We start from the raw sequence: 60,948 nt of genomic DNA on the forward strand, positions 1-60,948 counted from the left end.
ATAGCATGCCTCTGGTTAGCAATATCCACTCTAAGTTGAAATCACTAAAATCAACGTATTTATCAATGTATTTTCTCTTATCCTGCTCAGGATACAACACCTTTTCCAAACAATGGGAAACAATGGGCACTGAATGTGATATTGGGGGGGGGGGAGGGGGGCAGAGCTGGGGGGAACAACACCGAAGCAAACCAAATAATAACAACAACAAAAATGGAGTCAGAAACAGATGTAAAGTGTCAGTTCAGGTGAGATGAGGAGTATGTAAGTACCAAACCCCAGCTAGAATTTAGGTACGCAAACGCCCTTAACTAGATACATAATCTAGCTAACAAATGCTGGTAGAAATAGGCTCTTCATAGAAGGCAGCCTTTGCTTTTAGTTCCCATTTAGAGTTCAGAAAGGGAGGGAAGTGGAGCTTTCTCTTGACACCTTCTTCTTTGAAGTATCTGCCCTGGTCATGCCTCACCTGGAGTACTGTGTCCAGTTCTGGGCTCCCTGGTACAAAAAAGACAGGGATCTCCTGGAATGAGTCCAGCGGAGGACCACAAAGATGTTACGGGGCCTGGAGCATCTTCCCTAGGAGGAAAGGCTGAGAGACCTGGGTCTGTTCAGCCTTGGGAAAAGACTGAGAGGGGATCTTACTAATGTTTTAAATTTTTATCTTAAGTGTGAGAGACAGAGGGATCTGGCCAACCTCTTTTCAGTGGTTTGTGGGGACAGGACAAGGGGAAATGGCCAAAAAATGGAGCACAGGAAGTTCCATGCCAACATGCAAAATAACTCCTTCACAGTGAGGGTGACAGAGCACAGGAACAGGCTGCCCAGGGTGGTTGTGGAGTCTCCTTCTCTGGAGATATTCAAGGCCTGTCTGGACGCCTACCTGGGCAGCCTGCTCTAAGGAACCTGCTTTGGCAGGGGGGTTGGACCCTAGGATCTCTTGAGATCCCTTCCAACCCCTACAATTCGGCGATTCTGTGATTCTGTGATATGCCCAGGCAAGGGCAGACCCAGGATCAGGTTCATCTCCTGTTCTGCTTCCAGCATTGTGTACTAAACTTTAGGCTGTATTTATGCTGGTTAGAGCAGTCATTAAAGAGTGGCACATTTAAATACAGAATTATCCCAGTAGCAAAAATGCTATGACTGTGCCTAATTTTTTTGTATTGATATCCTAGTTACTAAGTACATACTTGGGGTAAAAAGGGAGGTGAGTCCAAGAATATAAGAAATTACTAGAAATTCAGAAGGCTTCTACAATATGCTCTGAAGGGCTGTTTATTATTATATATAGTAACAAAAGCATTCATAAAGAAATAGCAATGCAAATTACTTTTATTACTTTTGTGTTGTCAGTGCTATGCTTGAGTTATTGTACGATTTCCAACAAAATATTTGTTCATGGTTTTATTTTTATTTTTCCTGTTATTATGGAGAATCAGTTCCACTCTAATGAAACGAAGCACTTTGTCCTGCACGTAGTCTTAATTGAAAGTCAATGGTGCTACTCATGTATGTAAAGTTAATTTAATAAAAACAGGACTGGAATATGTAGCAATTTGCAGGACCAGGCTCTAGGAATGTTTCCTCTTCCTTCTTAATAATTAAAGAAGATTTTTCTTTAGATTCACAAGGGTGTTTCCTGCCCCACTTTTTAGCCAGTGCAGTTTTCTAATCCTTATTAAAAATTCAAGGAAAAGAGATCACCTGCTAGAAACTCTTATTTGACTTAGCAAGTATGATCTCTGACATCCAAAGACTCTCTTCATCTCTCAAATGCTATAAAAAATTATAAAAGGGTAACACAATTGTGAGAACTCCTCAGTGTTGTAGTGTAACTCTTGGAGCCCATTTCCCTTCTTGCTTTAGGTACTGACTTTGCATTGGGCTCAGAGAGGGTGAGAAGAGGTGTTGAAGATGATCTCACATTTGTCCATTTTTGCTTTTACTTTCATGAGTCCCTATCTCTTGTCACCAGCATGTAGGTCCCTGCTTTTATCAGTCCAGGGCGGTAACAACCCAGTGTTTCATGGTGCTTTGTACATAGTTTGAATAGTGAGTATCTTAAAATGAGTCACGATGGAAGCAGATGGGACAAGATTTTAGCTTATTGCTAATAAAGCAGAGTCAGGTTTCCTCTGCCTCTTGCAGCTCAGTGTTTGAGATGATGTTTATAAGGGACACGAGCCAACAGAGGGAGGATTTGCAACTACTAAACAATATGCGGAATACGTACACACTCAGGAAAGACCAAGGCCAAGTCCCTCAGCTGCAAGAGCACAGCCTAGTGAAACTTTCCTAGCATATGACATGTACAGTTGCTGCTTTGCTCCCATGTGAAAGGTCAAATTTGTGCCATTTGTGGCATTGGTTCCAATTGGGAGCAATGGCCAGATTTGTGTCACCGTTCCCAGTTTTTCCTTGCCCTATGCTTACCCATGTCCTGTTATTTTTTTCTGTAAGATCCATGGTCTGAAATAAGATGTTGCTTATTTCACCTAATTATATTTTTATTTTGTGTCTAGATAACTTTACCTACATGCTCTATTTTTTTCTCTTAATCTCTATATTAATTACTAATCAGGAGCTAATATTTATCTCAGTTGTATGCTTGCAATATTGGACTTTACACGCAATCTTGCTGAGCCTCAGCTTGCGGTATAGTATTGCAGTTTGTTTCCTTGGGTTTGTTTGTGACTCTCACAGCCGCCCATTGATGCTAAAGCAGAGATGGTTAACAAATACAAGCTGGGAAAATCAGTTGATCTTCCGTTTACTGAAGGCCTGATGGAGAGCTGTACTGCAGTAGCTAATGCAAAGTTCTGGTTAAATATTGTCCTACCGTTTGCACTATACCGTCTGTTGTTTTTACACTAAAGGCTTAGCAGAGGTTGGAGGCAGTATTGACTTTGTAATTAAACTATTTTAACTTCAGGATTTTGTAATCACCGTACTTAAACCATCTGTTATGGTACATGGGTGATTTCCCCACCCCCTCTCCGGGAACAAAACGCCATAACGTTTTTAATTGCAAAGCAGTAAGCTTCTCAGCCCCTCTCATGATGCGGGTAGCAGGGAAAATGAGGGTCATTTCCTTTTCCTAAGACAACGCGCCAAAGCTCACGGAGCGTTCGGTCACCGCGAGGGGAGGCACACGTAGGACTTCCACTCCTGGCTCCTCCTGGGCCATGGTCCCAGGAGCAAAGGAGCCAGCTTCTTGGTGGGACACCTCGCTTGGAGGGCTGAGCTCTGCCTGCTCCTTGCTCAGGGCAGCGGGGTGGCTCACATGGGGACCACCGAGCTCCCTGTGCTCAGGGAAAGGGAGGGAAGGCAGAAGACAGAGCAGCAGCAGGCTCTGTGAAGTTACCTGTGCCAGATGACCGACCTGGGTATCTCCCCATCTGACCAGGACATCCAGCACCTTGTTTCTGATGCTGTTCAAACAGTAACATTGCTGCCTGTGTTAACTTGGGCAAATCACTGAGGATTTGCCTTAATCTGCAGATTGCACTAAATCTGTATGGGGAAAGGCATAGAAAACCTTCCTGGGGGGTGTAACAATTTGGCGTTGCCACAGAAGTAAACTGGACTGGTCTAGCACCTGGCATCACCAAAATCTGGACTTACTCATCTGTAATGAAGTCAGTGCAGAAAAGATCTTAGTTGAAACAGTTCTGATAGAAATACTGCTAGGTATTAAAGCCCGGGCTGTCTTTCTCTGCCTCTGTAAAATGAATTAATGGTATGTCTTCCTTTCTCCCACTTGCGTGGGATTCGTTTTGTTTTGCTTCACCGCATTTGTTTGCTCTGCAGTTTCAGCAGAACTAAATGCATATCGAATGTGTACTGACATAAAGTAGGGACTTTCCAGTTTTACAAATGCAAAGTTGTTCAGAAGTCTGGATTCTTGATTCTTGGTTCGCTGCTCTGAATTTAAGTGATTATTAGATCAGAAATCTTTTTGCACCCATTAGGTAAAAATGTCTTTTCATTTTGCTTTGCCTTGCCTTAGTTTTGTGCGTTCACCTACATTTTCCTATTGGCAGTCAGTTGTGTAGACCTCGTTTGAGCAGTGTATGAGAGAAATGTACTCTCACAACTTGTCATATGAATCTGAAGTATGTTTTTAAAAAACAGAGAGACTGAGAGTTAGAGGTACAAGTGGTAGGGAATCTTCCCAGTTGTACTGAATAGAAATCACTTTTTTTCTTCTTTTAGTTTGCCAAACAAAGAAGAATTTTCTGCCAGAACAGATGAAAGTGCTAAATCAGACAGCAAACACCCTACATACCTGAATATCAGATCCAATTGTTCTCCCACGTATCATGGCAGCCACACATGTTATATCGTCCTATGCTTTGATCTCAGCCCAAGTTTGTTTGGCTTTATAGCTTCTGAAGCTCTTCTGGAGGACAGCAGATAAAACAGTGCTCAAGAGAGGCTGATTTTTGCTGTTAAGCAGTACAGACGTACTAGGAATTCATTTGCAGGTGCAGATAGAGGGCAGGCCACCCTTTGGTGTGTCTTACATGGCCAGACACACCAACTCGCTTTGTAAAACTTCCTCAGGGAAATTTCTTCAGAGTTCCTGCAGCTGAAAGAAAACCGACCAATGCAGCAGGATTGTAGGTATGTGAGAAATTCTGTCTAATTTAATCCCATGAGACATCAGTAACCACTGCGAGTTCTCCACTGGCTATGTCTCCTTACAAGCCATTTTAACATCCTTTATGTGTGCTCTAACAAGACTGGAATTGATGATACTGGGTTTCACCAATTTCTTTTCCCCTTGTAAAGAAAGGGCATGTTTCTATTTATATCCTTTTCTAAACAAGGACCCTTGTACCATGCTGTAATTGTGAAAAAAGGCAGTGTTTTAACCAATGCTGCTGTAGGCTAGTGACATGAAGCAAAGACAGCTCGAGCCACCCACCCCTGTTCTGCGAATTTTGTTTGTATCTCTGTGGCTCCTCAACATGTCCTTGTCTGGTAAATTCATTTCATTAATGCCAGTAAGCAGGAACTGCTGAGTGTGCAACACCTTAGGAAAACTGTTTGCTTAATTGAGAAACTAAATGCAGATGTAGAAGCCTTAAGTTACTGTTTTAATTGTCACTAAGCTGAAAGAAGCTAGCATTTTTAGGCTTTGGACCTACAGTCGCATGTTGTTTTTTTTTTTAACATTTTTTAATATGTTGCTATGCTCAGCCTTGAAAGGGCAAAGATCTGTTTCTTTAAAGATGGATAGATAAGGCTAACTGTAGAAATGTTTTCTTTAAATTAGACACAGATATTTTTAGTAGGTATCTTCTATTACTTATAGGATTAAGGATTAAATCCTCACATGTAGCAAAAGCTCTTCACAGCCCTCAGTGTTAATAAAGTCAGACTCCAAAGTCTATATTCAAAAATGTTTGGGCACTTTTTTCCTTATCTTTCTTGTCACCTTCCAGTTTAGCCTCCAGGACATGCAACATGTAGCCAGATGTGGATAAAACACACCTTCTCCAGCGCATACTGTCTGGACATGATCCAGTTTCAGCTCAGATGCTGTGTGATGCTCAGTTCAGTCTGCCTGGCCAAATGGCTCTGTATGTCTTTGAGGTTGGCGTTACACTTATTGGTTGGGTTGTTGTAGGGCTGCAGCCAGCCTGGGGCTGGGGCTCACAGTATGGCCCACGCAGGTAGCCAAACATCTCACATACATCTCTCCGACTGCACTGAGACTTCCCAGGGCCCACAGCCATGAAGGGAATAAAAATTTTCATGTACCCTACTGCATTACTACCACATGTCCTGTTGCCAGCCAGACTTCTCAACATCAACTGAAGGGTCTAAAGTCCCCATATGATGCATGGACAGGCTTGGGTTTCACATGGAAATCCTATGAGTCAAAACTGTAAGAATCTGTGTGAACAACAAGTGCTAAGCAGAAGGATTTGCTGAGCAAAAGCACTATTCAGGGACAAATACCCGCCTGGGAAGCAGAAGAAAGAGAACCACAGCTCCAGGCCTACATAGTTCAGCTTTGCTCATGTCCAAGTGGTCCAGGATTGCTGGCAGAAATAGTGTGCACCTCATTCCCGACTCCTCGAAGAGAGCAGGAGACCTGTGAGGATATCCTTGGAAAACTAAAAGGCTGGAGAGCAAATTCTGGTTAACATCATTAATATAGATCAGATGTAGCCCCTGGAGTGGATGAACTTTTGTTTTATACCACTTTCCTGCTGAGGGAACTGCTTGGCTTTGGGGTGAAGCCTGGATGTGCTCCAGCAGTTATACAGGATGGGCTATAAAATGAAGAGAAAAAGGCCACTCTGCAAAGCAGAGAGGCAAACCTATCTGACAGTACAGATGTATCTTTAGTTTCTTCTGCTGACACTGTTCCACTTCGTGTAAACTTTACATTGAGAAGACCAGAGATCTGATTTTCTTCCAAGTGAGCAAACTCCGTGATCTTAGTATAGGTAACTTCCTATATTCTAAAATTCTTTTAAAATTACCCATGCTATCAATTCTAATAATGAGTATGTTGGTAGCTTCAGAAATGGAATTGAAAGAGAACTGTTACATCTGGGGCACCAAACGTAGTTCCTCAGCTCTTTTTTCAAGAGCCAGAAGATGGATAGCTGCTATCTTAAGCATGCCAGTAGGTTGGCCATGTAATCTCTACAATTAATGTAGTTACCAAGTAGTGAAGGATGGGGGCTGTCAGAAACTCACTGGCTGTAGAGAAGGACAGATTCAGTTTATCAGGCAGTGGCTGGCACACCTACTTGTGAAAAAAAAGTGTAGAGTCTAAGTAAAGATGCTGTTAGAGGATGCTGGACACTGGAGCTAGATCTGAAGGCTGATCAAACTGAAGAAGAAAAGACCCTATTAGAGACAAAGCAAGGGCTGTTTATTGTTCACCCTTGTGTTATATACTTGGTATTTTTACTGTAGTGTGGATATTCTAAAACACATTATTTTAATTAATTAAATTTTGAGTGATTTCCATGTATCTTGATGAGAAACAGCTGACATTAAAATGTCATCTTCTGAAAAAAACTGAATGATACAAGAATTAAATATGACAAGAATAAAAAAGATGAATAATATCAAACTCTAAATGTAGAATTTCACTGTATGTCTTTTTCTACTGTAGCAACCAGGGCACAAGGGCAGTATGAACATGTGGCCCTTTATTTGATCAAGGATAATAATCAACTAAGCCAAAAGGAAGGGAAGTAGATTTTCCTAGTTCAACTGCTAATATAATCTTCTACGTGTTTCCAATTGTGTAACCATTGCTACATGCAGCATTGTTAAATGGGAAGAAAACTGTGCAAATAATGAAGAACCCAAAATATGGAGAAATGGTATCTGGTGTTACTAATTATGAAATGGGCACAATGTCCTGCCTCCCTCCATTTCGGATCCCAGCCCTGCTTTTCCCCTGCTTTCCCTGCTCATGTCTCTGTTGACAGGTTCAGTGAGAATTGATTCTGCTGAACCTTGTAATTGCTACAAATGTGTGGTGACCATGGAAGAAGCATACTTTGTGGCAGGATCTCCTGCTTTCCTGGTCTTTCACCATCACAGTAACGGTGATTATCTGCGGTCTAATCATTAGCAATGCTGCAGCATCTCTCTAGAGGCTAGAGATACCTATAGTCCTACCTATACCTATCATTTTCATCTTGAGGTGTGGAAAATGTGCCTCTTTTCAAGCAGAGCATCTTCAGCTACTGTCCACATAGACATGCCAAGACAGCCAGTGACCAGTTGTCCTCCTTCCTGAAGCCCCCATTGAGAAACAGGGTAAAACTCTTAAGTCCTACTTTGCAGGCACCAATTCTTTTCCATTCTCCAGCTGCATCTTTCAACCAAGTGCCAAAGCACACTGTTTTTCTTTAGAAATGTGCTGAGCTGCTCTGAAAACGCTGAAGGACATTGAATGTATCTGGGATGCCAGAAGTACTAAATATCATAGGAAGGAAGCATTCAACATAACTCACATGACCAAAAATGTTTGTAGGAGCAGTGAAGAGGCTGAGTGGCTCTCTGACTTCCTTAGCATGAGGGTGATTTCTGGTCTCCATGAATGGCTGGCATTGAGACTCTGGGCAGAGCTCTTCGTTCTCTCTTGGAGATAGACAGATAGAGCATGCCTCTAAGTATAGTGTAGGAAGGGAAGATGTTGAGCTCAGGAGCAACTTGGAAAATTATTTTTCTCCCTCTGGTTTTTCAGATTCATATAATTTATTGCAAGATAATTCCTCATGGTTATGCTCATCTTCTGAGAAACACCCAAAATAATTTTGTTGTTCTCCAGACTTCTGCTTTAACTCCCCAGGAACGCTGCTTATCACACCTTACGGTATCAACTTCTCTTCTTGTTCTGACTTTATCCTCTGCATCCATCTACAGTTTCTGATGTTATACTTACACATCCACACATTTTTCTCTGTTTGCAACATTAACCTATTAATACCCTTACCACAATCAAAACTCTGTGGCTGCCTGTGCAATTAGATTTCCAATTTGTACTCATGACAGATCTTGCACACAAGTGTGGATAATGTAACCAGGTGGACCCATGCAGCAATATCCCCAAATCTCAGTAAAGCTCTAATAGACTCTAATAGACTCTAATAACTTATATCTAGTTTCAGCTTTTTCCCTTAAAATACCTATGTGGTTCCTTGAAACGTTTCCCTCTCCTATGAAGAAAGGCTGGGAGAGCTGGGGATGTCCAGCCTGGAGAAGAGAAGGCTCCGGGGAGACCTCACTGAGGTCTTTCAATACTTAAAGGAGGCTTATAAAAAGGACGGAGAAGGACTCTTTACTCAGGTAGATAATGATAGAACAAGGGAGGATGGTCTTAAACTACATGAGGGTAGATTTAGGTTAGAAATTAGGAAGAAATTCTTCACTGGAAGGTATAGTGAGGCACTGGCACAGGTTGCCCAGAGAAGCTGTGGATGCCCCATCCCTGGAGGTGTTCAAGGCCAGGCTGGATGGGGCCTTGGCCAACCTGATCTAATGGGTGGTGTCCCTGATGTGGCAGGGCGTTGGAACTAGGTGCTCTTTAAGGTCCCTTCCAACTCAAGCCATTCTGTGATTCTATGATTCTATGAATGTTTAAGTAAAATAGACTTGAAACTAATTTAAAAGCTCTTTCCAGCTCCAGGAACAGACTGAGTTCCTTAGTCAATATTGTCTGTCCTGTATCCAGACTTCAGAAAGATTAGACCCTAAACCAAAACCTAACCATATACCTAAGCTTATACCCTGTCAGTTATGTACAGCTAAATGACCACGTTGACAATGGCCCTTACCCTGGCTTGATGACTTCTTTCAGGCTTGCACGTAATTTGGGTTTACCAGGTTAAGGTAACCTAAACCCCAGCTCTAAACTAAAGCCTGTCTAAGTGTAAAGCTAGTCACAAGTCCAGTCCTAACATTAGGAATTACTCCAAGACTCACATTTCGGAAGCTTCTCTCTCTTTTCTGGAATGCCTCCTAGACTTAACATTGATCTTAGCTCACACTGTTACAGATCCAGGCCTAGCCTTTTATTCCAACTCTTAGATGAAGCTAATGACTGTGTCTATGGCTTTTACTAATTTTAAGGCTCTATCTAATCTTAAATCCGTAATTAGTTCAGATTCATTGGTTTATGTTGGCCTGAACCCCAGCCATGACTTTAAATTCCCCTGTGCCAGCCTCAGACATCTGGTTGACAATATGGTCTCCGTCAGCTAGAACATCAAATTATTCACACTTAGAAAGTTACTTCTAGACCTGACTTTAACCTAAAGGGCCCATCTTCTTTAATCTCCATATGTAAACTTCAATTCAACTTGAAGTTTACTTTTAAGACTAGATCTTGAAAAAATCATATGTAGATCAGCTGGTCTGGCAACAGGTTTCATATGAGTTCAACAGCCCCTGATAAATGCACAAGTAACACACTTTCACCAGTTCCTGACCAAGTAAATCTTAATTCTGACTACAATATTAATAGACTAATATATTAATCTGTGTTAATAGATTAATCTATATTAATAGATTAGGTCTGTATTTTGTTTCATTTAGAACTAAGCACATTTTGTGAATCTCTGTAAGCAGCAGCATTAAGCTGAGCTTGATGCTTCTAAATCTAATATTCACTCATGGTCTCAACTTCATGTTGACCCAACCCCTGCAGTTAACCCTAATGCCAAAACTAACTCAGACTTAAGCTCCACCCTGACCAAATCCCTAAGAATAAAGCAGCAAACTTTCCCGAATTAGGGAAAGGCCCCACTCTCCAGAGCTATAAACCAAGCTCAGGCATTATGCATGCTCATGCAACATGGTAGAGTGAATCCCAGCCCCTAAGCCCAGATATAACCATTCCTAAATTTAACAAACTGAGTTCATCATTAAAGCTAGACCTGTGGTGTATTTCAGGCTGCCAATTTCATACAGCCTACCCTTGCCCAGGCTCCAACCCTAAGGCTAATACCAAATATAATCCTATCCCTAACACTTGATTAGTGATTGCAATTAAACCTTAGCCCAAAACTATTCATACAAACAGCTGCTACATACAGCTCCAAATTAAACGTTATCTCTTCCCAGGTACCAAAGTCAGGTAAGGCCTCCTGTATTACCTAGATCTAATCTCCAGCAGGCAGCCTCAATGATTTTAGATGTAGCGTGATGGCCCCTTTATGCACAGCAGTATTTGGTGCTGCGGGGCCCCCTGCATGTAGCAGTGCCTCTTTGTCCACAGGTGCATCATTAACAACCCGTATTGTTACTCTCTTGCTCCTACTGAGTCCAGTGTTTTTCTGCCTGATCATTGATTCTTCTCCTACCACTTAGTTTCTTCTTTCCACCTCAACCCACTGCAGAGCAGGCCCCCTTCCTCTCCACAGGCACTCACTATGGGATGGAGGGAGCTGGCAGAGTGCTGACCTACCCAGTAAGACACATTTGGCATGTGGGATGACAATGTGACACTCAGGTTCGTTGTGGAGCCCAAATCAGGAACCAACTGTGCCAAACCAGTGTTCAGTGCCACTTCTTTGCAGTTCTGTCCTTTTTACAAGTAATTTCACCGTGCTTTCTCTACACATTTGAAGGTAAAGGCAAAATGTCTTTTGCTAATTGTGAGTCTAGAGTAAAATTCTCATGGTCCTAATTGTCTTCCGAGAATTGCATTTTTCTTCCAGCATGAATTATGTAAATTTTCCTGCTGCACTGCTAGGCACGGAATCATGCCACACAAGACAATTGATTCTTCTCCAATATTGCTTCTTCATGCTTGATCTAATTTGTATTAAAAATCTGTTTTACTTTAGAACTGACAGCAGGTTTAACTTGTTCATCCATTTTGCCTTTTCTAGCACCTGTTCAAATTCAGTGATATTGGCAAATAGATCAGAAGGATTTCACTTGTATCTTTCCTTCTCATGGAGAAGCAAAAAAACAAACACCAAAAAAAGATCCACTTTTCAGTAATATTCATTTGACACTGATTGTGCTCAATATCTACATTTTTTTTTTAAATCTCAGATTTCCTTGCATGCATATATTAGAAACAACATAGTAATGCGTATACAAAAGTGTAACTGAACTGAGCATTGCAGACCACCAAGTAGCCACTCCATTAATTCCCTATGTTATTTACTGTAATGCTGCCACACATCCAAAAGTAAGAATCTTCCCATGGGGTATCGCCAAAAAATGTGAGCAATTGTGTTTTCCACTGATAAAACTTACTCCATTCATCAAACCACACATTCAACTGAACTGGTCATGAGAAGGACATTTCTCATTTGGTTTTGTTGGATACAATTATCATGTTTTTGCCTTGTTATGCAACTCTGAGAGAGATTCCGCTTAACTGGCTATTTGAATATTAGATTTTTTTTTTTCCTGCTCTTTACTGTTTATAATGAACTGAAATTTACAACAGTGTGATACTTCATGGTACTCTGAGTTTTGCAGCCATCATGAGAATCGGCACATTTAATGATAGGCTGTTGTTTCTTATCTCAGATAAAGGGCAGATAAGGTAGTTTATGCCCCACCCAAAAAAGAAAAATCCCCAATGCAAAATGGCTCACATGAAAAAAAGAGAAAATGATGCATATAAATTACATATGAGTCACTTTGTGCCACCAACTGTGCTTTTTATGTAGGACCTGATGGACTAAAACCCTGTCTGCTAGTGGTTGCCTACTTCCTCTAAATTATACATATTTACTCTCATAAATTCAATGATCTAGGAGTTTCCAGTTTAAAGTAATTATATAGGCCATGCCATTTGTCAGCAGAGGGAGCCAAGTAGTTCCGAACAGGGATATCTCTTCCCTTTCTACTTCCCTTCCCCATCTTATCCCACTTGGAATGGGAGGGATCTCCGCACTCACAACAGATGAAATCTGTGTTGACCAGTTTAGATGGAGATCCTGAATTTATAAGACTAACGTTAGGAGAAAATGTATCCTGTTTTGAATAATTATGCAGAATTAACTATTTTGCAGTAGTTACTACACTTGCTGTAAAGTCGTGCCCAATAAATATTTGCTTGTATTACCACAAAATACCATTGAGAATTTTTGTTGAAACCAAAACTTTCCTGCATCAGTATAGCATTTTTGGTTGCAACATAAGACTTCACCCTGAATTAAGAAGTGATTGAGCTGGAGTCTTCATCTTTATTACTGAACTATGATGTTTCAATTCTGCATCAAATATGTCACATCAGGAATTATTCATGAGCTAACCCTGTCAATGTTCTTTATTACTTTTTTTTTTTTTTTTTTCCCTGTGGTCAGACTTTTCATTACAGAAAACATGGAAGGAACTTGGACATTAAATAGGCTCAATTCAGAAGACTGCATTTAAATTCAAATTTAAATCTAATGTTGGGTCCATCTGATTATAAAACGACATCTGTTGTTTCATGAATGTGTAGCAAGAAGCTTATAAAATAAGTGTATTCTTTTCTCTGTCCTCTTTAATATCATTAAGTAAATATTCTTCACCTGGCTTCTTCAAAAAATACATGAATTAATATTTATATATAGAATATCATGGCACTTGTAAAATATTTTTAATTAAAACAGCTGATCTGGAGGATTGCAAAATTTTTTGATCATCTTTACTACTTTGGGGCTGAATACACACAATTAGCTTATACCCATGAAAGCCGATGGACATCTTTTTGTGGATTTCCACCAGTATAAATTTGGGGATCATACCACAAGTAATATCAAAATCTCATGACATTTTGTGGCATTATTTCATTTGTTTCAGTTAACCAGCTACAGTAGCAGGCTACTGAAATTAGTTAGCTAATGATACCTGCATGTTTTGTTGGTTGTATTTTAAGAGAAAGTGGTCCATTTTAAAAGAAAAAAAAATATCCCACAATATGTTTTATTTATTTCCTGAGGACTTTCACTTACACAAATAGGCACTAGACATTTGAAATTGACTTTCCAAAGCACAACACAGTTAAAAAAAAAAAAGAATTTGGCTTAGTTTCATTTAAAACAGTAAAAATTGACCTTGTAAACATTTCCATAGGAGGTAGGATACATACATTTGACAATTTGTCAAATAAGAGAAAGTAAACAGTTACTCTGTGGTCCTAATAAATAATGAGCAACACAGGCATTAAATAAACATTTTTATATAAAAAGATATAAGTGAAAGACTAAAATAGCATTTTTAATAAATTAGGAAGAGATGTAATCATTTCTTTACAACTTAGTCTTGCTTTCAAGAATCACTGGTTCTTTATGCTCACCCTGAATTTCTGACTTAAAAGCTGTAATGAAACCAATCCTGAGTTATTCACAAGCAGGACACAATCTGAATATAGCTTCTTTTCCATGTGGAGGGGTGCTAATATCTCTAAAATGGCTCTACACCTATATATAATACTTTTCTAATTCATCAGCATAAAAAGATTGCCATCATAGCCTTAATGTCTGAATTTGGAAAGTACGCTTAAGGCACTGACATGTCTGTCCCAGTTCAGGTTCCCCCAGCAGCTGCTCCCATGAAGACTGTGTTGATTGGTGGTAAAGATGATACCATCTCCCTGCTTGGTGGGCCATGAGACTCCAGATTTTCCTGAGGAGGGAACTGACCAGATGTTCCATACATACACTGGGAAGAAGATGCGGTTTGCATGTTTGAAGCTGTGGGGAAAAAAGGTTATCATCATTGCAAGTTTTCTATCTATTGTATTTAACAAAAAACACGGTACAATTTAATCTGATGGAAGCACTTATCTACCAGGTGCATCATCTGAAGGACTGAAATTTCAACAGTCTTATACTTCACTCAATTTACTTATACTTCTATAATTTTTCTTCAGTGGCTCCTCACAGCATCAGGGTATAGGTCAAAACCTCATGTCAGTGAACTCAGCTAAAAATCCTGCTCCAGGCCTGACAATTACAGCCTGAGTATAAGCCATCTTCTATGAAAACTGTGCAAAGCTATTTACATTTGCTATATACATTTTTCCATATCTTGCACCATTCAGGTCCATGTTCACTGATGGTACCACTGCCACCACCTGGAACATATCAACACAGAATACAAGAGACGCTTGGTGGGCACAATCCTTTCATCGTGGTGCTGGCTTTTTCCCCTTCCTTAACATCCTTAAAAGAACTGACTATTGAATTCTTGCAGAGCCTTAAAAATTCAAGTAATGACTGATCTTCTGTGCATGCTTAACAGGTAAGTAGTAGGAAGAGGTAACCTTGTGGAGAAACGAACAGGCTGTGCCCTAGTTTACATCTTCCAAGCAATACTTGTGAGCTTTTTGGGAATATAAAAGCAAACTCAGCTACCATTTTTTTGATGCACATGCCAAATTAGGTAATTTCACCTAAAATTCACTGTCAGTAGGAGGTTTGCCTAATTCACATAGTTGAAGCATAGGACAGGAAGGGAGTATACTACAGGAAATATGTATGTAGACTTCCATGTTCATTTGATCTGCTTCACAGCGAGGATCGTAAAGAGCCCTTAGAGGAGCCCAGTTCATTATTAGCTCACTTAACAGTTAGAAAATATTTCCTAATATAGATTTTCCTGCAATTCAGGCCAGCCATTCCAATCCTCATGGACAATATATCACAGCCCTCTTAACAGGAACAAAGAGTTATTAAAGCCACTGCCTTGCAATTTTAAGGAAACAATATCTTATGATACATCCCAGGTGGATGTATTAGCTATTTCATCTCTATATTGCATCTTATATGTAGTATATGTGAGCTACAGTTTAACTCTCAGCACTTGTTAAGATGCCAAACAGTTCATAGCTCTTCCTCAGTACTGGATATACTTACGCATAGGAGTCCGACAGACAATAGAAGGTGGGGACTCTGTGTAGTATGAGCCTGTTTGTTTTCTTCCGCTGTCATCCAAGATATTCAGTGGATCATGTATATCATTGTATGATGGCAATGATCGAATGCTACTTACACTGCTGATTACAGAAACATGTTGATCAACCATTGATCCAAGTCTGTGAGATTCTGGATAATTTATATTGTTTCCATAATATCCTATTGACAGGAGATTGAAAAAAAAAAAAAAAAAGAGCGGAGCGAAATTACTATTGAAAAGAAAGGAATAGGTAATTATTGGCTGAATCCCTCAAGAATAAGGTTATTTATGTACGTATATAGCCTAATAACATCAGTAACTCATGCAATGATTGACCCAAAAGAGGGGTAGGTAACAAGGGTGTAAAAAATCCTAGGAATTCAGTCATGCCTTCAGTACAGAATTGCAGCTCCATTCTAAGTTCAGAATTAAAGAGTAGCCTGTGATCAGAGGACAGAAGAGATGCCATATGGACTCATATCAGTCATGTGGACTCATGGAAGGGAGTTCAGTGGTCCCTTCTGAAGCTGACAGTCAAGGAAAATATACATGGAAAGAAATTCTGCATGGTGATACAGCATACACAACTTCATATATAAGCAATATTTCCATTGTGTCTTTCCTCCAGAAGAGGGTGGCCTTTTGCTGACTATATCTCTGAAGCAGATTGTGGCAACAACTTTACACTTGAAGCATGGGAAATATTAGGGCCAAAGTCTCAAGTTAATGCTAATGCAAATTTTTATTCATTTCTCTTTCACCATCTTGAACCTAGGACTAGAATGGCCCAGTATGCTGATCCCAAAGGTAAGTTATCTTATGCCTGCTCTGCTTCAGAGTAGGTGTTCTGGGGACTGTTCAAGAGATTGCTAATCACAAAGGAATCCTGGTTTTGCTTCCATTGTGAAAGACACAGCAGTGGTGCTAGAAGAAGATTGGCATAGGTGCAACAGAAGCATCTGAGGTCAACTGAGGATTCCCCAGAGGAAAATAAATCCTGAAGTAGCTTGTTAAGCTGCTTTGCAATCTATGTGTGCCATCAGAGAAGTGGAAAACGGGAAGGTATAAATAAGAGCAGAAAACAAGCTTCCATAGGAAAAAGCAGAGAAAGACTCTTTCACTCCAGCACAGAAAGAGAAACAGAAGAGAAAAATAAAATATATTTGTATATATTAATACCGTTGGAAGCATTAGGGGCATATGTTGCTCCTGGACAAGTAGACACTGAGTTGCTCAAGAAATTGAAGCTCCCAGTATTCAGAAACTGCATACTGTGAGTGTCCTGAGGCATGGATGAGGGACCATAACTGGAAGGAGATCTGGCACTGTACGGAGATACAGCACAACTGTTGTTGAAGTAGTCTCTGGAGAACTGCTGTTCACTTAATGCATTGAAACGGCTGTGCTCTGCTCTGTGGTGGTAAACTCCCGGCGTGGAATGGGCCTGAGTTCTGAACATAGCCTGGTAATTGGAATTGTTTCCATAGTAATTCTGATTACTTTGCGACAAAGTCTGATAAAGGGGTTCTGAGTAGGAAGAGCACTGTGAATGTGTGGATAACACCGGGCCTACACTTGGAGGCCTCACAGCCATCGGCCCCTGGTTGATAACGCTTCCTCGGCTGACCAGGGTGGGTGAAATGGGTGGAGTCATCAGGTGACCAGTGCTTTCAGACAGCTCCATCTGACCTGGAATAATAAACATTAGCCATCAATAGTGTTACTACTGCAGTACTGCTGAATACACGGAATGTGTTAAGACACACTGGTGAAGTGCATGTTACCATCTGAAACCTTTACAGACAATATGCATTGGCTCCCACCTGTACAATGCTGGTTCTTTAATTCATGGTTTAGGGCTAGGAAACATCCCAATTTCATTTTCCAGATTGGAGGCTTCCACATTCAGTGTGAAATTCCAGCAGATACAAGCCTTGTGCACTCAAGATGTTATTGTTTGTTCATGCCTCACAAGAACTTCATCAAGCCATGACATGTAGGGTATTTTTACCATTGTACCAAGAGGATCTCTTACTGGCAGGGCTCTACAGTTGTCCCCTTCCATGAATCAGCGCAGAAGATGAGCTTACGAAATGTTATTTACCAGAGGTCCTCATAAATACATATGGTCATTTTTACTCTTACAGTAATGTGATGCCGTGGATTGAAAGAGTAACAAGCAAATAGGAGAGACTAGGAGAACAGATACATACCTGTCAGCTGCATATTTTCACTGTCTCCTGTGGCAAAGGGATTCAGACCAGAAGGTACACTGCTGGGCTGGCTAGCTGACAAGGACACATAGGTTTGCTCTGCTAGGCACTCATTTTTGACTGAAGTGTCACTGGTCAGAGGAGCAGCTTTGTTACGATTTGCTAGGAAGCAAGAGCTGGGTGATGCAGTAAAGGTGGCTTTGCTTGCATCTGGAAGAGTAAGTGAAAACTGTTGGTGGCTGTTATGAGTGCTCATTGCACATAAATTCAACACTAGTATATAGGCAGCACATGAGCTGCCTGATCTGTTCATGACTTTGGTTGCTTATTTTAAAACCCAGCGAAGCCTCCATCTTTTGCATGCAGTTGAAAACAAATATGCTCTACTCTTGATCTTCCCAGACGAACTGTCTGAATTGTATTCTGTGACCACAGATCTACAAAATAGATGCTGATGGTGTTATCAGTTCCTTACTGAAGTCATCATAGTAAAGACATGGATTAGATTTATTTCCTTGTAATAAATGTCAGCAATGAAGTCAAGCAAATTACATTAAGGCTCATGATACTTCAGCCTGAAGAATCAACAATGGGAGTTTTAGAATGACAGAAAGTCTGTCTGTTTTCATACAGACATATAGAAAAAAGCATTTGTTATACTCGGTTGTTCTTCAGTTTTCTGCAGACTACTGATAAAGTCAGTGGAACTTTTGGTATTTTCCAGTGGAAACCGTAACTTCACCTATGGTTTCAAGGACTTCACCTAAGTGTTCAAGGAGAAGGCAATTGCTACATGGGACAAGGCATTTCCTGAAGGATGATTTAAAAGAAAAAGTGCATCCATCTACTCTCAGATAAATTCTATGCAAGTTTCTTGCAGCAAAGTGCAGATTTAGAGTAATAACAACCAAAGACTTAAGAACTGATTACAGATGTTAATGTCAATCAAAAATAATTCAACAGAGCCCAGTGGAGTTCCATTGCATTTTGGGGATTAACTTGAACCAGAATTTGATCCACTTCTTATAAAAGACCTGGAGCATGTGTCTTCAAACTGTATAATTCTGAAGAAGCCTGGTAGCTGGAAAATATACAGGATACTATTTTAAGCTCTTTTTATTTCTTTTCCATATAGTAATACTTCAGTCAGATGTTAAGTAGGGTTCCAACTTGTGTTCCAATCTTGCAGGCACATTCACATTTTGTTAACATTTAATACATTCCTAGTTCAAGGTGTAATTACATATTTCAGCTTTGGCAGAAAAACTGGATTGGGAATTCCTGCTCTCTCTGCAATTTTACTTCTTTTCACACTGCAGATTGTGGTCCTTCAGTTGCATCCACAAAACTGTTTGAAGCATCCAAGATCACTTCAGTGATCCTGTGTATTCACATTCCCACAAAACATTATTAAGTGAACCATGGTTGACAGTGGGAATAAATTGCTGAGTGAATGTTCACAGCCTTTTCAGGTGGATTTGACAATGTCACATAGAACTACACCTTCAGAAGACTGTAAGTCTGCTTTTGCTTAAAGTTCAACAAATATGCAAAATTCTAAAAATGCAGGAACACATTCAAAAGAAACAAGGTCTAGTTACCTAAATTCTTCATGTATTTGTCCAGTAGATTCTGGAGTTCTTGTTCCTTGTCATTGTTGAACTGTGTCTCCATGGCAAGCAGGATGTACTCATCTAGTAGCATGCGGACCAAATGAAAAGAACCTTTTGGAGGAGAAAGAGAGAGAGAGTAGCTGAGTTATCTTTGTGACCATCTCTCACCACTCTACAAGAAGCTGGTGAAACAAACAAATAATTGTGGACTTTAAATGACCTGGCAAGACCAACAAGGAATAGTGCCTAACTTCTAGCTCTAATCTCTCTTTGCACTGGCCCACCTAGCTCAATTGTTTACTGTCCTGTAGGCTATTTGACCACTAATTACATCAAAGAAAAATACTGATGAAAGTGAGACATGCTTTATTCTTGAAGAGGGCACACAGTGGAGCTAGATAAGGCTGAAGTCTGCTAGAATGCCTCCGCTCTATTTCTGTTTGCCTTGTGCTAAATAACCAGACAATAACTGGTGAAGTCTTTGACCTCATTTCAAGGATATATGACATTAAAAATGTGTCTGTCCTTACAGCTATTTCAAATAGCCTCTGAATTTTAGAAAATGATGTACCTACTACTACAAAGACAAGTTGAGAAATGATGTACTGGATTTAAAATGGATTTAATTTGCTCTAACATTTTCTATTTTATAAAATATTCTGAGAATTCCCCAGACCAAACATTTCTAAAGATGGACCTGTGAACCTTAATTTTTAAAACCACAGATACTGTTGAATTGAATGTCTGCTGAACCCAGAATTAAATAACACTAGCGACCTACCAAATTCATTGTGCTGTTATGAAAACAAACCCTTCCCAAACTGGTCCACATGTAGAACTAATAATTTAAATCTTCAGTCTCCTACTGAGATACATAGTTACAGCTCCAGTGGTATATCAAAAGAAACAGCTTCTAGCTCTTAAATGGCAAAGCAGTATCAAACAGCAATTCAAGAGAAAAATACCTTCAGAAAATGAACATGTGACACAGATCACCAATAAGTTACTGGTACCATTTACTGTAAAATGTTAGTTTGAAAAGCACATTATACAGTATTTGTGGCTTTGATCAAAGAATCTTTAGACTATGACAGGCTTCTCTGCTGAGGAAGTAGTGGAAGGTAGATAAATGCCAGCACTTATGTACAAAATATAAGTGTTTTTCAAAGTCCAGGTACCAAAACTTGATGCGTTGTTTAGAGTTAGGTTATGCATCACTCGAGCACCGAAAAAACTCCATTTTAGAAGAAAGTCTTGAGCCCTCTTCTTTAATGACCTCCCATTTTGCTTGCTTGCCTGAAAGACAGAAGTAGTAAAATATTGTAGGTATGCTAACTTGCTTTCTACACACAGGAGAGGATAAAGGAGAACTGAATATTCTTGAGAGTTCAAGGAGTCCTTGACTCAGGCTAATGTGGTAGAGTGGATCAAGCTGCCTGAATCAAACTGTTTTCAGAACGCATGTCCTAAAGTGATAAACAGCAGCATTCACTCTTTACAATGCAAACAGAGTAGAGCTCTGACCATGTTAGATGAAGCAAACTGTTTACCACTTGGGTTCTGGCTGTGCTCTGAAGACATATAAATTAGCTTGTATTCTAATACTGAAGACGGCAAATTGTTCTGTAAATATACAGGTATACAGAGCAAAAAGAAAGCAATGACAACAAAAAATCACCCTCTAGTGCCATGTTATTCCACATAAACAGGGAACACAAATTAGTCTCTGTAATTTATTATAAACTGTATAATACCTGCCAGACTTTCTCTCAGAAACTGGTGTGTTTACTATTGTAACACTGAAGCTTTTAAAGTTGCTCACTTCATACTGTCACTTTGTTCTGGCTGTGGTTTGTTCATGTGGTAATAGTATGCCCTGTTGCTTTCTCAAGCAGCAAGCAGAAAGAAGCTATTGTGTTTTTATAGTAACAACACTTTACACAGATAGCAACGGAAGGATTATATGTTCTGTAAATGATTAGCTCTTGCTTAATAGATCTAGACTCAGGACTTGCTGGTATTTCTTACCCCTAAATACAGGAAAACAATGCTAGGAAACATATGTGTTAACTTTAATAATTACAGTACTAAATAGAGGATGCTGAATGGGAGAGTACTTCAATGTTTCTGCCTGGTCTGTTTATTCAGAATTGTGTTTTAAAATTGTGGAATCAATTCTAGACTGTAATCATTCAGTTCTAAAGCAAGCTGCGATTGCTCAGCTTCACTGGGAGTTTTGTGTCTAGGCAAGTGCATGTAAAGACTTGGTTGGGTTTAGTTGCCCTGACGCACCCAAAGCACCTCATTGTCCTGCTAACATATGACAGTAAATAGTAGTAAAATCAGACTGTTTTAGAAAGAAAGAAGATATGACTGTCCCACTGAAATTTGGGAAAACAGGTGAAGAAAGGGAAAATGACATGCCCACTTCTGTAAGTGGCAGAAGAACTCTTCTGCAAGCCAGTCAAAGCTAACTGCATTGCCTCTGCCTCTTGCACCCATTCATACCAAGATGGTCCCTAAAACGATAGACAAGATAACATTTCATTTCCAGACAGAACAGGACCTTATGGGAAGACCAGTCTTTAGAGCTAGTAGTAAGCAATATCATGTGTAACATTTCTTTCTGCTAATTTACATTAATTAGTGTCTCAAATTGGGTTAATATCTCTTCCTTGAGATATAATTGAGAACTCACTTTGTTCTGAACCATAGTGTGATCATTCATAACTACATCTATATAAAATACTTGTGATTAGAAAGCATCTTGTAAATCAGGGAAAAAATCCCACCAAAAGCCTCAATTACCAAGTTAAGCACCTTATAAAGCTATAAAACTCTATCTTTCATCTTAGTCTGTACAAATCCTGCTGCAGGTTAGCTACTTTTGAATCCATCTGCTGCACTAACCTATACCACATGCAGTACCATCTGAATAATACGAAGGAAAAGTCTGCTTCTCTAAAGGACAACTTTGGCTCACCTTATTCACTGGGCAATACCCCTCTGATTCTGCATGCATGCACAGATAAGTTATTTTTTTTTCCGTGTAGAGCTTATGACAGTGCTGACTTTCATGTTTTAGTTAAGATAGGTAGTTTTTTCACAAACATAGTTTTTTCACTGACTTAGTTTTTTCAACAGCACTCAACATGATTAATCAATAATCTTCACTTTCACACCAAGTGAAGAACACCCTGGTCACAATGAGGATATAGAAGCAGAAATGACAGTCTCACATAGGAAGTTAGTGGGACTGCATAGTTAAAGGACTGTATCAAGAATAAGGGGAGTAGGATTTGGTCTCGAGTCAAGCAGAATATTTGACAGATACCTTGATAACCCTTTGCTCAACCACAGTATCCAACCATTCAATAAATGATTCCACAGTGGCATTCTTCTTTAGAAGGTCCTTCAGTTCTTGGAACACTGTAATAGAGTCATCTACCACGTAAAAAGGAGAACATATCATTGCATGCTATTCTGAACATGAGAAAAAGCCACTCACCAGCCATATGACAATATTGTAGCATGGAAAGGAAAGGCAAAGAATTAGAGCAGTGAAGAAATGAGCAATTATTCAGCAAAGTAAGGAGACACACATCTATGACACATACATATTTTAATTATTTTAACACTACAGTCATACAGTATAATTTTACAAGAAGATAAAAGAAAAAAAAAACACTGCTATTTCCCATGCATTTTTAGGTTCAGCCTTGAAAACTTATCTGTTACTAAGTTTAGCAGAACAGATTTATCTGTGATGTGGCTGACGTGTACACTGTCTTATGGTTTCCCTTATGTTTTACAAATTTCTCACAATATAAGGTAAAGTTAACTTCCCTACTTCCCATTTGGAAGAAAGTGCCTGTATGACTGGTTATTTTGCCTTTTCTTTTCTTAGCTGATGTGGCAGAAGAGAAAAATAGAAAACAATTACAGAAGAAATAGGAAGTGGACTACTCAAATTAAAATATGAATAGGATTGTGAACCATTATTTAAGAGAACAAACTTTTATGATCAATGTAACAGTCCTTAGAAGATGACACATTATTATTGCTCTTCTTTCAGCTCCCCAAACTCTGATCATCATGCTTCCTATGACAAAGTTATATTTTCAAAAAAGAAGACAGCTAATTCTTTTTTTTTTTTTCCCCAAAATAGCTACGTATAGCAACATGTAAAAAAAATAACACCCTCAGAATTCTTACTTTACTCCATTCTATTTTGTCTATGAAAATGGCTGTTACAGTTTATAGATAATTGTATGTTTTTTTAAAGGTCAACTTTCAGCCAAAAACAAAACCAAAAAAGTAAACTAGCTCAAGTATCCATTTAATTAAGCTATAATTACTGTCAACTTTTGAGACTTTTTTTCGAGAATCTCTGCTAATATCCCCACATGATCAAGACAAAACTTCAAAAGGGATTTTGTTACAATTAGCAACTGACATGAAAATTATTTTTTCAACAGCTGTTTAAAATCTTCTACCCCGGATGACTTCCCAGTGCAAGCTTCCATTTTTGTAGGACATACTAGGGCAAAAAATTGGTTTTCTTAAACTAATGTTAACACTGAGCTAGATCAGGAAATGCAGTGTCACTGTGCCTTTTCTCAGTCCATCTCCAAGTAGACTAGCATGGCAAGGAATGAAAGAGTAGATTTCTTTTAATGTTACAAATATATCACCATGGACTTACATTCACTGTAGACTTCCCCATCAGAATCTGTGCTCCCTGAGACTGCAAGGAGTGCCTGAGAGCCAATACTATTCAAATCAACTTTTTCAATATCCGACACCATGGAATTCACCACGTGCTGATCAAACAGGGCTGGCCGAGCAATCTGTAAGAGAAAACAAGGTAAAATGCTGAGAAGCCTGAAAGAATTCTCAGAGAAGAATCACGAGCTGTCTTTTCATGGTTGTTTTTTATAGGTCAAATGTGATAATGTTTCTCTTCAATTAGAATTCTAATGCTCTTCTAATGTGCCTTCCTTTCAGCTCATTTTCACAATGTCACCCACAAGTCTGTCTTACTATTTATACAACAGAAAACTAACTCAAGGTGAATAAATAGTGTATCTACAGCTATTCATGAGGGCTGCACTCTCAAAAGCCCAAGCTGCTAGCATTTAAGCTCCCAGAAAGGTACTGTTTCCTTTTCTACAATCTAACAAACCATCCTATGGAGGTGTCTCCCAATTGCAGACACTCGTATCCTGCCAACTTAGCATTGGAGCACTCAGCTACCTATCACTTACATTCCTTTCAGTCAGACTCCAAAAGAGGTAAGTTCACATCATGGGCAAGACAGTGAAACTTTGCTAGGCATGAAGGATTATGTGATATTTTCCCATTTAGAACTAGAACAAATACCAAAAATTCCACTTTATCATATGATTGCCTAAAGTTCCCATGATGGTAATTCACTATAACCATGGTCTTTCCCCTCTTTTTCCTCTCTTTTCTACTACTTCTTTTGAAGTTCAGAACGTCTTGATAAGATCTATTTCTGTCCTCTTCTTTCTTACGTGCTGAAAACTACAAGATGCAAGTCTTTCATGGAAATATTGATTAAAACTTGAGGCATTACATCTCCTAGCCAGCAAGACGAACTGAATGTAATTGTCAATTTTCTGATGTATAAGTCTTATTCTCTTTACCTGTGCTAGGTGTAAGAATGATGTCTGCCGTTTCAGGGAGGAAACAAATCTTCGTGCAATAGGCAATTTCTTATCTGTCAGGATTTCTGGTAGATTTTCCAAAGAAGAAACAACCCACTGTTCCCAGTTTTTTGCAAAATTTCTTATATCTGCCAGTAAACTACAGCAAAAAATGTGTTTTAGAGAAACATCAATAAAAACTGTCTTGCATTAATTAAAAAAAAAAAAAAAAGGTTTTCAGTCTGTGATTCACAGACTCCTGGACAGATCTGTGAATTATTCCTCAGGTAATCCTGAAAGGAAACAGATGTCTGATCATCATAATGCTAAAACTGACTATATTTTGATATGTACCCCCCTCTGAGAAAAAAAAAAAAGTAAGCCACCTGTCAATTGAAATAGGTTGAAAACCACTAGTATTAAGAATAAACCATAAGAAATCCAATAACTTTTAGAGATATCTGAAGCTTGAAGTCTTAGACATAAAACTCCAAACATGACAACCTCCAAGAAAAAGGAAAAGTGAGAAGATTCAGAGGTAATTTATAACAATCCTCTTATTAATATCTTGCTGAAAATAAAGCTTAGATATCATGATGATGCATAGGACATAAACCTGAAAAGTATCTTAAAAAAACACCTTTATACAATGTAAGCATTTTTTTTTGGGGGGGGGGGGGGGGGGGGGGGGGGAGGGGGATAGGGCCTCTCCTAGGGTTTTAGTGTAGAAGAAACATATTTCAAGATATTCAACGAGACACTGAAACAGGACATTAAAATAGTGTCTATCATTTTAAGGCCATTCTACTTCTATAGCTGTCCTCAAAGCTGATCGTATTTTGTCATACACATTCAACTGTTATAAAAATGAACATAAATATTGTGAGAAAATTTCTCTAGGATATATAATTTCTATTTACTCTATATTTTCCTGGAACATGCCTAGCAATCAGAATATAGAGTTATTATACCTACCTTTCTGGCATTTCTTGCATCGTTGCAGGGATGAGTACATCTGTGAGGACCTTCAAAAAGGTAACAGAAAATGATATCAAGCTTCCATTGGCCATTTATTCATTCATGTCTTATCTACTTAGATTATAAAGTGATAAGGACAGGGAGTTTATACAGAATAAAGCCATTCAACCTACTGTCTAGATTTCTCCCAACACTATTAGATAGGAACATATGTATTATATATATTTATCATATACCTAGATATCTCCCATTCCTAATATATGCCTCTTTGCAGCATGCTAGTAAAACAATAAAGTGTTATCACTCCTGTCTTACAGTAGAGTAACCTTCCAAGTTCTCAAGAGCTGTTTGACTCTTTCTTTTACCATACTGCATGTGGCACTGAAGGTGTTCAGGGTTTAGGATAAATCTCTTATGGCTAAGTGTGGTGAGGAACTGTGTTGGCAAAAAGACTCTGCCAACTGGCCTGCCTCCTGGGGCATTTTATTGCAGGGGACAAAGTTGTTGGACTATATTCCAAAAATCTGTTTCCACCAGTAATGCAAACACTTTGATAAAACCACAGTAGTACTCCTCCTCCTTTCTGGCAGCTGTGCTGCCAAGAATATCTAACATGATTATGAGTGAGAAATGGTGAGATGGACAAGAGAGAGAATGATAGATTTATGATCTTTGAGTAATTCTACCTTATCAGTTTTCTAATTTGGGCTCCTGTAGTATTTCTTCTTCTGTCACTTTACATATTTATTACAAGTAGAGTTAGTATTGATCTACTGGGACATCAGGTTTATAGCAGGAAAAGCCTCATAAACACAAGGTACAATATAACCTCTACAAGTAAATGAGGTTTAATGACTCATCTCCAGGGTAGTAATTATGATCTTCAGTGCTAATCACCTTCTTACTTTATAGCTTGATATGTTTCTAAGACATACCTGTTTTCTTCCTTTGTGTATTTTTCCCCTGTTTTTGTACATTAAAGAATGACAAATGTATGACAATAAGGTAGTAGGTGCTAAACAGCCTCAAGTCTCTTCCTTTGACTGCTTGGTGTTTTTTATTAAGCCATTAATTATTTCCTCCCATTGACAGGTAGTTGTCAAACGTGTTATAGAGGGTATGACAATCTTTCTAACTATATAGCGGGGCATCCTGATATTCTTTGATATTATTTTTGCACAAGCAAAAGCTATACTATGGCTGAGATTATCCATTGAACTAAATACCTAACTTACCTTATACAGAATTGAGTCACAAACGCAGAAGATGTCAACAATGATAGGATTTTCGAGCAGGGGAAGAAGATGGTCAGGCATTCCTTGCCAAAAATGTAATAAGAAATGCTGAATCTAAAAGAACAAGAATCATGGACATAAACAATGCTTTCTTGTCTGCCTGTGCATATATACCAAGAATGTGTATTCAAACAAACTTACCTCTTCAAAGTTCCCATTAATTGCATTGTCAAGGACACACTGACAGTGTGTTTTGTACATCATGATAAGAGTATCTACCTATTTTGGAAGAAAGAAAGATTAAACAGTTTCTTAGCTCTCTCTCCTTTCTTGCTATAGTGATCTGTAGCTTTCTGTAGCTAGAATTTAAACATACAAAATAAACTGAATTACAATGCATAATTACAAGTAGAGTCTGTATATCTTGAAGTGATGACATCATTCAACTCTCTTTTTTACCCACATCTCTAAGTCTCAATGTTACTGTCAGAACTGTAGCATTTGAATCCTGTATACAATGTGAACATGTGGATATCAAAGTAAGACAATAGCTAGATTAGCCAGTCAGATGGCAAGGTAAATTCACTTTCTGAAAGCTAAGATTAATCCTAAAGAGTAGTGCAAGTTAATCATTAGGCTACTATAGGCGTCTATGAGTGTTCTGAAACATCATCTAGTTGGACAAATGAGAAAATAGCTGCCAGTCATTTGGTCAAAGTTTAATCGCTGCCTTACATGAACTGAACTTTAAAAAGCAGAACTCCTTTTCATCTCATCAGGCTAATTTATCTGAGTGGAGTGTTCCCTTATTTTAATAACCCTGCAGAGATATTACAAGAGTTTGTAAAATATTACCATAAATCTTAAGATTTGTAGTAAATTACAAAACAAGAGTTTTGTAAAATATTTGAAGGAAAGAAAGATGGATGCTAGCAAAACCATTCTTACTGTCTAGAATTATGAAAAGTTTTGTTACAGCTTGTGAACTTCCCCAGCAAACCAGTCCCAGGTTTTGAATGAATTTAGTACAGCTTTATTTCAATAGGTCTCACATACAGATTTCTTTGGAATGTACTTTCCTGACTTTCACAACTCCTTTTGTAGCTACATGTCTTTGAAAAAGAGTGGCAAAGGCTGAGATTCAAGAACATTATGAGGCTTTTTTTTTTTTTTTTAAGGGTTTGTTGAAAATTTGAGTTTTGGGTTATTTTCTTCAGAAACATAAAATGCAGAAACTATCAATTTGTTTTAGCGCAGACTGATACATTTACGCAATCTCCAGCAAATTCAGCTGCATACAATTTTTAAGACCTTTAATGAAGGAGTCTAACTTCATGTGTGGTGCTTCAACAGAGTATCTAAAGTTCACTTAGGCATTTCCTTGACTTTAAAGACTTGTAAATGTCATTTAACTTTTGTCCTCTGTCAGAGCTTTAAATATTGTTGTAATCATATTATTTTGGATGAATCTTAATTTAGGGGACTGAGTGATGGGACAGTAAGTGAAGGGATAACAGTGTGAACTGCAGGAGAGAGTTCAATAACTCTTGGCCAGATAAGCTGAGTGAGGGGAAAGACAATAGAGAAAGAAAACGGGAAGTAAGAACAAGGAATGAGGAAAAAGGAGAGAGAAAGAGGAAGACACACACATAAATTCATATCTCTTCCCCCATCATCCTTGTAACTCCAGGAGTCTGTTCCCAGAGGAAGTCACCTACAACGGGCCCTCTTGGGCCCTTGGGTCACCTGGTCCCAACACCAGAGCAAATGCACACTGCCAATTCAAAATGAAGACAAAATGAGTTTTATCTTTTTGTTCATTGTTGGTGTGGTAAAATCCAGTTTTTCTTACAGTGTTGTATTGGATCTGTAAGGAACCTCAAATTCTCCTCAGATTTACATGTTACAAGAACACTGTATATATGAGAGATGTCAATTCACTAATGGAGTCTACTGCAGCAGGTGATGTACACTACTGAGGACACCAGTTCTTGGGCTTTCTTTAGAACCTGTAAGATTTCCACCTAAGATCTGTGTTCTACAGATGGCTCCTTTTGTTTAGTTCTTCACATCAGGAACCCCAGGCTTCACTACTTTTACAGAACAAACTTAAAAGCAATGTATGGCTTATAAAACAAAAATCATTAAAGCAACATATCTCAAGACAACCACCATCAGGACCCATACTGTTGTTTAAGCTAGAGAGTTCACAATTTGTACCAGAAAGATGTCTAGCACAGTTCAGTAATTTAGCAGATCAGAAATATAACACAGACTTAACACACATGCAATCAGTTAGACATAAAACATACTACAGAAATACTTCTAACTAACCCTTAGGATAATCCCCAAAATCCCATATAGTCAGATTTTCACTGATTATTTTCAAACAATTAATGAATGAGTGTAAAGTTCATCCAATTATTTGTTGTGAATTATTTGTTCTGATCTAATCAGAACAAAATTTACCTTAAATCCAAAGGCATTTGGAATGAATACAACTCTGAGTTATTTGTTTGTTTAGCTCTCCCTGTCTTACATACCATCAGTTTGTAAAATACTAGGTCAGTTAATAGGTAAATAATTCAACCACCTTTCCAGTGGAGAGCCAGTTAATCGGTGTTAGTAAAGGTTTGCCCCCTCTATAAATCAGTCACCTCTGTTTGATTGTGGACATTTCTGGCTCTTTCATGTCAATACCTCAAAGGCTAAGATATGAAGAAACATTCTGTGGCAATTTTTGATCTGTAAGTTAGAAGAGAAGTAGCTCATATTTTACCTTGTCTTTAGAAATGCACCCCTGAAGCAAAAGATGTTGAGCACTTGGAAACTCTGGGAGGAGAGTTCCAGTTTTGGAACTCAGAGAATATTTCCGAGTGAAACCACCCTGAAATGTGAGGGAAAAACAGTAGCATTGAAGTACTTAATACAGCTTTAGCTGAGTCAAACAATTTCTGCTGAATTTGTATATTACCTAAAGAGTCTCTCAACATTCCAGAATATTTACATTCAGATCATCCTTCAAAATAATGATACTTATCCAGATCTGGATTTCTGCTCAGAAAAGCAATTAAGGACGTGCCCCTAGATCTAAATTCTACCAATTTGAATTTTCAGAATGATGCAGCCTTCGAGACACATTACTTCATGGAATTCTACAAGCTTTGAAGTTAGCCTGTGTTTAAAAGCTAAAGTAGAATATAATCTGTTACTCTCCTCTACAGTAGAGGCTTGTGACATCCTCAGAGCAACCCTAAGTTTTACTGAATATGTATCTTTCTTGTGCAAGGATATAGGGTACTGGTAGTATTATTGATTTCATCTGCTCTCTTCCCTCTCTGATAGCATTACAATAGTGGGTTCTGCTGTTTTACTACAATAACCACTATTTTCGTTTATCATAAAATTTGATAATATTTTATGGCATTATAGGTGTGATGGCATGTAGGGCCTATGGACACTTCTGAATGATGTATTTATTATATAGGTATCTGTGATTGTGGAAGACTTGATGTGAAGCCCCAGAAAATATCTTCCAGTTCTGTCTCCTACTGTATTGAAATAGATACACATAAACATATGTACCAAGAGCTTTGTAGGAAAAAAAGGCAGGATCCTGAGCTGCATGCCCTCCTGGGGCATGATGCTGATTTTAGCTGGCTTCCTCATAATCTGTTGAAATGACAGAAAGTTTGGCCATTCACCTCAGAGACACTAGACTTGGTTCTGTGAACATTTTTGTCCATAAGGACAGAATAAAACTGTGCTGGGTAGTACAGGCACATACAGTCACAGATCTACACAATAGAAAGAGCCCTGTACAGCAACTCAGTCCTGAAGTTCCAAGTCAGAGGTCATAGACTGAGCCTGGAAAGAGGAAATGCAGTTTCAAAGGGACTTACAGGAAAGGAATATATTATTTTGCTAGGGCTAACTCTTTAACAACAACAGAAATAAAAAAGAAAGGGGGGTTATTAACAATATGATCTCAGTTTTATATCTCAGTAACAATAGTATTCCCAGAGGTTTCATGTTCTCTAGCTACTTTACTGATGCACTGTCAACACTGACCTGGAGACAAGACAAACTTTTCTTGAATTATATTAAATTCTGCTGATCTGAGAGTTCCTTGCAGTTCTTAGAGGTCACCTCTCTAGCCTCTTTGGCTTGTAACTTCTGAAATATCATAAACACATTTTGTACTAGTTACAGACTGAGAAAACATCTTGAATAGTTAGATGTGAGCCTTTGAAGAGATGAGATTTGCAAAGGATGAAACAACAGCCACTTTGTACATGCATTTACTAACCAGAAGCAATATAAGATAAATCAATCTTTGTTTAGGTTTGTAACAATACTCTCACAGAATCTGGTTTGGTCTTTTTCTCCACAAAGTAGAAAAGTCATATTCTGTAGTGATATAATGTTACTATGCTTATATTAATAATGCATACCACATTATGCTTATTAACCTCTAAAACAATATAAGATGAAACCCTCATCCTCAAGAGAAGCAATGAAATCTGTACTATCATGCTGTCTTTACTGAATGAATCGTGCTTATTCTCATAGGATTGCATTCAAATCCAAAGACTATTTGGCTGAAACCCTTTGTTCCACTTCAGTCCACCCAGTCCTCATGTCAAGGCCTTGCATAGGGGCTTGAGCATGCCTACTGCATATTCCTGCAGTAAATCCACTACTTCTATACAGATTCCTTTTGTACTAATGGAAGGAATTTATGTCCATGCCCTAGACATTTGAATAGTACTTGAAGTGGTATTTCGCTACCCTTTTACATACAGTCAGATTTGACTTAACTGGGAATAATAGGTATATAGATAAATATAGCATAAAGAAGTGCAAAAGAGAATATTTTCCCAAAAACTCACCAATTGGAGGCCAGTTTCATGTGAAATTATCTCAAATACTGTATTCAGAAAACTATAGCTGTACCTGGTTTATTCAACATATATATTATCCCCTATTTTTATAGGGTGGAATGTCTACCAAAACAGATAGCCAAGAATGAGTACTTATATTACATAAAAAAACTTTGCCTGTGCTATCTACTATCCAAATACATATACACTCTAAGTCAAAGAAATTAGAGAAATTTAAACATAAGTACTTCTTCACATCAATACTTTTGCAGTTTTGTAATTGCCTATAAGTATCAGGAGTTTCGTTTTGTTTTGTTTAATAATAGGAGTAATTTCAATTACTTTATGATGTAATTACCCATTAAATATATGAAAATGTCTGATTAAAAGAGATTAGTTCTTTTAAAAGAAGGCAGTGATGGTGGTGGGTGGTTTAAAAGAAGATAATTTGCAATGTTTTGTACCTTGCTAATGGACTTATATGACTGTGCCTCAGCTCTAGGCTTAATATTTTAACCCACTGCCACTTGCCTTTCAATTTAATGCCATCTGTTTCTAATGGCCATTTAACATTAAGATAATGACAGTAATATTATCTGCCTAATTAACCATGCAGACTCTAATGGTGCACTAACTGGTTTAGATAAAAGAATTTGCTGATATCTCCCCCTACAGAGAGAATACTAGAAAACGTGATAAAACATACCAGAAGTAAACAGTGTCCCTGGCACTCAATAAGTGTTCATTCAAATGCCATTTACTCAGTATATTTAGACAATCAGTACTTTAACATCTTTTCAATGTCTTTATGTTCTTACTGGGAATTATACCTTATGCAATCATTGTAAATCTTTCTGGAATACCTAATTGCATGTGCTTTCAAGCAAATGAATAAAGATATATCACCTATTCAATTTAATGGAAAGCATCTTGCCAAATTTTTAGTAAACTGACATTACTGAAATTCAGTTTTGACCACAGAAGCCTGTTTTTCTCTTAAGACCTGTCTGAGCAATTTCAGATAACATAAAACCACACAAATGAAACCTCACACTGGTATGTCTTTTGTCATTTATTTCCACTGACTTCCTTGTGATTCTTTTTCTGGGAGGACCAACGCATTGAACTTTGGGGCAGAAGCAAGACAGGTTTATGGGACTGTGAATTCCCAATAGATTGAGAATTCCATATTTGAGATGGAAGGAATGTGTGTATTCATTCATTTATGCCAAGGGAACCAGAAATTTTCATCCTCCAATCCTGAAAGAACGAATGTTTTAGCAGTGCTCATAAATCCTTGAATATGTTGGGGATATCCCCAGCATAGCACTATCTTTTTTTTGGATAAGATAGCTGATTATCTGAATGGGGAAAATAGAGCAGATCTAATCTGGAACCTCACTAAAATAATTGACGTGGTGTCACCATGGGAAATGATTAGTTATGCTGGTGAGAATAGGGATTAGTAGAAGAATGTAAAATGTTTAAGAAACTGACTCTAGCTGTAATGCTAACATGTTGTGTTGACAGTGAAAATTCTGGGCTGAAAAGGAATTGAAGTAAAGATTCTCAAAGATCAGACTTGGGACTGATGGCATTGAATATTTCATAGATTAAATTTGCTGACATGAGCTAATGAAATCATCAGTAAAGAGGAAGACCAAGAGGTCACGTAGAAAGACCTGGATGGCTTTGAGATAATGGCAATAAAGGGGGTGAAAATCAATAAAGTAAAGCTACACTCTCAGGGACCAATAAGAATTTCTGCTATCAGCTAGGAATTGCTTATCTGGAAATGAAAAAGGAGAAAACCAGTTGTGTATCAGTTGATCACAGAGGCTATATTTAATCTGGTAAATTAAATGGAGTCAGGAAATGTTCCCAGACAATATTGGAATGGTATTATTCACTATTATTCCTGGCCTTGTTTTGGCTCTTGCCAACAACTATCAGACACGCTTCAACAGCTACTGCATGCTAGGGGCTTTTCTCCTTGGCATTGTGTCTGAGATGTGACTATGTTGTTTTGTAGGATTAGGAGTTTAATAGTATTGATAAAGGCTATACATTGCAGTTGAACTCAGTGCCAAAGAACAATCCTGTGAGCAATCCCTATCTATTAATATAGGAAGCGCAAGAATCTGTCATTTTCTAGTACAAATATGACTAGAATGACAGTGACTGTCCCAGAGGGTAAAGTAGTGAAACTGTAAGTTATTTGTGAAACAAACACACACAGTTCTACGATTCAACAGAAGGGATATTTCTGATAGAAATTGGAGACAAGCCTTTTACAAAACTTTTATTTTTTTTTTTTCCTAGAACTAAATTAAAATGTGAAGTACAGTGAAAGGCTATAAGGCTGATCAAAAGTGAATAGAGTTGCTGTTTGTTCTGTCTAGCAATCAAAAGCAGCATAAAGATGGATCATAGTAAAATGTTATGAAGAGCCAAAAATATTAAAATATAATGCTGGTGAAAAGGTATAAAGTTCAGTTTATTAAAAGCATTTTCTCACTTCCAATCAGACCAGAGATTCTCAAAAAGTCCTACAAAATTAATTGATGCAAAAAATTAAGAAGCTAGACACTGATCCTTTGTTTGTAGGAGGGTCTGTTACAAACTTCTGCAGTTGTGAGGAGCTAGGTTGGAATATGAACCCTGGAATCTGCCTTCTAATCTGATTTTTCTTAAAGTATTTAGAAGAGCAAATACTCAGGATCATGAAAAAGGGTTATGCAGTCTAATCTTTAATGTGAAATACTGCTGAAATTTTCAAAGAAATGAATGTGAACAAAACCACAGGTCACAAATACTATTTTGATTATGACAGAAGTGAAAGGAAACTGACTACAGCACTTACCTCATTCTTCAACTTGCTTCCAGAGAACCTTTGAAAATAAATGTATTTAATTACTTTTTCATAAGCACAACATTTGTATTTATATATATATACACACATATATATACACACACATACATGCAAGCATATACACATACATACATACCTATATATACATATAAAATAGTTATATAATATAGATCAACTGGAAAAATGACTATGATTCTCCAAATGTAATAAGAATAAAATTGATGTTTTTTTCCTTAACTTCTGCCATTGGCATGTAAGTGCCTGAGGGTATCAGGGAAACCTGCTGAAAGATATATTTTAAACATGAAGATTCAGATCATTGACCAAACAATGTACGAAACTCAGTTTCAGTTATTTTTCTCTGAATCTTTGCAACTTTGCAAATATCAGAAGGGGACCATAAGTGCAGGTCCTTGAGTCCAGGAAATTCATAATGTTCTTGATACAGATGAGAAAACTCAGAATAGAAAAAAAAATCTGGAATTTACACTTCTTGGAAAAATGAAGAAAATGTAATGCTCTTTCACTCTCTTTCACCACAGTATTATTCTGATGTAGGCAAAATCAATTTCTGAGATGAAAGATTCATTAGCTGTCAAAAATACGTTGCAGTATTGTGACTGTGCTATTAATAGTCCAATTCAGAGATTCCAAATGACGTTATTGGAGTATGAGGCAACTCTTCAATGCAAAAATTAGAAAACACACATTTTAAATTGTAGCTTCTTCACTAGAGGATGTGTAAGGATAGAGATTCTAAAGGATCATCCTAAAAATAGATGTGCAAGATAACTACGGCTTGCTTGATCATTATTTCCTGTTCTGCTAGCTGGTAAGATACTGTGGGCGATATGAAGTCTTATAATTATTAGCAGCAATATTGTGATTTCCTACTGTTCTGATGCTCTGCTGACAGAAAAGACAATCAGAGGCTGAGGGACTATGGAATTCCACCTGCCCAGGACATCATGCGATGATTCATCATATGTTAGTTACCTTCAGAATTTCCTGGTTTGTTGATAGATGAGCATGAAAAAAAGTGTAACTCAGTTTGACTGCGAGTTGCTAATTAGCTTCACAGCTAAATGTTTTTGTTATGGACTGTGGATTTCCACATGTACAGCATAAAGTATGCAGAATGTACAATAAGAACACTAAACAGCATCTGCTAGCATTACTCTTCCAGAGCCTTAATCACTATCTCTAGCTTCTCAAAATGATGTGTATACCAACAATTTTGGTGTTAGGTATGGACCTTTCACACTGCAAGGCTTGATATTTAAAGGAACTAGGAGGTCAATTTACAGCAGAATTTAAAGATTCAGGCATTGACAACCATGCTTTTAAGGACTACTGTGCTCAGCTCAATTACCTAAATATCAATATTTGAATGACAATTAAATCTGAAATGGTAGTAGAGGCCTATATTTAGGCAACTAAACCAAGGCCCCTTCTAATCTTTTGACAAGCTGCTATCTAATATGCAAGTCTTGTGGTAAAGACCTCCATATGCCTTTATTTGTGCTGGTAGGCATGGTGTGATCTGATACCATCATCAAATCATATATTTTCCCTGCCTATTTCTGCTCCCAGTTTGACTCAGAAACCATTTTTATAGCTTACCTACTAGAACAGATATCAGGCAAAGGGCAGAGGTTAAGATGGATCATTATATCCAGCATCCAGCAACTGGCACATTCACTCGCTATTTTGAATCCTTACACTACCTGACTTTTCTTCTCCAGAAGCCTGTTATTAAACCCAGGCTACCGCATCATTGTCTTCATATAGCCATATCCAAACACAGTGATGGCCCAGAGTGTTCAAAGTCAGCATGTGAGCTTCTGTTCTAAATTAGCTAGTGTCTGCTGGACCCTGGAAATTCAACACCTCCAACATGAGAGCACAAGTCCTAACACAACTAAAAGGTTCCTTACTAGTGAATCATAAGCAGTTCATAAGATGAGAATCTAGTCCCTCTCCTCATATTTCTTTCTGCCTTGCTTAGTGTAACAGAAATGCTAGCAGTACACCAGAAAGCTATTTTATAAAGGCTGTATCAGAAATCAGGGCAGCACAGTATTCAGAACAAGCTTCCCAAGTAGGTCTTACAGTTTATATGTCTGGGATGGATTGATTCAAATTGGCTTCAGTTCTTCAACATCAGATTGCTGTTACGCAGTGTGAGACTGCTACTGATGCACCTTAGATGCTCTTCTGACTTATCTACTTTCTGATCTCTCCAGATGTCATTTTTAAAGCACTTCTCATTCATTGTAGGGACAACTAGAGAAATCTGTACATTCCTTGGGGAAAAAAATTACCTAAATTTTAGGAATTTCCAGACGTGATTCCTTTGGAGGATTTGGCATAAGTTGCCTAAAGATACAGATATGTAGAGTGTGGGATTTTCAAAGGTGCATAAGAATCTTTCATTTGAAATAGGGGTTGTCAGAACAGTAAGTACTCATGAAAATCTTGGGGAGTACCTATGTACATATTTAAGTGAGGATATACCATTGAAAATCCATCCCTGAGGAATTTTGTACAATCTCCAATTTCTTTGCCTTCATCATGGCTAGATTGTGAAAGGACAGATCTTTGCAAGAAAAGGGCACTGGCTGACCTAAAGCTGAGGACTAAGTGTGGCTATATTCCTTTAAGTGAAAATAACTGGTTTTAGTCAATTAAATGAACAATTTGTTCAAGATAATGTTGCATTATGGAAAGAACTGCATCTAGCTGTGTACCAGCAACACCTCTGCAGCTCTGGATAAATAATGGATAGAGAAATAGCATATTCTAGTCTTATACCTGAAGTCCTGCAGTAGAAAGATCCCACCTTTTCAGCATTACTGGCAACATTACCCTCAGTTTTTACACTTGCCCCGTTGTTTGGGAAAAGTCTCTTTGGGTATAACCTGAATCTGCCAGCAACTGAATTTTCTGTGTGTGTTTATAAAGTCCCTTATTCCTTTCCTTTCTCAGAGTCCCCACTTATAAAGGCACACTGCTGTAGACAATGAAAGCCATCATTCAAGCCATATGTGAACAGAGACATTTGTTTTACGAACTATTAATCTTTGGCAAACCAACAGGCAGCTATCGTAACGTATTGATCCTGCTAGCTGTCCCTTAAATAAATATAATTAGAGCTTCCTGGGTTAGGTTTAAACTGATATTAGCCAGTCAAAGGATCTGTAAATATTAATCTACACTGACCCCTCCCTCCTGCCCACAGGTGCCAGCTTCACACCGTTCTCCGGACGTTTCATAATGGGAAGCTGTCCTGGGGAAAGAAATTGGAGGGTGACACACAAGCAAACAAAATGAGACAAGTGTTCTGGAAACCGTGTTTTGCTGCTTTACACTAACAAATCCTCTTATGATGTAAGCTGATGCAGCTCTACTCTGACTTCAAAGAGGCCATACTGGAAGATACAAACAAGAGATCTAGATCAAGCTGTTAAATTAAAATCAGTGTCTTTAGGGAGCAAACTGCTGCCTAAACCTGTGAATGCCAGACACTGACATATACAGCAATATTAGTTCTGGTATCAACAACAATTAATGTCCTATAAATACCTTTGTTAGGGAAGTTTAAAGTTACATTTTCACTGACCATCTTTCTAAAGTAGGGATAGAAGCTATGTCTCAGATGCTATGTTATTGTACCTGGTTAAGCCTTTTCCAGAGTACACAGAGTGGTAGTATGCACTGCTTTCTTTAATGCCAATTCCATAATAGTGATACCTGCGGAAAAAAGAGGGGTGTTTTTATTTCTGTGTGACATAAAACAAACTGTCAAATTGGTTTTCGATGCTACATGAAAGCTTTTCTTTACAGTTTCCACTTATTCCTTTCACTGGCATAGAAAAAATCTGGTCTCAGAAAACAGTATTGTCACGATTTGATACAAAATTCAAGGCTGGCATCTTCTTTAAATTTAAAACATTTTCTCTCTTTCAAGAATGTTGCTGGAAGAACAAATCTCCCAGAAACATGTTATATCTCTTTTCCCTGACATGCTTTCTCTTTCATTTTATGTCCAGTTTGTTGCAAGGGTTTGATCCATCAGGTGTAATCTATCAGGCTTACCGCTGTTACGTTTAGAGGTCTACAGAGCACTTTTCAGTTAAAAATAACTCCCCAGTAATTTTCTCCACTATAAATTAGTGTTCAGCCTCCTGTGACTAGCAATGTCAATATCTCATTCATCCACTCATCTCTCAGGTTGTAGGCTGACTGACTGCTGCATTATTTAGTTGCTTAAGCAGTTATCATCAATTGTTTCCCTCACTGCTCTCCTGGAGATTATTGCTCCAAAAACAGAAACAAAAGAAGGAAACATGTTTATTGCTCAGCCTTTGCATTTCTGAGCACAACACCTTAACCAAAGACACTGAAGAGGGTGGGTTGGTGCTAAGAAAACTAGCTATGCTGTAGATACTGCTTTCCACTGATTTTGCTACAAAAGTGACCTCCAGGAGCAGGGCAGGAGAGCAAGCTGGGGGCAGCTCTTTCTTCTTCAGTCATAGCAAAGTTTGCTTGAGTTCATCTATCAAGGGTGATAGGCCCTGTCTTATAAATTCAACAAAGTACATTTAAAGTGGAGTTAAACCAAACTTGTCTAAGAATGTTATGGACTGCATATTAAGGATCATTTGGTTTTAACTAAAGTCATCTTGAAAACACCATGGCAGTAGGTTTAACTGAACTGCTTCAAAGTAACACTTGCTGTTGAAGTACCTTACTTGCAAACCAAGCATAACATACAGAGAGTACATTGCAAGATCATTGCACTAATTTCACTGAAACATCTCAAAGACTTGCATAAAAGTTCACTCTTAAGACACAAATCCTCTGGCCGATAGTTTAATAGAACACGTGAGTTTTCAGCTCATCTCTGATGTTCCTGGTGATGCCCATTTAAAACAAAAATAAATAAAAATTTACAATCTTTTTGTTTGCTCTTGTATGGGATGGTTGCAGGTAAGAACAAAAACCTCAAATGCTTTACATTTACAATGCTGACTAAAGGCATTAGATACAAATGATAATTAAGGAGATGTTCATTATGGTGATATGTTTGCTTAGCCTAGGTGTCTTTGAAAATCTCATCTGAAATAGTCATTCTGTTTCTGGACAGTCTATTGGGTGCACTCAGGATTTTATAGCCAAGAAATTGTGGCAGAAAGTGGCTGCATAAACCTATGGCATCACAGGTTTTATTTTTCATCTGAAATTTATGAGTCTACGTAATATCACTGGAACACAGAGGTACCTGGTGACCCTTAGGAAGGCCAAGAGTTTCTTGCCTATTTCGCTACTGTTAGTTTTCTTTCCCCATAAGCATATTTCTCTGATGAATGGTGATGTGGTGAACAGAGCATTTTAAAATATCTGTTCATACTCAGAAGCTCAGACATAGGACCATCTGCTCAGTACAGTTCTCTTTTTACCCAGTAAAGTCAGAACTGACTGATCAAATCAAAGTGACACTTGAAGGTGGTTTAGGATGCCTTTCATTAAATGTGACCTTTCATTAAATGTCATAATGCTGGACAGTTGGCCTCCTTTTCAGATACAGTAGTGCGTCATCTCTGTTGTGAATTAAAGTCCTGAAGGTTTTCAACCAACAGCTTTGGTTTATGGGTATTAAACAGATGGACTTGAGCCATACACCTGAATCTGAAAATTTCTAATATTAGACAGAGTTCTGGCAAAAATGCTAAAGGCATGAGCATTTTTTCCTCTTTCATGGAAATTCAGTTAGTTTAAACATGACACAAGAAGTCTTAAAAATGCGTATGTATGGATCCTTTGAAATAATAGCATTTACTTAATCTTGAATTTGCACAGGATGAAACACTAAATAGAGCTGTGACCAGTTCTTTAAAAATGCTACAGGCAGAGTAATTTATTTGTAATTGGCAATGTTAACAAGCAGTTGCCGGCATCTCATTCCAACACCCCAAATCTCTCAGTTTCAATCACACGTCATTTTGTAAATTCTAAAAATAAAACCTCACGCTTTCACCACAAAATTGGATTTCCCTGCTGTTAAAGCTGAAGTGGGCCAGAGGCCAAAGAAAATCAGTAATTCTTTACAAAGTTAGGATTCGATATCTAGATTATTCACATCTAATTCAGTATAAACATATTTGGGCTAGAAACAGGAACTGTCATATGATTTGGATTCTCAGCTTTCTGATGGCAGACACAGTACTTGTTCGTGTTCTGGAATGCCCCAAGATACCGGAATTTACTCCTTTCATTTTTTTTTATTTTCAACTGCAGAATAGATTTTTTTTTTTTTCGGTATCTATTCAGTGTGTCTTAAAGGCATATAAATTATCTTTCTAATCTCCTTGAATTTTTAGTACTAAAAAAGTACAGCTTTCCAGTCATGACACAGAAGCAATAAAAGAATAAATAAATTATAATCTGTACTTTTAAAGTTCTGTCTGGAGTACTTCACAGAGGAATAAGGTATAAAGATCTTTATTCTCTTACACACCTAAGTCCTTAGCTGAATAGCTTTGACTCCCTGTTGATTTTTGACTTTTTTGATTTTTTACTCCCTGCTGATTGCAGTAGACCCATTCCAGACACACTGACAATATCTTTAACCTACATCTTCAAGTACCTTCTTTCTCTTTATGTGCCTATTTACATGTATATTCCACTCTTATATTTCTATTGTACAATTCATAAAAGGAAATCAGTCATCATAAGGAACTTATTCTCTGTTTTTGTAACAAACCTTTTAAAGAACAAACTAAACTGATTTTCTCTTAATTTCAGTGGCTTATTATAACATATGTTCCTATGTAGCTAGTAGCCCTGATTTTAGCATACACGGACAGAAATGATAGCTGATAAGGAAATGATAGGCTTAAGCTGTTCAGGGACTTGCAATAACTTGTTATCATGGGGCCAGCTGCCGTATCAGTTTTATTAACCCACTAAATCACTCCTAATAAATAAGATAATAGTTTTCAGACATCATGGATAAAAGCTAAGATTCAACATTGATCAAAGTCTACAAAGAAATTAAATTGTAACTTGAGCTCAAACAGCCTTCTGTGTGTATGGTCTGAGCAGTATGCACATTTTCCTGAATAGCTGCTCCAGGTAATTCATGTACCATGAAGAATATAACTAAATTCTGGTAGTGGCCGTAGCATGTTCAACACTGCCCATGCAAAAAGGTGGATTTGGAACCTGCTCCAGGTCTGGGTCTTCTCCCATTCAGCAGGGATACAGAAGTCTTCCCCTTCTATTCAGCAATCTGGAGTGAGCAGCATGGGTAGTGTTGTTAACAAAATTGTGTTTAGTTTGTTGTACTTTCTTGGTCAACTCTTTAAATGAGTGTTTTAGTATTTACACCTCTGTACAAATAGGTTGTTGGATGTAAACACAGAGGGAGAGAGACTCTGAGGTTAGTTCTTAATAATCAAAAGTTCAAATAGTCGAAAGGATTTATTAGACCCATTTTTAAGGCCCTCCTTTATCCAGAACCTCAGATGACAAATGCTGCTCAGAACTAACATTGATGTAAGTTCTTGCACCTTAGAGCAGCACCCGTGTCTCAGCTTAGATCAGCAATGCTTTCTGGAATTCAGTTCAAGTGAATGTTAGAAAGAGTTTGGACTTGTTTCGGTGTGGAAGAAAAACAACGGCTGCCACCTTGGAATGGATGGAAGAGGGAACCGACTTACTTTGTTTTCTTCTGTCCACAGCCAGGCTCTATCAGTGTGTTACTGTGTATGCATACACTATGCAGCAAGGTGCTTTATTCCTAGGGAGGCAGCTTTTCTTTGCACTATAAGAATAATGATTCCATTAGAAAGGAATTGTCTTTTTCCTTTCATGCTTTTGCAACATCTAAGCACTGGATGATGATTGCCTCCCAGGCAATACCACCGCACTAAACATCACTGTCAGGAATAGTTAGTACTGTTACTCCTCCTACTAATATTATATCAAAATAATGACACTAACAACAGAACTAAAACAATGTCACTCCACTACCATGCTTAAAAAATTAGAATTTAACCGCTAGTAAGAAGTGTCTCCTACCAGTCCCAGTAGTAGTCCCAACACTGCTTACAACATCTAGCGTTCAAGCTGACAAAAGCAGTGAGTAACCAGTCATTTAATGTAACTGGTGAACAGCCCCTTACCTTACATATTAATTTAATGAAAATACTTCCATAAATGATACTTGCATGACTAACTGCTACCTGGCCAAAGCAGAAATGACTTTGTTCCTTATTAGTGAGACTATGGTTCTGATATGATCCACAACATCAGAGATACTGGTTGTTACTTATACTACCACTCCTCAGTGACTACTTGCTGCCGTATTCGGTCTCTGAACTGGAGATATTGTCACTTGTGCCTTTTACGAGGCTCTTTTCTGCACAGCCAGAACAACGTAAATCTACTGTAGTGGAAACGAGAATTGCAGACAAAAAGTCTCTGAGGAAAAATCCAGTGGAAAAAAAAAGGAGAAACAAATGCCAGATGTTCAAACAAAACCTGCTGATGCCTCATCCCTTTGAGGAAATTGCTCAAGAACAGTTAATCCATATGAAAATATGGCATATAATACCACCAAGGTCAGTAGGACTATTGGATCTGCTGAAGAAAAGCTGCCCATGAAGTACTTCTGTGATAGTCTCGGAGAAAAGGGAATTACACTGACACAATTAATTTTGTGGCGAGATTCCCATGTCAAAAACTTGTTTTGAAACATACCTCTTTAAATTACGCAGATACATGACATTTTTGGAAGTTTGGATCCTGATTGGATCTTGTTTATCAATGTATTAGGTATGTCAGATCAAAAATAAAATGAGCATTTGGCAGTCTTTTCCCCTTGTATTCTCTCATTCATTATGATTTGAAAGTAGTTCTCCAAATGCACTAGGTTATGAGTGTAAGACTTAACTGAGACATTGATGAACTAGTAGGTTGTCAAATATTCCTGGGGACTATAAATGCCAGATCTCCTAAAAACTTAAACACAACAGCAAATGTCCATCTGCAAAGCTGACTAAATCTACAATAGCTTACGCCTGTAACTATAGCTCAACTTCACCACAGCAGAAAATCCATTAAATCTCTTTCCCTTATAAACTACCCTTCTAAATGTAACTCTCCTCAAAAACTCTATTCAGCAACTACAAGACAGATTGTGTACTCTGTTTTTCCTGAAAAAACTCAATGGATTACAAAACTGTAAGACCGTGACAGAAGCTAAACAAGAATTGCCCTTTATTATAGAAAGGAAAACACTCTATGCAGGCTTTCCTTTGGATTTTGTTCTTATTAATGATTTATTAAAATAAATATTTGAGATATACTAAAGAAATAATGTCTTTTAAAATCTGTAATTGAAATTATTTCCCATTTTGTATATGCAACAAAACCTAAAATTCATTAATGGCATCTCCAGTGCATTCTTCATCGAAAATAGGGTGGGCTTGCCTGGCTATTTCTGATATATCTAAGGTAGGAAAAGAGGCCAGCATAACGACACAAAACAACCCCCCCAGAATTGTAAAAGTAAACAATGCATCTTTCAGACATTCCTAATATATTACAGAGCACTTAGGAAAACCACAATCTTGTGGGTTTTTTTGTTTGTTTGTTTTTGTTTTGCTTTTTTTTTTCTTTCAGTCTCCTTTCATTTTGAGTTTTGCTTATAGATTATTGAAAGACAAGAATACCTTTGTCTTTCAAGGCTAAGCCTTTCAAAAATACTTTTCCCAAACAAACCAAATGTCTGATTTCCTCTTTTTAGTACCAATATTCTAGTTTTCTATCTTACTGACTAGCAAAATTGTTCTTTGATAGTTTTTTTGGTCTCCAGTTGTGTTTTAGTAAACCATCAACTCTTTGTACTTTCTTCTATAAGGCTAATTTAATGAGTCTTACTCAGTATCTACATAAACACATTTGTAATTTTAAGCATGAGAACAATCCTACTCACAATTTTAAAGGCATGTATGTCTCAAAACATAGGCATTAATAATAAATGTTTGACTTCTATGTATACACAGAAAGCTGGACACAATACCTGTCTTAATTTGCTCCTCATAGCATTGTCTTATTTTTAGGACAAACCTATTTTGAAATCAATAGAAATTTACAGATAAGGATCTGATCTAAATTAGATTTGGGATTGAAAGCCATTAAGTTTTTTGAAAGTTACTTTAAAAGAATAAAACTATATAACTAGCCTTATTTTATGTAGAATGGTATGGGCACACTAAGTTTAAACTTTTTTTTTTAAATAAATAGAGATTAATAAACATCGAAACAACAATTTAATGAACAACACTAAGAAAAGCTCAGAACCAGTGTTGGTTTCAGGCAATACAGAGCACTATTGTATTTGTGACTCCCCAAACAAGGGCAGAGGTTTCCTAAAATTACCTAATTCATACCTTGACATCAGCAATACCCTACGGCGTTATTTTGACTTCTCTACATTCCTTACATCAATACACCACACATTTTTTTTATTTCCTTAAGAAGGAGGATTCTCAATTAAAAATAAAAAAAAAATCAGACTGGGGACAGTTCAGCAGTACTTCCTCAGCAGCCTTGGTATGAGGGCACAGGTGGGAGAGTGGATGTAAGGGATGTTGCTCCAACTGTTCTCCACAGTTTTACACTAACTTTGTCATGGCCTAAAGGATAATGCCAGAATCTGATCTAGCAAAATATTTTGCCATAGGTGATGCATAAATATCTATTCCCACAGCCTAAGGGGCGACCTTATCGCTCTCTGTAGGTACCTTAAAGGAGGCTGTAGCAAGGTGGGGATTGGTCTATTCTCCCATGTGGCCAGTGACAGGACGAGGGGGAATGGGCTAAAGTTGTGCCAGGGGAGATTTAGGTTGGATATTAGGAAAAACTTCTTTACTGAAAGGGTTGTTAGGCATTGGAATGGGCTGCCCAGGGAAGTGGTTGAGTCACCATCCCTGGAGGTCTTTAAAAGACGTTTAGATTTAGAGCTTAGTGATATGGTTTAGCGGAGGACTTGTTAGTGCTAGGTCAGAGGTTGGACTAGGTGATCTTGGAGGTCTCTTCCAACCTAGACGATTCTGTGATTCTGTAACATTCCACAGTTGAAATATACAAATCAACTGGATACATTATACATGAATACACTACAGACTGTGTACTAATTAGAGTTTTTAAAAATTATCCATAACAAAGTGCAGATGTATAATTTCTTCTAAATTTAAGATACTTTTTTTCTGGTGTCTTTAAATAAATCACTATTGTTATCAAGAGAACAGATTGAAAATTGTCAGATTTGCAAAAGGCAAATCACAGTTAAATAGCACATTATTTGTAGAAAGATGAATGGCTGTAAAAATACGTTAAATGTTTTTTTATACATATATGTACATATATAACATTTTGACAAGTTATTTGCAACCAGTGAAAGGCTCTTTGAAAATGATGATGTTTTAGAAGCTTAATCAGTTTAGTTTTAGTAACTATGCCTGCAGTAATGTTTTCAAATTCAAACACTGTATCGGTTTCATCAGGTGCATGAAAGTTAACACTAACAGCTTTCCATCTGAATACCTCCTCTACCAATTACTACACATTATGGAGGCATGGAAATGTATTTAATTCCTACAATGTATTCTGTAAGTGGATACACAGATAATTGTGCCTTACTTTGAATGGCCTCTTGTTCCAAGCCGCCTTGTGGTAAGGAGAGGGAATTTCTGGCGAATGGTCTAAAGAGAAAATAACAGTATTAATTTCTCACAATGGTATACTTTTTTTTTTTTTTTTTAAAGCAATCTCTTCATGGAAAAAACTGGAGAATAAATATGCAGTCTACTGTACTTCATGAATTTATGACACGTAAGCCACAACATAAACAATTCAGCACGTTTTACACTGCAGGGGTCCTTCTATCCTTGTCCATCTCACTGTGTACCCCCAGTCTTCCCACCCTTTTTGTCTGTTCTTCCTTTCCATTTTCACTTCTACAATACAAAGTCTAGTTTTCTTCACTGGGATCCTGCACCATTCAGGTCCCTAAAGTACAACTGTGTCTTTCGCTTCAGGGATCTAAACAGAAGCGAGGGAAAGACTTGGCTGCTAGCTATTCCATTTTGAAAGTCAAACAGCTAGAAATAAAGTGATTTCTGATTTGAAAATTGTGATCTGAAGGTTAAGGCAAGCAAATATTTACCTTGTGGGCATTTCTATCTTCTTGACTATCAAAAGGCTGCACAGGCTTAAACATACTTATCTGCACTGAAACCCTATGAAATTTCTGTTATGATCTATGCTCCATATAAAAAAAAAAATCATGTTTTGTGATTTAATCCAAATCAAGCAAAACATTCTGCCACTGGAATCCTGAGATTGAGATTAGTGCCCTAAAAATATTCTACTCTTCCTGCCCTAAAAACATTCTGTTCTTCCTGTAAATGATGCTTAAGGGAGATGGTTTATTAAGTAAAAAACTAATTCGGTAATAGAGGTAGAACTAACGGTTGGATCTAAAAGCTAGATCATGGTCAAAACAATGTTTAAATGGAAAGCTACTGTCTTCCTCATTTATCCTGAAACTATGTAATGAAAACTAGACATATACTTTCTCAGTATATCCAATTCAAGAGGAAAAAATTAGTAAGTTCATTTTATGAACTGGATTTTACATCCATTATTATTATTTAATTAAATTAATGCATTTTGCTATCTATGAACAATGAACAGATCGGTAGTGTTTTAAAAAAAAGATGATCCTTGAAGCATTTTTGGTTTCCTGTTTCACTAACTACTCAGGGTTTAATTTGGAGAGTTCACATCTCCCTTTCATTAAATGATTTCAGGATTAATTGTAGGGAAGGGTAGAAAAGAGGAGGAATCAACAATTTTTCATTCAGGAGCTCTTTGTGTTATTAATTTTTATTCCCCTTCTTGTATTGCTTATTGTGTCACTTCTCACTTTACACTGCCTTTAGTATAATTAAAAGTGTCTTCCATATCAGATCTGTTTTTGTGGAAAGAGCCCTATTAATGTCACCATTAAAAAGAGAGAGGGAAAAAAAAAAAAAAAAAAAAAAAAGCTCTTGGAGAAAATGCCATATTGTTATTTCTTACAAAAAAAAAAAAAAAAAAAAAGAAAAGGAATCAAAGGGAACTTCAGTTTCATTACCCTAAAGCTGTTGTCATGAAATCCTTCCATATGTTATAGTAGTAATTAGTTTGACTCCATGTGCATTAGCAGTAGGAAAAAAAAAATAATTTAACAGGCATTTTGACATAGGTGTACCAAACTGTTAGTTTTAGAAACTATGAGAATTAGTCTAATGAATGATGAAGACTTTTACTTTTTACCTTCCCAAAAGTTGCAGCACAAGCAGGTTCCAGCTTCTCTTTTCTGCAGAAGTCTAAATAATGTGCATAAAGGATGCATCTCGGTAAACAAACTCCTTCACAGACAATGTAGTTTTCTTCCAGCCTGTATAGAGAAAGAAACTGGAAGAGTAAAAAGCAACATATCATGTCTCTCCAATTTATTTTCCTTCTGTGTTTATGGCACTGCCCTCTTTTTTTTTTTTTTTTTTTCATTTTACTGAAGATATCCATGACAGAACACAGATGAGTTTCTAGTGAACAAGACAGGCACAAGAGACTGACTCTACACTTCATGTTTAGGGTAGTTGCAGAATATGGAAAGCATGGGGCCAGGTCCCTTATTCTTAATGAGCCTTTTTCAAAGTCTGCACACTTCTGCTTTAAATAATTTTGATTTAAATGACTACCACCTCAGAGGCAGCCTTGCTCTGAAAATATGAGTACTAACTATACTGTGAAAGATTTGGGTTTAAGGCTGTCCTCTGAACAGAGCAGGGGCTTGAACTTGCACTTTCTCTATTTCTAATACCTGGAGTTATGTCTCTTTTCTTCCTACTTTTGCTTTTTAATTTTCACGCTGGACCTGAAGCTATTTCTTGACCAAACCACACGAAAAATCAAAGATTTGACATTTTCTGGAGGGTATGCACTTTTATGCATCAGTTTACAAAAGGCAAGTGCTTAGGCAAAGGTCATTAAAGTCTAATTTTAAAAACAAGTAAAAATTGTCTGTCTTCCCTTTAACTGAACTCTTGGTAACAGCTAGGTATTCCACTCTTGTCAGTTTCTTTTCTTTATCAGTCTCCATTATCTGCTACTCCCAGAATGATTTGTAATAAATTTGTTTCTTTTCAAATTACAACAATCTATATGAACATACTGTATAGTAAACACTGCATGCTAAATAATTTTGCACTGACTCACGAGACTCAAATCCTTTCAATTTACTGTCTGCTCTAAGAAGTCAGATGTAAACTAAATTAAGAAACCGGGATATCTGGATTATTCCTTTTTTTTTTTTTTTTTTTTTTTCAGGTTGAAGGAAAACTCTAAATTTATAGTCTGGATTTGGTAACCAAGTTCCCATTTAATTCAATATTAGCTCCCTAACTTCAGGAGTATTTTAGTAAAGACCTGTATGAATTAAAGTCTGCAGAATTTGACCTCTTATGTGTTTAATTTTTGCCCAGATAAAATAAGGTAAAGGGAGGGTGTCTGTGGATGGTGGAATATAATGTAAAAATATATATATTGAGACGATGGAAATCGAACAGCCATGGCCATACAGGATAATTAAAGCATCCATTTGCAGATGGTAAGTCTGAGGTAACTTTTCATTTCTACGTTTTCCAAGATTTTCGGGTTTATCATTTCTAGGAAGAAGAAATAACCCGATTTTACGGAAACAAAATAAAGTATAATCGACTGTCCATGTGTTGATTACTACCGTGTTCCCGCACACCCGGGACGAGAAGCTATGTAAGCTCCTTCCAGGTCTATGCTGGATGCTTGCACCGTCGGTTCAGGCACAGTAAGCCGATACTTGGGATTTTTCTCTTGCGTAAATTCGGTCTTTCCCGATTTTTCCCAGCCAGTGCGGGTGTGACAGAGATCTCTGTTAACGGATAAACTTCTGCTAATTAAAGAAAAATCGGAAATTTAGGGGGAGGGAGGGCCTCCTTTGTACCGGGGCTGATGGCAGTGAGACCGGAAAGCCCTCAGCCCCCCGTCAGAGGCAGCCCCGCGCCCGGCCGGCCCTACCACTGCAGGGTGAGCTGCGTCTGCTTCTTCTTGTCCTTCATCATCTGCGCCACGCTCCTCTTCGCCGCCGGGCTGCCTCCCGCGCCCTTCAGCTTGCCGTCGCGGCCGTCCGCATCCTCGTCGTCCTCCGAGAGGCTGTCGCTGCCCGCACGGAGCTCTGCGAGCCGGGGAGGGAAGAGCGGAGACGCCCGGGGGGGCTCCGTTAGGGCCGCTCCTCCCCGCGGCGCCCGTTCAACGGCGCCCGTCCCGCCCCACGGGCCCCTTACCTGACTTGATGGCGGATGGCTCCGGGAGCCCCCTCTCGGCGCCCGTCCCGTCCCGGGCGCAGGGCAGCAAGCCGGCGGCCAGCAGCTCGGCGTAGCGCTCGTCCTGCTCGGCCGGGAGGCGCAGGAAGGCGCCGTCAGCCTCGGCTCCCTCGGCCATGCTCCTCACCGGCACCTGCCGCGCCCCATGGGCTCCTCAGGGGCCGCCGGCAGCCTGAGGGGAGGCGAGGAGGGGCAGGCCTGCCCCCGGCGGGGCCCTGCCTCCTCACGGCAGCCGGGGGAGGTCGGTGCCGAGGGGACGGGGCTCGGCCGAGGTGCGGGGAGGCTCGGGGGGGCGCTTAATGATTAACTGCCGGCGGCGTGAGGGAGCGACGCCCCGCCGCCATCTCCTCCCAGGGCGGCCCCGGGGGGCTCTGCTCGTCCCCAGCCTGAGAGGGCGAGGGGCGGCCGCGGGGCCGAGGAGTTGGCACCCCCCCGGCACCTGCTCCTTAAGTCGTCGTGATTCTTTATTGCCTTGTTTAACTGTTGGTGCTGGAACAGCACGTCTTGGTTGTGTGCAAATAAATCGCATCGATGTGACAGGCGTTGCTGAAGTGCCGGTGTTTTTCAGTATGCCAGCCTGGAGAGGTGGCCAGGGACCATAACAGGAAAGATGGAACGGCTTCTTCTACACAGCAGTTGTTGGTCGGATGCCAAAGTAACATCGTCACTGCAACATCCCCTGCTTTAGTATGTCCTCATCAGAGCAAAATCCCAGGCCCCGTGCTCTTTGCTGTATAAAGTCTGGGAGATTTCAGCATGGCTTGCAGTGATGAGCAGCCCCGAGATGTGCTGCCAGATGACCTCTTTCAGCCCTCAGGTAGTGCTGGGCTGTCACAGGAATGAGGCTTGCAAGGAGCTGTTCTCCCATCTGTGCTCTTCCATTGCACCTCGACTCACGGTCCCACCAGCGGTATGAAGCGATTGAATATTATCATTTCCACTCCTGCACAGATACATCATCAGACCAGTTATGACCTGTCACATCCATATTTAACAAAACCCCAGGTGCACCCATACCTGCCAAAGGCCTCAAAAGGCATCACAAGGATGAGTGACAGGCTTCTGAAATGACAAAGACCTGTGGGATAGTCCCAGAGTCAAAAATGACATTTAGCCCAAACTTTCTGCTCTTTCCATTTACTCCTCTGCCCATACCTATGTAAAATATACTTCCTTCTTTACTGGTTGCTCTATTCAAACATTTCTTCACAGTTATCACATCTCCTTCTAACTTCATATGTGATGCTATATTGACATTGTCCATATGGCTATGTCCACATATGATTCTGCCCGTGTATCAGTTCTTGGCATAACTCATTGAGACAGTTCGGCTTTTGTTTTCAATGACTTTGTTTTGAGGTTGCAGCAAAATCGCATTTGGCCCTTTGACTTCTCTGCAATTTTTGGCTGACCTGACTACTTCAGAGCCTGGCCCATGAGGGTCGGTATTTCTACAGTATAATAAAGCCTCCCAGCTACTAACTGTTGTGATGAATCTCTTGTGAGCACAATTCTATGTCTTCCTGGTAATACAGAGCTAAATGTACTATTTGTTGTGTAAGGGCAGGATTCTCTTTCACTATTATTTCAGAACATCTTTGGTGACGCTAACTAATTCTAGTCATCACCACACAGGGATTAACTGTGTGAGGGGTCTGGTCCAGGGACCAGCTAGTTTATACCCTGGGGCAGCAACCATTTATAGTCCCTTCCTGCTGCTTCTGGGGGCCAGGGACTGCTTTAATTAGCTTTACCTAAAATTGATGATGATTTAAGAGCCATTTTGGTAAATAGAAGTTCTCCTTGGATTTAGTAACTTTTTCTGGCTCATACAAACACTCCTCTACTTGTTCTTTCAAAGCCAGGAAATGATTGTTGTGTGGTGTTACCTCCTTTGTATGAAATTAAGCATATATTTGCAGCAGTAAAGAAAGAAAAATGGGTAGGCCAGTGCTCCTAGGTAAACATGTAATGTTTAAAGCCTGCATGAGAAAGGTACATCATCTACTGCCAATATGTGAGGAAAAGTATCTGTTCTGTAATTAATAGAAATATGGCAGGTTTTTTATAAGTGACCTACAGTAAATTACACATAAATTATTCTTATCTGACAGTGTCCTTTAATAAACTCAAATTGTTTTTAAAAGTTTCCATACAAAATCTTTGACGATGAAAGTAATTAATAGGAGGGGAAGATTAATCCCAGCAGGCAAAGTGAAATTCTGAATGTTTGAGCTGTTCACTCATGCAGAAATATTACAACCAAATCCCTCTGCTTTAAAGAAAATATTTTTCTCCACATTGTCTACTGTACACGAGGTTGGATGTGGGTGCTGTGTCTGGGTACGAAGTCACAGGGACTGCTGCCCAGTGGAGCCTATGACTCTTGTCACGATGGTCCTGCCCCTCCTATTGGCACTAGTGTGTAGGCTTGCATGGCAGTGAGGATGTACAGTCATGAAGTTTGGGTTAGTTTGTTTTGTGTCTTATCCTCTGCTACATCATTCCTGCCGGTGTTCTTGAAATTCTGGTTGTTGTCTCATACTGCATCATTTTCACAGTAATGGAAAGTAGTGCCAAAAGACATAAAGGGTTGAAAGAAATCATCTTGTCCCTCCTCTCCCTTCCCGTGAAAACAAGGCAGGATTATAGACAGGTATTGTTATATGATTCCCAGAACTATTTGTCTCCCTGGTCCTTAAAGCTCTCCAGAGAGGGCAGGTCACATCATATCCAGAACACCTGCCAGCGAAAAATATTTACTGGTGTCAAACAATCTCCCTTCAGCAGGAAGGACCTTCCAACACCCCATATTCCTCTCTCCCAGCAGGCTAGATCTTATTTGTGATAGTATTTTGAACAGCAGAGTGGAGAAGGAACATATTTTTTCTCTTTGCCTGAACTTATTTTTGCCTTTTTGTTTCACTATGTAAGTTTTCTTTTCCATCCCTCAGAGTATACTTGCTCAGCAGTCATCGTGTCATGCTTTGTAGTCAGGGCGTTCTCAGAGTAGTTTTAAATTTCACATTTCAGACACTGGTGTGGTACATATGTGGTATTTCATTGGCACGGAGGAACTCCTGACATGGACTGCCAAACCCAACCAAATAGGCCAGGGAGCTGTCCACAGGTTTGCAGCCTGCAAGTAATTTTCTTTGTCATTTTGAAATTTTTATTGTAACTTCCTCAGAAATCACGATGCCTTTGCATTATTGGAACTAAAAGAGTTACCCTTGCTCTGGTCTTCATCTTTTATCTTACTTATTTCAGCCCTCTACCTTCTTTCAGACAATTCCTACCCCTACCTTTTTACCACATTACTTCCATTTTCAAATCCACTTACCAGTCTGATGGGCAGATCTCTTACTTCAGCTCTGCCTTCAGCGGCACCTTTGCTATTATTTATGTTTATTTGCCTGGCTTCTCTATTGCCTTTGCCTCCCTAATGCATTTTGAAGCACTTAATCCAGCATTAGCAAACTATCAAAAGTCCATCTTCTGTTTACTGAACCTTAAATGTGAGAAGTTGTCGCACCTGCCTATTGAAGGTGTTGATTTAAGGCAACTGAAAAGGTTTCTAGCAAAATAACTACCACACTCTATAATACTCTTTTTACCTGAAGGAGTTAATTCCTAGTTTTCTGCTGTTTGATGTAATCTCAGAAGCATTCATCCTGATGGAAAGGTCATATTTCATATAAACAAAACACAGTGCTTTCATTATCGCTTAACATTCTTATCCTTGTCCTGTCTTCCAAGGCTAGTATCATGGCTAGAAAAATGCTCTGAGTCCTTTTTAGCAAACATCTATGAACAGCAAAACTGACATTTTCAAAATAGTTTTCATGCGAGGAACAAATCTTCACAATTTAGCTCAAGTTTTGATCTGTTGTCCATCTATCACCCAGAATGGACTCCTGGAGTATCCCGGACTAACCCTCCTGAAGCAGGAACAGCTTTTTTCCCTGCGATGTGCACCCATCTGTGTAGAGCAGCATCTAACAAATAATGCAGCAGATGGGGATAAAACCTCCTTGTTCTTTTCTCCCATTCCTAGGATTCAGAGGCTGACTCACCCAGCACAAAATCACCACCTCATCCTCTTTTGAGATCCACATACCCACTCCTGAGAGGTAGCAATGTGTGCTCCAGCTCTTTGCTGGAGCAAAGGAGAGATACTAATAGCTAAGGCAGCCAGGCAATCCTACTCTCCCATTTGAGCCCTGTATGGCTGGTGTGGACAGTCCACACAAGATTTATGATCTCAGCCTTCGGGAGACAGAAGAAAGGGGGCAGATGCAGAACTGGGCTATCTGGGGACATACAGGATAATACCATGAACATTAGAGTATTGCTAGTGCCTAGGAATTTTAATATCATTTGGTGTTGTGCACACTGAGACTTGTGGTCTCATCAGTGCTGCTCATTGCTGAATGAAAGAAAAATTGTGAAGCAAAACTGTTGAAGTATCCACAGAATCTGTTTCTTTATTATTTTCCTGTTCCAAAATTGCACTTTTTTATTATTATTGAATTGCAATCATGTTAATTGTCCCTGGACAGGAAGCATGGGATACATCTTTTCTAACTTTGTCTTGGAGCTAGTTTTCTGAGTCTAATCTGGTCACCTCAGTCTCCCTTTGCAGCCAGTGGAGAAACAAGGTTGTCTTCCAGGGATAACTGATACGAGTCACATTACCCCTTGGAAGAAATCATCCTCTCACAAATCTGTTTCTCTTCCCTGTCTGTAGTGAGGAAGTCTTACACGGTTTTATGCGAATTTTGTATTGGTGCAATCCCACCAAAATTCAACAACCTGGATAAGATGCTCAGATATATGTGACCTGTAGCACAATGGAAATGTTGTCCATAATTTACATGTGAAGCATCTTTTATATCAGCACCCAGGTATTGCACCATTTCATCTTGCTGCAATGTTCCTTTTTATTGTTTTCCCAACACATCACACAGCAGCAAAATGTTTTCAACTTTATTTACATCTATATGACTTGCCAATAACATCTTGAGGGATTCTGTGTGTTTAACTGAAAAATGTTTTGAAGATAAATGAAGCAATAGAAAAACAATTTGCTATTGATTTGTTCCTGTGTAACTTCATGATATTTACGTAAGTGCTGGAAACTGTTTCACTTCACATCCTCCCCAGGCAAATGAACTACATAGAAGCTCTGATATGGTGTTGATGTTAGGGCTATTTGGTGTACACTAACACCTATTTCTTTTCAAATATGCTTTTGAACTCCATTTCTGATTCCCTGCAACTCATTACTAGGAACAGTTTTAATTTTCAGTAGTTTGAACAAGAACTTCACTGTGGGGCCAGGGACTTCTGCCCTTGGTGGGGAAGCGAGGGAGCATCCTTCACTGGCCAGATGCTGCAGCAGGGCAGTGCAACCTGCACCAGTGCCCCAGCGAGCTCCGTGAGCCCAGCTGCTAGTTCTGATGCTGCAAAATCACACAAATATGGTTGGGCAGTATCTGTGCAGCCAAGAGAGTGAGCAGATAATAGTCAAAAACATGGATTTTTTTTAAGTTGCCATTGTGTCTTATCAACAATTTCAGTCTGTTTTATATCACCAGGATTATTTTGTGTTTGATTTCAAAACACCGAAAAGCTTTTCCATCTTGGTGCTGAAAAGGTCCAGAGACCTTGACCTACTAGCAACTGCATGAGCAGCGTCAGATCTGTGAAAGCAGAGACTTGCCTGACAAGGTAATTCACTGTAGGAGCTTAGGGATCCCTTTGCAAGGAACAGATGCTGGCATCCAGTAGATGGTGATGTTTAATAATGTATTTCCTGCTCTCACTCCAGCTGATACAGCCAGACCTGGCTGCCTCTCTTTTTACTTGTGCATTTTACTTATTTCCTGCTCTTAAAATCTGTACCTTAAAAACCATTCTCTTTTGTACAGAAGTTGATAGTTCTGTGTGTTCACCACCCCTGCTCCAAGCAAACTTCAAAAAAACAGCCCATCGTTATGCATCTGTATTATAGTAGCCCCTTCACAGCTGACGTGTCTCCACCCTCTACAAACCCAGGGAGATTCCACAGTCTGTAGGGGGCCGAGGCAAACCACAGCTGGGGACCTCATAGCCTGACCTTATGGAGCTACATGGAAGTAAAAATTGCCTATGCTTACCTCTCTCAAGGGTTCGTTAGTTATCTCGGGTTACTTATCTTAGTTTTAAAACACCATTTTTCAGAGGAAATGTTTTCTCTTTGCCAGATTGTGAGGAAATGTTTGTATTCATACAAGTACATGCTCCTACAAGCTTGCGGGTTGAACAGCCACTTCACTGTTCATGTATTTGCATTGTGCTTTGGTGGGCAGCATCCATGGGAAGAAAAGTCAGGAGGCCAGCTGAATTTTAATCTGGACAGCTATACAAACATCTCCAGTTTCGCTGGGAATGATCCAAGAATAGAGCTGAGGTTAGAGAATATGTTCACCCTCGAAGAAGTGGTCCTGAGAGTTTCTGTAGGTACTCCAAACAGCTCTATTAGCAACACTTGTTCTTGCATATCTAGCCTATCCGCAAATAACTGCTAAACAGGTGTTAACAGAAGCAAACCACTAAAGTCAAGGGACTATTCTCTTTATGTAAAGCCAGCTCGTAAGGGCTCTACCACCAGCTGGGTACAGTGCCATAAAGCACTGCATTTCACAGACAACTCACCACTGCTGAAAACAGATTGTTTCCCTTCTCTGTGTCTCACTGTTCACCCTTTTCTTGGCCACGCTCTCCTGCTGCTAGCCCTGTGCCAGCTTCAGCACTTGTCAGACACTTCTGTGAGCCCGTTTAGCTCACTGAAATAATGGAAAGCAAGACCAGGAAAACACAACAAACAGCTTTCTGATATTTCAGTGAGGTAAATCAGCCAGTGAGTGTAACGAGTGCCAGAAAATGGGTGGGATGGCACAGCTGGGAAAAGAAAGAAAGACTGGCTAGGATAGAGGAGGGAGAGGTCGTGTGAAAATGGAAGATCTCCTGCATTCTGCAGCAATAAGCTGCCAGATCGGCTAAACTGAGTGTGGAACCACAGACCTGTTCGTGGCTGTAACAGGTGATGTGCATCTGGTGAAAGATGCCTATTAGATTAATGCAGCCTTCTTTGAACAAATTATCTCACACAGATACTGTGCAATACTACACTTCTGTAACACATTTAACTAACCTTTTATTTTTTATTTTTAAATCGGGGCTTGGGTAGTGGGCAGAAAACCAGCTGTGTCCAGGGGAGGGAGCTGTGTGGAGCCTCACATGCTGCAGAGGACAGAGAGATCCTTGAGGATCCTTGAGGATCTCTCTGAGATTATCTTGAGTTGAGTTGAGTTTATCTTGAGTTGATGTGTGTTGCTTGGTAGGGGAATACCAGATACGTTAAGTAATAGTCAGGTTGCTGGTAGGCAGGGCACTTTCCAAACCACTGACGTTAAACAAGCAATCTTACTTATTTCCTACTCTGTTTAACACGCTGAACCGAAGAAGGCTGAATACCTCCTCTGACCCAGCCAGCCTCAGCTAGTTCCCTCCTTTACCTAGAACACCTTCACCAGCACCTGTTCAACCTGCTAAATGTTGTGAAAACATTAGACAGGTCTTTGCTGTGTCTCTTATCAACAGAATGAGTGAACAGGACATTTGTGCAGGATTGAGCACCCCGTCCCACTGTAATTTGAATGACTGCATGCTCTGATTCATGGCGTACCAAAGTGATACCATAGTCTGAAGTATTTCTCTGTTTCCATTCCAGCACCCACATCCTAACTAAGCAAGACACTTGCAGCAGGCTGATTATGCATCAGCTCCTAAGTGACTGAAGTCCTCTGTAAAATGTCTTGATTCACATCTTGAAAGTGAAAAATAGTACAGTGGCTTTGCATCCTCTGAGCGGAGATTCATCCAAAAGTTTATCTGTCCACACACTCTCTGTCAAATCTTTGACAGGAATATTTTTGTTGCCTGCCAGAAAAGGGTGGATTATTATGATGGTACTTGGCAAAGGGTGCTATAAAATACAGGTTTTATGGCTTGCTTTCAGTATGTCTGACTTGCCCTTGGAAAAGTCACCTGCTGTGTCTGTAAAATAAAGTGAAATGGCTCCTAGAGTTCAGATAGCTTGTAAATCTTTTGGGGGAAAAACTACTACTTCTTATGTGGAGTGCCTAGTCTGCTCTAGCCCTATCCTCAAAGTCTCAGACTACAGAAGTATTACAAGTAATAGTGCATACTGATATCTATGAGAAGAACTATTACAATTATCTTGCACAGGACAAAGTCCTTTTTGTAGTTATATATATATTTTTTTCTGACTCTTCCATGCAATCCTCCTATTATTCTTTATAAGGACTCCACAGTAGATTATCTGATAACACTTTTATTTCAAAATTAAAGGAAATTTCATAAAGAAATTTGTTTATCCTTTCTATTTTGGGGTGCAAAATGATAAGACTTCGTAACAAAGACCAGAATTTGGTGTCTTTATTTAGCTACCTTTTTAATTTCTCATATATATGCATATAAACTTGAAGAAAACAGATGGATTTATCTGCTCATTTATCTAAATTCCAATCAAATGCTACTGATACACTTCATTAAAAACAAGGCACTTAGACACGCACTGTTTACAAATGGGAAAGAACATAAATAAAACAGACTGAAAAAGGGCCAGACTTGATGAGAAAGATCTCTTGGGAATTAAATTCATGATGAGAAACTTTGGACACGATGTTTCTTTTTCAAAATATTTTGTGTTGTATTGATGAGAATAAACAACTCTTACTCTAAAATTCACACATGAGATTTTTGTTAAACACCTACATATGCATTTTTTTCCTCCCTCTGGCATTTTATATATCTCACAATAGACATAATGACTACAGAAACAGCATCAACTTCCTCAAATCCTCTATTAAAGTAGTTCTGGAAAGGCAGTTTGAAGAATTACTTTTATAATGTGTGTGCCTAAGTTAGTCTTCAAACGAGGGTGTTATCTATAATGTAAGCATAGAGGAAGCTGTGTACTTATGTGCAAGAGGAGTTAGGAAAGATATTGCCAGAGATGTTGCATGTATGTTAAATCCTCTGAAACATAATTTTCCAATTAGTGAACATGAACCAGAAATGTTTTCTTTTCATCCTCTTATCACAGAGAATGAAATTATTTTAAAAATGAATATTCATTTAAATAGATGCCCTCTACTTTAATTTTGAATGTCTTGTCCATTTGTATTCTCTGATTACTACGTGGTTACTGTGCCAGAAAACACAGGGTGATTTCAAACCTGGAGAAACATGCTATCTGCAACCTCCTGGGGCCAGAATTTGGGATTTTCTGTGCAAAGTGCTATAGAGGATTTCACCATTCTTAGTGGAGATCACTGTCCAGAGGTGAACAGGCCCAAGATGAGCATTCCTTTTTGTTACCTTACTTTAAAGGAATTTATCTGTTATTGATGAAAGGTAGGACAGCTGATACAATCGTCATTATTTGGCTCAAGGATATCATGTCATGTTGGGCAACTGGGAAAAAGTTGGATCAAGTTCATGTGTTCATCCACCTCTTCTTTATGCCTCCCTTCAGAGAATGTACTATTTAAAAGTGTTCTGTTGTTAATAAACCCATTTAGTCCTTGATGCACTTCTTCTTAGTATTGGTAGGGAAGGGGATTTATTTAGCCACTAGTGGACAAGTTGTTTAGTATCAAAATTAAGGTTGTATAATAATTCCTACTAAGGAGATTCACTTATGATTGTAGATGAAGATTTTTGTTTGTTTGTTTGTTTTATTTGTGCAAGAGAACCTGTAATAGTGCTATTGTCATCTTGGAATATATAAATACAAATAAGTTAGCATTCAAACTGGCATTCAAACTTAACATCTCATTTTCTATTTCTTGTGAGTACTGTCAACTCTTGCTTCTTTCTGAAAACAAAACCAAAAACAAACAAACAACAACAGCAACAACAAAAATCCTTTTGTTTTACATCTAAACCAGCCCACCAATGGGCATGGAACATTAGCGTGTGATCACAATGCACGACCTGTGGAAAGACAGTGAATGGCAGGAATAAGGAACTATTTGATGTACATAAACTGAATGATGCATCAGAAACACAATATTAAAATATAAAGTTGCACTCATGACAAGGTCTGTCATGAGAAGGTCTGTCACACTTCAGTCCTGGAGCACACAGAGTAGTCTAGTAGAGCCAAGACACCTCCACAGAGTCAAGCTGTAAATTGCTCTGATATAATTCAGAACAGAATTTAGTTTTCTGTTTCCTAATTTCTCACTAATGAGATATGACTAGATATTGTGCCTGTGAAGAGACCTTTCCTACTGTCTCACTCCTTGGAATCGTGTAATTATGAATCGCCTTTCATCAACCTATAGATATATTCACAGACTCTACCAACTTACATGCCAGAGAACTGATGGAAATGCAACCCACCACCATCATCACCAGCATCACATTTTTATTGTGAAAATAATAATGAAGTTACCTTGTAAAAAGCAAAACATTGTCTTCAGAATCTGCTGCCCACCTACAACTTCTTAGACAAGTATGTGTTAAAGAATTTT

At 38.7% G+C, this 60,948-nt stretch overlaps 1 protein-coding gene across 2 annotated transcripts; it reads right to left on the reverse strand.

The window, feature by feature from the left end:
* Nucleotides 1-13,408: 13,408 nt before the first annotated feature.
* RFX6 (regulatory factor X6) lies at nt 13,409-52,182 on the reverse strand. 2 transcript variants are annotated; one of them, XM_048065596.2, is made up of 19 exons: nt 50,300-52,182; nt 50,034-50,190; nt 48,252-48,375; nt 46,572-46,633; nt 38,535-38,612; nt 34,851-34,878; nt 29,884-29,991; nt 27,306-27,383; nt 27,105-27,218; nt 25,867-25,916; nt 24,892-25,051; nt 23,928-24,072; nt 22,557-22,666; nt 20,401-20,518; nt 19,211-19,333; nt 17,610-17,819; nt 16,576-17,085; nt 15,493-15,575; nt 13,409-14,192 (listed from the first exon to the last, which is right to left on the reverse strand). In XM_048065596.2, exons 1-19 carry the CDS (start codon nt 50,454-50,456, stop codon nt 13,965-13,967), a joined length of 2,643 nt encoding a protein of 880 aa, XP_047921553.1. In that variant the 5' UTR covers nt 50,457-52,182; the 3' UTR covers nt 13,409-13,964. The 2 variants fall into 2 exon arrangements, with proteins under 2 accessions (XP_047921553.1, XP_047921552.1); XM_048065595.2 differs by having other exon boundaries at nt 15,357-15,575; nt 50,300-52,180.
* Nucleotides 52,183-60,948: the final 8,766 nt, after the last annotated feature.

This window comes from Anser cygnoides, chromosome 3 (genome assembly GCF_040182565.1).
Source record: "Anser cygnoides isolate HZ-2024a breed goose chromosome 3, Taihu_goose_T2T_genome, whole genome shotgun sequence".
Lineage (NCBI taxonomy): Eukaryota > Metazoa > Chordata > Aves > Anseriformes > Anatidae > Anser > Anser cygnoides.

Excerpts from the sequence above, each read along its gene's own strand:
- RFX6 (XM_048065595.2), bottom strand. The coding sequence starts at position 50,456 with ATGGCCGAGGGAGCCGAGGCTGACGGCGCCTTCCTGCGCCTCCCGGCC. Across the intron at positions 34,879-38,534 it reads TCTGGAAAAGGCTTAACCAG|GTTCTCTGGAAGCAAGTTGA; the intron begins GTACAATAACAT and ends TTATTTTCAAAG. Across the intron at positions 17,820-19,210 it reads CAAATACATGAAGAATTTAG|ATGCAAGCAAAGCCACCTTT; the intron begins GTAACTAGACCT and ends TTACTCTTCCAG.